The sequence below is a fragment of the Corvus hawaiiensis genome, chromosome 2 (genome assembly GCF_020740725.1).
Source record: "Corvus hawaiiensis isolate bCorHaw1 chromosome 2, bCorHaw1.pri.cur, whole genome shotgun sequence".
Lineage (NCBI taxonomy): Eukaryota > Metazoa > Chordata > Aves > Passeriformes > Corvidae > Corvus > Corvus hawaiiensis.
In genome coordinates this window covers 73975303-74047391 of record NC_063214.1, presented here as the reverse complement: position 1 = coordinate 74047391, position 72089 = coordinate 73975303, and the positions used below count along the sequence as shown (strand labels likewise).

Sequence of the window (72089 nt, the reverse complement as noted above, 5' to 3'; positions counted from 1 at the left end):
TTCATTTGTCTACAGATTTGCCTTTACCAGATAAACTAAGATGCTGTAGTGAACAAACTGATGAAAACATGCAACATATTGCATTATGAAAGCTTACTGTCCCCTACCATTACTCTCAAATTTAGGTACTCCAGATACATCTATAGCAGAAAATTAAACATGACTTGAAGAGGTTTTTGCATTTGTATTTTTAAAGTCTTTTACCTTCAAAGATAGAATGCCTACATTTACACTGCCTGCTAGGAATGGCTGTGTGTGCTCCCAAACTATGCCAAGAAATTGTTTGGGGTAGTCCTAAGTGGAATAGACCAAAGTCAATTGTCACCATGGGCTGTTTAAATAACAATATTATAGATGACTGAATTCCAGTAGCCAGGATCATTCGCTGGCATTGCTTAATTTACCATTAGACACAAAACCATGAAGGAATGATTCACCTAGCCTAGCTGAACAGGTCATCAATGCAGATGCCTTTACTTGAGCTAATGCCACCACGTTGCTTTCATAGCCAAAGAGTAAAGTACATACTCCTAAAGAATAACTAATTTCACATAATTTAACTGTCTGCATTAGAATGAGATTAATCTTTCTTTTCCCCTTCCTACTGTTAAAGAGGACTCAGATGACTAGTTCAAATGTAGATGTCCAGCACAGATCAGATGCTTTGTTCCATGGGACCCCCCAGAGAATCAATTTTTACTGCATGAAGGTAGTGCTGATTCCTTCTCAGCTTCTCCTTTTCTCTCAGAAGCTTATGCTTGCATTTTGTTTTGGGGTGGCAGTATGACAAAAACCACTCTATTAATTTTTTTTTGCTTGTTTTGCTATGTCATTACTAAATTAAATCTGTCTGGAAGTTACACAAAAGCCCACTATCCCTGGATTTCCAGTCAGTCTATGCCACTAGATGAGAAAACAGATATGTTGACAGAGCAACTCAAACCCTTCCAAAGCTGTCAACTTTCCTGAAAAATACATCACAGTCAATTAGGAAAAAGATTGAAGCTCAAGGGTTGTCATTCAATCAATTTCCAACTGATAATGCAAAATCACAAAGCATTCAGTGGCAGATGACTGCTGGGAATCAGCCTGATTCTACTGTTGGGAATAGGCTTTGACTGATCAAACTATTAAGTCTGCATTGTCAGCTCTCTTCTTGCAAGTTTCCTCAAACTTGTTCAAACAGCATGAGTAGACTTCATTCATTATTTATCCTGCAGTAAAGAGTGAAGTTTATGTAAACTTACAAAAAGAAATAGTGATATTTTCTTTCTCCAAAAGCTTCCAAATTAAAGGCAGACAAAAACAAGGTGTCTGGCAAGGAGTAGGAGAATGTAACTGTAGAGATATTTGGATGAATACTGCACTAGAAATATTTAGGTTTTTAATGTGCTGGATTTAACACTGTGTTATTTCAGCCGTACATCTCTGTAAATCTGGTAGAATCCATAGAATTCAATGGAATAAAAAGGAAAATAAAAGTTACAGTAATCAACCTGTTCCTTTACTCACAAAAATCTGTACTTTCATGTGTGATCTGTGAGGAGATTAGCTGCTCTTTCAGAGATATAGTTAGAGGAGTTGCACATTCTTGATTTTTAAAAGTGTCAAGCATACAGCTGCTAGCATGCACCATAAGATGTCCAAAAAATATTCAGGCTGTGTTTTTCCATTCAAAAGATTTTTTGAAAGAAGGTCATTAAAGCATGAGGCAAAAATATGAGTGGTAGTATAATAGCAAAGGAAAAAAAAAAGCATAAAAAAAAGCATTTTCTCACCATATAAACTCCAAATCAGCTTTTCACCAAACATATAAATGGGATTCATTTCCCCTTGTATTTTTTTCTCACAAGAATGCCATACTACTTTTTTTCAGTTAAGTTTATAACTATGGGACAAAATTCGTATGTTTAAAATAGCCTATTGGTTTGGGCTTTACCTCACAGAACCACTTAAGAATACTCAATTTTAAGGGATCAAATCCTTAATGTCCTTTAAAAGCCAGGAATATTTCTGACAGTTTCCAAAGAACCGAGAAAGGGATCACACAGAGTGGACTTCTGCTTGCCATTGTACCTACAGAGAAAGTGCAATTGCTTTCTGAAAAAGAGCAGTCTAAGAAGACTAAGGTGCAGTGAGATCTAACAGGTTGTTTTCATTTTCAACTGTCTAAAAGACGTGTGCAAAAGTTAAGAAAGGCAGCTTGCTCACAGAGAAGGTGGAGTCAAAGGCATATAATGATGGAAAGTTTACTTTGTTTTGGTCTTCATAAAACACTTTCCAGAAGTATATCGACAATACCCAGCTAAGCTTAACAGAACCTGAAGTTCAGCGAGAATGTCATTCAAAATTCTGAGTTGGGTTCTCATCTGTATTAAACTCCAGACTTCAGAGATGCCTATACCTTTAAGAAGGAGACAGGAAGCCTCAAGCCAAGTAAGCACTACTTAGGAATGAAGCATGTTTGAATTCTTGTCTCTCTCTTATTCATAGAAGGATCTTTTTACAATTGAGATAAAAACCTACATGCACCTGGGATTTACAGATTGAAATCTCCCAGACTTGGAGGTAAGAATGAGGTTCTCCTCATTATGCATCTGGCAAGTTTCTTTTTAAGCACATGGGTAGAGGAACAAGTTGTGCTCAGACTTCTGCACAGTTGTTTAGCAGAGAGAGCACCAGATGTGTAAGACCTTTTCTGTCATTTTCAGAAAAAACAGTCCCACAGCTCCCACCTCCTTGGAACATACCTTCACCACCATAGAGCCTTAAGCTGAAAGTTTTCCACTCTGCAGAGCAAAATGGGGCCATTGGGAAAATAAGCAAGAAGAAAGCTGGTTGTCTTATTTAGTATTGAGCCCAGTGCTTTCAAAAAAACCCCAAGATTTTAGATTCTCTTATCTATACCACGTGTGTTCAGTATTCATTAGGATATTATTGACCAAAACACAAAGCCAAAGCAAAAGGTCAGAACTTCAGACAGTCCAACTATTCTCATCAGAAGTCTATGGAGTCATTTGCTCCTGGGTAATCTTATTCTCTGTCTTAAGTCTGGGGAGTTTAAAGTGGATTCATCATTCCTTGCAGTGCAGAGGCTTAAAGACAGTTGAGAAGGAATGGAGTAACATCTAGTTGGTGGCTGGGCACAAGTAATGTTGCCCAGAGCTCAGTATGGGGGCTGATTCTGTTTAATATCTGTGTCCAGTTCTGGGTCCCTGAGCTCAGGATGGACATCGAGGTACTGGAGCATATCCAGAGAAGGGCATCGAAGCTGGTGAAGGGTCTGGAGCACATGTCTTCTGAGGAGTGGCTGAGGGAGATGAGGTTGTGTAGCCTGGAGAAGAGGATCTTATCGCTCAGAGGGGACCTTATCACTCTCTACAGCTACCTGAAAGGAGGCTGTAGCCAGGTGGGGGGCAGTCTCTTCCCCCTGGAACAGGTGACAGGATGAGAGGAAGGGGCCTCATGTTGTTCCAGAGGAGGTTTAGATTGGATTTTAGGAAAAATTTCTTCACAGAAAGACTTATCAAGCACTGGAAGAGACTGACCAGGAAAATAGTGGAGTCACCATCCCTGGAGGTGTCTAAAAGATGCTTAGATGTGGCACTTGGGGACATGGTTTAGTGGTGGTCTTTGCAGTGTTGGGTTAATGGTTGGACTTGATCTTAGAGGTCCTCTCCAACCCAAACAATTCTACAGTTCTAAGATTCCGTGACATGTCTGTGCTTTAAGTTTACTGAGCTGATGCACCTCTTGGTGAATTAACGCATCCAACTTGTCATTAGTCCTACCTACAAGGTCTTGCAAGAGCATAGATTAATTTCAACAACATGAGATGGAGACTATCTGAACTTCTGCTGAACACATTTGGTTTTGCCTACATTTTATCTGCATTAATCTTAATTGCTACATATATTTCTTAATTTACCTAGTTTACCTTAGTTTATTGGCCATAATGCCAATGTCACTCTTTCTGGATGACACAAAGCACTATTCTCTTTCTGTCACATCCATTTTTTGTTGGGTCTAAATCTTGTTCTCACCACTGAGAACTCACATCTAACTCTGTTTTCACTAAATCTTGGGGGATAATTTTCATAAGGTTCTCCAGGCGTGCTTTTTTTTGAAACAGAGACTGTCTAGCCTTTGTTTGCTCTCATATTTAATTTAAAATAAATCATATTGGATTCAAAGCTCTATGTTACAGTTAGAACTTCCATTATCTCTTTACCATGTGCCAAAACAAAACTGATAAAAGCCTTACCTCCTGTTGTTTCTGTGACTCAGAAAGAAAAGTTGTAGCCTTCAAATCCAACTATATCAGGATGATATAAATATAAAATCCAAATATTTTTCAGACTATTTATGTGAAATTAAGTTTCTCCTAATAGCACAATATGATGATATTTCTATCTCTTAAATCATTAAGGAAACTTGTATCCATGTATAAATCCAGTCTGGAGTCACGTCAGATTTCTGACATAAACTGTCACTACCAATAAATGTTTTTAGGGGTTTTTGGCAGGTGGGAAGTTGGGTTTAAATTTGCATTAACTTGGATTAGCAAAACTTGGCGTTAGTTGCAAAATCAGATATTCTTGAGAGATTTATATATGTATATGTATATACGTGTGTGTATTTTTTAATTTTTTTTTTTTTTTTTTTTTTTTTTTTTTTTTTTTTTTTTTGTAAAAAATCCACAAGAAAGGTAGGTCTGTAGCATCTTCTGTTTCTACTTACTGCCCTGGCTTGAGCCAGGAATTTTAAAAGTGACTACAGAACAAAAACCAGACAAGAAAGGTTATGTCAACTTTTTTTAAAACCAAAGTACTGATTCATTGGAAACACACTTTGAGTTTTGCACAGTTGTTTAAGTCAGTTCTTCTTTTCTTTAAGCTTGTTTCTCCATTCCAGATTCGACAAAGACTCTGTGAGTAGTGCCATCAAGGAAAGTGGTCTCTGGCAGGTTCAATTTCAGTGGTAAAATTAGTAGATAGAGTTTGCTAACAAAATCTGGCACTCACCAACCTACACTGACCACATGTGATGAATTTTCAGCAAATACTCTTCAGCATGATGAATCCAGACTGATTAGGGTTTTTTTCACCCTTGTGAAGGCAAGGGGAAAACACTTAATGACAAGTGACACAGAAATCTTCGGGACAGACTCACCAGTGATTGTGATTAGAGAATTTAAAAGCTCCAGTATTTAAGACATCATAACAAAACCAAGTAGTTCTCTTATGTAACTAGACAATAGCATTTTTAGTAAATTAGGCCTTTAAAGCCATGCCCAAGGTTATTTTAATTGTCCCTTCATTTTACATATAAAATAACTTGCAAGACTGGGGCTGGTATTGCATCTATTGTTATTGTATTGCTGCTTTCCAATATTGCAGTACTGTATCCATACAAACTAAAGATGGAGCCCCATGTTTGAATACTTTGAGAGGTGAACTATAAAAATGCAAAAATACATTCAAACAATGTCTAGATTTTCATGGCAATAGAAATATTAATAATTTTTAACTTGGCTCTAATGCCAGAAGAATGGCTGCATTAGAGAAATGAGGCATTCAGCCTCCGTGGTGACTATATTTAGACTTACTCTTTCTGCTCTATGTGTGAAACAAGAGTCCAGCAGAATTTTTCACTGATACCATTGTATGTTCAGATAACTATTTTGTCTCCAGACTGTTCATTTTGAATGCAGTTAGAAGTTCCTACACACATGCTCAAATATATTTTCATGACTGGACTGTGAAATATCATAGGAAGTATTAATTGCAGACTTCTTTGTAATCATGATGGTCTTGAAGCAACTGAAGCCATAAATAAATCCTAAAGCTCATGAATGCCTTATTTTTTTTCCTGCCTATTTTTCATAATAACAGATTTTTGCTGTTTCTCTGTCATATAATTTGGTTAATTTTTTCATGCATTTTTATCCTGGCTTCCAGGTAAATGCTTTCCAAACCTAAATTCCTGCAAAATAGCTGGGCCACCTACATCCAAACAGGAAAACTCCTAGAGGTGATGATTGAGGGATGTGGAAGAGCTGCTATCAGTCTCCAACTCCATCTTTATTTTGATGTGCCTGCTTAAATTCTGTTGCAAATGGGATTATTCAGAGTTTAAAAACAAACATATGCTTAAGTACTTTGTCAAATCATAGTATCATCCGTGGAACTCACTCCATATATTAACAGCAGACCTGAAAATATCCAGTTGGACAGCTTTTTAAAGTTTTAGTGTGTGAAAAAAATATAGATTCTGTCTGACCTTTTTTTGTTTGAGTTTGCAGGGAAAAATTTTATAGTTTGTCACTTGATGCAAATGCTAAGGATGAGATAAAAATCAACCTCTTTTCCAGCTGCTGGAAAGAGTTAGGTGTTTTGGATTAATCAGTCAAGTCTCAGTGCGAAGTGTACAGTAAAAATAATCAATATGTGTCTCCAATTGTCTCTTCTTAGCCATCTCTAGCACCTGTGCTGCATCTTAAGAGTTCATTGATTGAGGTCAGATCACTGGCATATTTTTTCCGTGGAGAAATACAAATACAGTTTTTCTTTTTAACCCCTGAATCCTAATAGCATGGACAGAGAAGAATCCAGCCACAGCAGTCTCCTAATGGCTTAGAGATTTTGTTTCACAACAGACAACATCTCTATTTTCATTCATTCAATATTATTCAGCCTTTTGAAACACTGGGAGAAAATCTGTTGAAACAAGTGGTTTGCATTTATGAAAAGAAATTCCTAATGGAAGTCTATGCACAAATTGGAAAGGGTTTTCATCAACAATTAAGATAAACATCTGAAACAACATATTTTTCAGCAGGCTGACTTTTATTTTATTTTTACAAAGAGTGGAATATAACCATTACAGTACAATACAAAACACAATCTGGAAACCCAAAGAGAAAAGAAAAGGAAATCCATGTCCAGCTAGCAGATATCCCTTCTTCCATCTACCGATCCATAACTTTAAAAAGACCACAGAAATCTTCCTTGTGAAGGGGAGAGAAGGGACAGACACTGATCTCTCTGTCCTCTCTTATTACCAGTGACAGGACCACAGGGAATGGCCTGAAGTTGTGTCAGGGAAGGTTTAGGCTTTTAGGTTGCGTATTAGAAACAAGGTTCTTCACCCAGAGGATTGTTGAGTGCTGGGATGAGCTCCACAAGGAAGTGGCCACAGCATGAAGCCTGAGTTAAAGAAGTTTTTTGACAATACCCTGAGGCACATGGGGATGGTCCTGTGCAGGGCCAGGAGTTGGACTCAAAGATTCTTGTGGGTCCCTTCCAATGCAGAAAATTCTGTGATTCTGTGACACTGTACCTGCAATTCATGCACTCGCCTCTGCTTACACATCCAATATATTTTTTTTTTTCTCCCCTCCTCTCCCCTCCCCTCCTCTTGTCTCCCCTCTCTACAACTCCCCTCTCCTCCCCAAATTCCAACTAAGTCCTTCAGGCACAAAGATCCATAAAAACCCATATACTGGTCATTGGTATCTTTCTAGAGGGAAATTGCAGTTAGAAGAGTTAGAGAGGTTGGAATGCCAGTCTATGGCATAGAATATAAAGGTGGTGGTGAATATTTGTGGTTGTTGTCTGCTACTAGTGACCTAATGCTACTTTTCTGACTTCTCTATATTTCTGTTGGGTATCTGTGAACAAATTTCACCCAACTGACAGCAAAGGTTGCATGTACTTTTGGTGTAACATTTTTTGATGTCATCACACATGCCAGAAATCATGAAAACTGCATAGGAGTAGATCCCGCTGTCTTTCCACAGTTATTTATATCTAGAGATCAAGTTAGCTTTCAGTTTGGTAGACTGCGTCTCTGAGCTCGAGTTTTAGACTTTGTATTGAGCACTGTGTGAAAATACATCTTGCAGCCAAATCTTCAAATAAGCTGAAGTCATAAAGAAAATATCAGCCATAGCAGTTGTGAGGCACAGGAGCACTACACATAAAATAAATGCGCGGTGCCCCGGCCGGGGGGGAGCGGCAGTAGGGTGTTCTCAGTGGAGGGCTCACGCCGCTGAAACCTGCTTCCTTTGGCCCCGCGCCAGGGCCCCGCTTTGGCCGAAGCCGGAGCTCGATGTAAGGCCTGTCTGTTCGGCGGGGCGGCTGAAATGCCGTCAGATTATTCTTAGCAATAGGATACGGTTCGAGGAGTCATGGGGGGTTTTTTTATTTTATTTTGTTGTTTATAAGATCCTTGATTATAAAGAGTTCTGTCTTCTTCTGATGTTTAGGATTGTCATTTCAGGAAGTGCAGGGCAGATGCATGATAATGAGAGGCCAATATTAATTAATTAGATTTGCTTCCTTTTCAATCAGGCACTGCATACTTGTATGAGAGTACAATAAAATCATGCTCTAAATCATAGATTAAGGATGACTGTTTCCTTCTTAGTAGAGAGCACAATTTTTAATCAACTGTCCTTGATTTAAAATACAGGCCATCCTCTCAGACATGTCACCTTGCATTTAGCAAATTAATTGCACATTTTCCAATTTGAAGTTATCCAAGTTCTTGCCAATTTGTGCTGGGATTACTTCCTGAGCTATAGACAGTTTAGGAGGTTTTTGTTGTTGTTGTTGTTTTAAAACCTGCTGTGCTGGAGGGAAATGAAGTCTTGACTTTGATGTTCTTAGTGCCTTTACAGCTGTAGAGTTGGACCATCTGTGCCTCCTCAGGTTTCCTCAGAGAAGAGCAATGGGATACAGCCAGAAGCCTCTGGGGATAAGAAGCTCTCTGGGTGAAAAGTGCGGATGAGGAGTCTCACAGCCCTCAGATCCTGGCTGCCAAGGCATTGCCTATAAGGGGTACTGGAATTATCTCAAATTGTCCTGGACTTATTTATACCTTGCTTTGTTGCCTTGATTGAAAGAGCAGCTAGATGGTTAAAAGCAGGATTTCCCCAATTTTGCTCTGAGGGTAAGATACTCAGCCTCTTTTGAATTTAATTAATGGCCATATGAGAAAGTGTCTCTTCTGTTTTGTGACTTGACTTTCCTACTGAAAAGAGCAACTAGTGAAGCCTGGTTTCCTATAGCTTTGTGTCTTCTGTTCCACACACTGGAATATCCCTATTCGCCTTGCAAATTCTCCACTTTCTGACCTGCTGGAAAGGAAGGGGCATCATTTGTTATGGCTGAATCACGTATGTGTTGGTTGTCTGGTTATTGAAGCAAGTGCTTCTCAGTCAGTTGGTTACTGCTGATTAAACTCATAGGAATTATATCAAAAAGTGGCCAACAATTTTTTACAGTTTTAGGGGCCTGACAATATACAGAAATAGAAGGCTATTCAGACAATGTAGTAATGCACACCTTGCTTTTTTGGGAAACAAGGGGGAAAATAGTTCTAAAGCCAGACATTCACGTAGTCTGGCCAAAAATTTTTGAAGAAAACTTTTAATGGATAAAAGGTACTTGAGAGTTTAAAAAAAAAAAAAAAAAGCATGTTAGTTATCATTTTGTCTTCTGACAAAGGCAATAAAAGTGGAAAATTTCAATCAAGCCTCTTTTTCTTTATACATTATATATCCATTATTTATACATGGAAATATAAATTGTGAATCTCAATTTGTGCAAGTCTATCATACAAGCATTGATAGTATTCAAAATTGAGGTTGGGTTTTTTCTTAATTCAAGGATTCAACTATTTGCGAGCACAAACTTATGCTATTCAAAATTTTAGTGCTTTCTCTTTAGAAAAAATATTTTTAAAATTTAAAAATAAACTTAATTCATAAAGTGATTGATTTAAAATCTATATTTTAAGAAATATACTATTATATTTAATGTTTAGGTTTTTTTCTTAATAAATTACCTTAGTAACACCCTAGTACTTGATTTGGTGCTCACCAAAGGGACACAGTGGCCCTTTTAAATTAAAAGAGGAAAACTTTGTAAGGCCAGAAGGGATCATTAGGCTGATTTATGTTGCACAACTGCATAACACAGAGTATGGAATTTTAACAAGTACTTTTGTCATGAAGTCCATGACTATAGTCTGAAAGTGTACCTTTTAGACCTAAACTTGATTTAAGTGCCGTAACTGCCACAGAATCCAGAACTTCCTAGAAAGGGTGTAGCAGAGGTTATTTTCTTCAGCATCTATTTTTCAACCATGTCAAATCTTTTTCTGGTGAGATATGTATAGACTCTACTTTTTTAAATTACCCGCTTCACCAGACATTTTCAAAGCAGATGGCCAAGAAAAGATGAGGATAAATGTAGGTTTTGCAAGAAGGAGTGGGAAACAAGACAGAAAATGTACAGCATGAAAAAGGGAGAGACTGTCAAAGATAATGTAAGTTAAGAGACATGAAGAAAAGGGAACCTACAGCAAGAAGGAGGAATATGACCATTTCAGTTACTTTCCACTGTTCTGGGGAAGAACAACAGTTGTAAATCCAATTCAGCAAGCCAATCCTTTCCAGAGGCTTTACACTACTGATAAGCAAACACTTGAAGAAGCCCACAACATCTGAACAGCTACATCATTCAAGCAATGCCAGGAGTGGGTGAGGCAAATAAGAAATGAGCCATTGTTAAAGAATCGGCCTAGTTTAATCTAGAACAACAAAGTCTGGAATGCACAAATCATAGGTTTTTTTTCATGATATAACTGGGGGTAATTAACACAATTTAAAAATTGCTCACCTCCAAAGATTAAAGTAAGTTTGGATTTCTTGAAAATTTCATGTTAATTGTCACAATTTCTAGCTTTAATACCCTTACTTTCAGGATCGCCTGGTCACAATTTTATCAGTCGATGGTTCCTCAGTTCAAAAATGGCATTTTTTAAAACTAAAATATTCCAGGCAATTATGTTAATTGCCTAAATAACCAGGTTGGCTCTGTGGCAGCTCATCCACTCTCTGCTTCCTGGGCTGTTGGTGTAAGCGTCCATTTGGGTGCAAATCAACAACATCCCCCAGTTGTGATGTTCTGGAGTTCATCTACAATGTGTGGTTATCAAACCTGCATATCTTAGGTGTGCAACTGGAATTTTTTGAAAGATTCCCTTTCCATTTGTCTGCATTTTATTTATCATATAATTTTAAATATTATGATATTTCAAACTTAGAGTTCTGAATGTTTTTAACCATGATAATAAGTTTGTGTCCAGTCCACTCCTAAGATTAATAGAGTAAATAGAATACTACTGGTTTGGGGGTTTTTTTGGCCTTAAAATGCTGCTGTGAACTGTCAGGTTCCATTCCATTTTAACCTTACTTTTGATAAAGAAATAGAAAGATAAGAAACTAGAGAGATGAAAGCCAGAGAAAGTGAGCTGTATGTAAGCTGAGTGCAAAATATTCTTCTTTTTTAATGCCAAAGATTGATATTCTAGGATAAATCCAAGCCGAAGAAATGTAATCCAAGCACCGAAAATTTTTATTGATTTACCAACCCTATATCCTTTTACAAACAATTCCAATTTTCCTCCTCAGTCTGGATCTATTTCTATTATAGCTCTGCAGCACTGAGCTCCCTCTTGTGACTAGCACCTGAACACTATTCTGATTTTGGGACTACATGTCCTGCGTACTCTTGAGAGAAACAGCACTGTTTAGATACTGGATTCCATCAGATCACCTCTACTTGGATCTAATGTTCTTTAAAAATGGCCGCAGTGGCTATCTGGAAAGAATACAGACTTAATCTTCCCCATTTTTGGTAGCTCACCCTTTGCATGGTTGCTTTTTCAAAGTGAAAGAAAGTGTGTCTCCTCAAAAATCTTAATTTCTAATGCTGAATCTGTGTCTTCATGAAAATTATTTCATCACTCCTTAGTGACTGAAGATGCAATAAACACAATATAGTGACCAGTAATCAAATGAAGACTAAATATAAATTTGTCAACCATAGAGCCAGGAAATGCAATCCATCATATCTGACAGCAATTTCCTTTCAGAGTTGTAAGGTTGTATTTCTTTATTTACACTTGGTGATGAAGGTATAATGGTTCATTAGCATAGGCACAATCATTTCTGTATGGTCTGTGTTGCCTTTGTATAGCTTATCCCAAGATGATATTAAGGAATTACATTAATAGCTGCATAAATATGAATACAGTATGTTCAATAACTGTGAAATTTCATTTGATACAGGCATGTTGGTAGAAATGTTTCATATAGAAATGAACCTCAGTAGAAGACTGAATATGAGAAAAAGTCTGAAACATACAGAACAAAAGGAATCCAGGTCAATATGTCCTTCTTTAACTTTCTGACCTGGAACATGAGTTCTTTGAGACTATTTCTTGGTAGATGAGAAAGAATAGCTAACATACCCCCTTCATATATAACCTCCAAATTATGTGGTCATAGCTGGGAAAAAAATCCGTGAATAATCCAAACTATTTGTTTCCAATAGTTTCCACTTCCTTGCACATAAAATAGAGCTATAAAGGGTTACATTTTTAATACTTTTAGGTAAAAAGAGCAAAAAAAGAACAATTTAAAGGTATCTTAGTTAATATAATTTTTTGCATGAACATTCATTTTCACCTCTTCTAAGTTCTAGTATTAATGAGTACCAAAACCTTCAGACTTCCATTTTTAACATACTCAGTTATGCTATCCCCACCATATGACAGTGTAAAAATAGGATTAGGCTTACAATTACTACCATTGCAAAGGGCCCCAAATTGAACACTGGACATAAACCTCCTATTTTCTCAGACTATCGCAAAACCAACTTTATTACATTTAATGTACAGGTAGGCACATGTCTCTGTGACAAAGCAAATGTCTTTGCTGATCTTGTTATCCACAGATGCAGTAATATATTTTTCCAGGCAACAGAAAAACACATGCCTCAAACTCTGTAGTCTTACTCATACTAGTCTACTGCTGAAGTGGACTGGAGCTTTGAACAGTGTAGAGTTACAGCTAAATGAATGCTAGTTCTTCTGTATAGGAGAAATTCATATGCTTTCATACTCTCTCAGCTTCATTTCCTTCCAAGGCTCATTAATTTTTAAAAGAGCCAGCTTTCTTACCATTGCCTCCTAGTAGGTGGTGTTGCACTAGCATAAATATAAGGGTATTTATAATTTTAGCTGGAAGAAGAGTATGATAAAGCTCAATTGCTCAGCCAAAGAGGTTTGGCTAAGTATCCACATCACCTCTAAGAAAAAGCTTCAACAGATTTCATGGTGGTCACCGGATTGCCTAATTTAGCCACATAACATTTCTTTTATTGGGCAGAAAACAGCATGATTCTTATTTCTAGGACCCTAGCAATTTGTCTGGATTCAGATGCTGTGCCTGTCACAATCCAATCATACAGTGAAGAGAGAAATGGTCTTTTTCGGAATTCTAGGTTTATTCCACTGCAACTTAGGCACTCTTTCAGCCAAGTGGAGCATGTAATAAATAATGTATTCATTCTGAGGTGTTCAAATTATTGAATGTGGAGAGGTTGGATGTTGTTGCTAAAGCAGTCAAAGGAGACAAGTGGAAACAGTCGCAAACATCCATGAATAGCCCAAAAGTCCAGGTCCACAAGCCAAATCTTAAATACCACTTAGTCACCTTTCTCTTCAGTTCCCCATCCTCATAGCAATGTTCTCAGTCTTCAGACTTGGTATTGTTGACACTCCCTTCAAATCAGTCAAAGTCTTTTCCCTTCCATTTAATCATTATCCTCTATTTCTTGAGTAGTTCTATGACCTGCTGTCTAGATAACATAATATATTACTTTATCTTTACAGAGTAAGATACAGATTCCACTATGTGGTGTATTTCCACCACTTACTTTCTTTGATTTTTCTGTTCATTCTTTACCTCCTTAAAGGAACCAACCAAAATTTCAGAGTGAAAATGAGAATGTGATCATCTGACGGATGAGTGGAAGGCCCTTTGAAGCCTGCCAAAATTCTGGAAAAACTTTTCTCTTTCCTTTTCTATCCTACTGCTATGTAGTTATCTGAGGAATATTTCACAGGCTCTTTGATTCAGTGTACTTTGTCAAAAGCCTGAATTCTGCAAATGCAACTGGTATTGCTGATCACAAGGTCCTCATTAAATAGACTAGCATACTAAGCTGAGTTTTGCTTGAGCAAAATTTAGGGAAGGATTGCAGCATTAGCAGCTTTTTCTGTGTTCCTTTGTGAGAATGGTGCTGTGAATACTTCAGTGTCACACAATACATGGTCAACAATAATCCTTGGGTTTGTTAGGTGAAGCAAGCCAAATTTTGCTCACTGCAGAGAATCTTGAAAAACTTTTCCTGAACATACTTAAGCCAAAAAAGATATTTACCAGAGGTTACTACTTCTTGAAAGATGCCTACCAGTGAAGTCAAAGCAAGTTTGATTCAAATTTGAATCCTCATAGCAAGGACCACTGCAGCTCCATGCAACTTTCGTGCTGATAAAAGGAGGAAGGGAGGAAGGAAAGTTCTTTGCTTCCCACTGCATTTGTACATATGTTACATGTACAAGACCAATTCTTGTGCCAACAGAGTGGCCCCAAACCTTTCAAAATACTAGATACAGAACAATTTATTATTGGGACTTTTGAAAGTGCTGAAAAGCTTCAGTCATGGAAAGATTCATGAACATGAGTTGTAAAACTTATTCCTAACAAAGGCCCTGAAAAACAATTGATCATTTGATAGCTAATCCTAAAAGTACCTCCAGCATAATTGCTGATTTGTCACCTTGAAGGCTCCATTTGCTGAAATTTACCATTTTGATTTTAGACATAGTATTCAAACTCCTGGCACTGCACAGCTGTATGGTGGAGATTTGCTAACAAGGAGGTCCGGAAGGTAATCTCTCACTGTGGTTAATCAAAGTAGAAGAGAATAAAGAGGAATTGGTTGTGTCCCTGATCCATGACCAAGTTCATATCACACAGATACTGGAACCTAAAATTTCTATTGTCAGGGTGAAAGTTACTGAAAGATGCTTGTGTAGGCCCCTTTCACTTCCTGCTTGCTAATGCTGCTCCATTCTATAGAAAAGATTTAAATGTCAGTTGAGTGAGAGATAATGACACCAATTTAGCACACGTAAGATTCTTGGATACAGTCTTTTCAATAAGAAATAACCATGGATTCAATGAACAGCAAAATCTTTCTCACTTTGTTTAGAAGACTTTTTCTTAGCCAGTCTCTGATGGCTGTCTCAGAATATATCATGGTTTAGTGGATAAAGACCCCACTGGGGAGCTGTGGAGGAAGAAGTGAGCTCCAGACTGAACAGAAGGTCAGAATCTGAATACTTCAATGGGCGTGTGAGTGCTCACTGAAGGCAACTAGCAACATCAGTGTTTTTCCTCAGAAAGTGTCAAACTCTACAGCTGTGTCATCCAGGCACATCGTTCCCTGTTTCACCTAAGCAATATCTTCTCATATGGACCACTTCTTTCTGACAGGTTACAGAGTTAGGAGCTCACAGGCATTTTTTCTCTGTGGGCCTTAATCATCCTGTTTGTTTTTGAGGAGCATCCCAGCTTCAGAAATGTCTTCCTCCCAGGTTTGACCTGCTTGGCTGGACAGCAGAAAAACAGGTTCAATCACCCCAGCATTGAGGAAGGCATGGTGCTCAGGTCTCTTGCTCCCAAGCACTCCTACTGCCAGGTTATTACACAGAGAGTGGGCAGCATCACTTGCAGTGCCTTGTCTGCCTGTATTTTAGAAGGAGATACTAAGCTCTGCTTTACTTTTTCAAAGACTTGAGATAGGCAGCTGCTCTCAAAAAAGGACCTAGTGTTTGGCCAGATACAGGCAGCTGTTGGATACCATGGCAAAGACATCTTAGCTGTGGAAAGGGCTATGACAACTTGAAGTCAGTGAGCTTAGACAGTTCTTCCTGCAAATGTTATTTTGAAGCATCTATCCCTTACTCCAGACTGTTTAGGAAGCCTAACTCAATGAGTGATCATTTCATTTTCACTCAGAAGCCAGGACAAGATTCAGAGGGGTTTTAAAGTTCATTCTCTAATGACACTGGGACTGAGATAAGTCCTTAAATACCTGTCTTTATTGACTGTACCCCTTAACCCCAAGGGATGTAGGAACACAAATTCCTTTGGGCCTTTTTTTTAATTCCCTTCCCTTTCCTGTCTGAATGGGATCCGTTCTCCTAAAGGGGGACTGGCTTTTTGAAAATCTCATCCATAAAATGCTCATTATTGTGGAAAACTTTGCACAGCCATCAGAGAGAGTTCAGTCGTGTAAGCCAAGCCAAACTGAATGTGGCAGGGTTTATTCGGAGCACTACCCCTGAGCATATTTTTCAGTAAGTAGGTAAATTAGCCGCGCACGCATGCACGGCACAACTTCCTTCCGAACATTCAGCTGTCATTAAAACCTCTGCTGCTATTTAAAAATGTCTAAGCTTGTATGATGGGCAGCTTTCAAGGACTCATAACTCAACCAAATCAAAACCAGTTTTCACAAAACTGCTCCAAGGCTTCTTGATGGAAAAGGTTTCCTTACTGAGTGCCATTGTTCCCAGTTGTTTCATCCTGCTAGGTGTCTAAAAGAGAAAGTCACAAGAATTTGTATTTGTATAAGAACTTTCACTCTCTCATTCAAAAATATAGCACTGAGGATAAGCTTAGCAGGAATAAGAAGGATTAGGCATTTATGTGGATAATGAGAACATCCATGATTACATCAGTGGGGTGAATAGAATGAAAACACTGTGGCGACCAGCCCTCTCCTGGAATCTTTTAACATTTGTTTAAAAATTTTATAGGAGAAAAACTCCTATAATGGTGTAAACAAAGGGAGAGGGTTAATCAGACATGGATTAAATTAAAGTCACCCACCTAAACACATTGATTGTGGAGATTAAAAACACCATCACCTTTCATCTATCTTGTTTACCTCCCAAGCACCCTCTGGCTTTTGTGTGGCATTTTGGTTTCCATGGCCACTGAAGGTTCCTTCCTATAATCAAAAACGACCTCCTGTTATAAAAGACTCAGAGTCTTTGCTCAGCAGGCCATTTCCCCCTTTTATTATTCTTTTCTCTTGCCTTCAGGGAAAGCTTTGTGCAAGCAGGACAGAGCACTTGGTTGGTTGGCGGTTGACCTCAGCTGCACACAATGAGCTCTGAGTGCTACCTGAAATGTGTGACAAAGAGGGAAGGGTCACTGGCTTAGAGCATTACAAGGGCATGGGCAAGCAACTGTGATGACACTTGCCAAATGTTAGCATTCACCTAATTCAGGAGGGTCCCTGCTGATTGACAGTTCCTCACTCTTCAGCAGCTAAAGACGGAAAATACACAAGTTCATTAATTAATAACCCTGCTAGACTCCAAAGATATAAAGGCTAAAAGAAAAAAAAAACAAAAAACAAACAAACCCTGACAGAAAAAAATCCCCAACCAAAACCCACAAAGAAAGCAGCTTGGTAGGAGGGAGCGAGCTCAGGATGAAATATGTACAAAGTGTATATATATATATATTTTTAAGAGCACGCCTCACTAGTTTAAAGCCATTTTAATAGCCTACAGGCAAAATTTGTCATGGTATGTAGCTGGGTGCTGTGCTTGCTTAAAATGCTTTTGACAATGTGAGGAAAGCCTTTAAGCATTTGATGAAGGTAAGTTAGTTAGCAGGGCTTGGTAGCCAGTTTGCAGGTTCCAAGATAATTCCTCGGGATCCAATTAAACTGTTGAATTTTACATTCATTCCATTTTCCTAATGCTTTTAGTTAAGGGGATTTCTCCCATACATAACTCGCTCACACACACCCCATACTCCCAAACCAATGATTTTAAATATTGTTCTATGTGACTTTTTAGCTGGTTTCACCCTTTGATTGTTGAAGTGTGCTACTCTTTAAAAAAAAAAAAAGGCTTTGAGCACATTTTTCTTTCCTGGCTACAGCAACAGGGAGATTTAACGCTGTATATCATAACTGAAATAGGAGATTTGGTTTTGGATGCAGAGGTTATATGAGAGTAGTTCCTGCGGATAGTTGCTAAAGACAGCAAAATGTTGACAATTTCTTATACTGGCTACTTACTGTGCTGCTCAGATGCCAGCTGTAGGACACCACAAAGCAGGATGTGAGAGCAACAGAATTTCTCTTGTATATGGGTACTCACACTGAGGGAAATCCATCATTACCAGAACCCACAAATTTTCAACAAATACTATTCAAAGATTAGTTTAGCTGGTATTCTAGTGTAAGAATTCTTATGATAAAAAAAAAGAAGTAAATGTGGGAGTTCAAGGCTTTTCAATAAGTACTATTTTTACATTTGAGCACAGCAGATCCTGGTAGTGTAACCTTTATACTTCCTAGTGCAGGAATGGAAATCTTCTCTGACATTTTCCATCACATTTGTATCTTTCTTTGACATGAGCATTAGTGCTCTTGTCATAACAAAAAATATAGTCAGCAGTCGGACTTAAAAGAAATTGAAATCTGTCTTGAGAAATGATCTTGAAATCATGCAATATGTCAAAAAACATGATGTAACTTTGTATTATATGTTTTATACTACTTTTCACTCAGTCTGAATTAATAGCTTTTAGGAGAGTGAATTCTATCAAAAATCATGACAGAATTAAGACATTTATATGCACTAATCCATCAAAGAACATTTGAAACTCAACACTGTAACCTGTCTTTTTGGTTGAAACTTTTATAGAGTAAATATACAATACTAACATGACCAGTGAATCTTTCTGCAGTGAATACTGCAGTTCATCTGGGAGCAGGCACTTTCACTCCTCACTTGTGATGAGCATAAATTGATCTGGTAGCTGAAAACATTTCTCCTGACAGAGGATATTGAGGACAGAGATTTCTGCCAGGAACTCCACACTGCTGTTCATGCAGCTTTCATCTTCGGAATGTTATGTTCAGGTCTGCTTTAGATCATGAAAGAGCTGTGAATTTTTCCACACTAGTGAATCAGGTCACAGTATGGTATAAGCAGAATTTGAAGAAGAAAGGATTTCTGTTGTTAAAAAAGATTTCATTACCAAAAGAGAGTTGTTTTTTGTTTGATTTTTTTTTGCAGGGATTGAATGACAGTATACAGAAATATGTGACAAAAATAAGTGAATGGATTAAATTTAAGCATACTGCAATGTGTGCTTTTTTTTCCCCACAGAGCAAAGAAAAGACAGAAGGAAGTAAGGCCAAAGAGGCATCTTGTTCTAACATGGTTAAAATAGCCTGGTCTTAATTTTTATATAATAAAACTGTCATGAAGTTCATAAGAGAAATACAAAGTATGTCATAATATAATGGGCATAAATGAAGCTTGTCATAAACAATGTAATTACTTAGGAGTCCATTGCCTTAACTAGTATCCAATGACATTGTCAAAATTATCTCCACACAGTGGGATGATATTCACCAAAGACCCAGTTAAATTTCTCCTGAAAAGCTACCACTGACATCAGTGGACTTGGAATGCCCTTTAAATGATAATCTGTTACCTATCACCAATAAACATTAGCTAAGTTCTGCTTCTTGCACCTTATTTCTCGATTCCCTTGCAGTTACATTTTCAAATATCAGGTAGGTATTTTTCATGCTAAATAAATGCTCTTATGAATCCTTTGTTCTAAATTATCTTCCCACAGACAGTCACTCCACTTCCAGTGCCTTCAAAACCAGCTAAGCTAAAGCACCTGAATGCAAATTCAGCTTTAGAAGAACAACATTATACACATCTGAAGGAAAGGTCATTTAGCAGATTGATTTGGTCACTGAACATTTTCCCTGCTGCCATCTTAAGACTTATACCTCTAATCGATTGCACTCCCTGCTCCATGACCCCCGGCAATACTGTTCTTCATCCCAGTGGCAACAGTTCCCAGTCAGCTTCTGAGGCCGTGTATTGTATGCATTGTGAACAAAGCTCCTGGCAAGGGGCAGTATTCTTCTTCTACCTCATCTCTATTATCTTCAAGTCATCTCCTTAAAGGAAATAAATTGCAGGTGTATATGCTTCCCCCTCCCCTCTTTCCCTTCACTTCTCAGAAACGTCAATAAATGGGATTAAAATTCTCTCACTGCACATCAGACTCTCAATGCGAGGGCAAAATGCACATGCGAAAGAGCAACTGTGCATGCACACACTCACATCCACGTGCATAGGAATAGCCCTACATTGTGGAATGTGCCTCTTTACATTTGTGCATATAATAGATGTTGGTAGGGGCCATGAAATCTACTCTCTGCTCCACTGAGAGCAGGATTTAACAAACATAGCACAGTGCCATCTTGATCCAGGCTTTTAGATCCTATAAATTAAATATATCAATCAAAAAATTAGCATGAAGCAGATAAGAATATAACTTTAACTTAATTCAAAAGAATAAACCAAATATTTTTACTTAGCTTTCTACAGTAATTTCAATTAAAAAAAAAAAAAAAACCCAACACATTAAAACAATCATTTATTTCACATGAAGAAGAAAGAGAAGAAACATAAAAGTATACTGACATTTTATTTTTCTAGTGAGATACTCCTTTCTCCTCTGCTGGGTAGAATGTATGTAGACAAGCACACAAAGCCTTAGAGAAAAAAATGAGTCCAGAATCAGAGATACATCTTTCAAACTCAATCAACAGTTCCCCATATCAAGATTTCCATCAACTTTTAATTTAAAGGTTTACCTCAGGGAAAATTTGCTTATTTCACTAAGTCATGTAATTCTATGGAAACCAATGGGACCATATGTATTAGTAAAACAGAGTCTAATTAACAATTTCTTTGTAACTTCTTTGGCTTATTCTAGTTTAAGAGTGTTATAAGAAATATCTTTTAAATAAATACTTCTTTTCTGAATCATGACGTAGTTTTCAGGAAGAAATTTTATGAGCAGATTTTGAGCTGGGGAACAGAAGATTAAAATATTTTTACAGAACCAAGACTGGGAAAAATGTAATTTATTTATATTCTTGACAAACCTCCTGGTTTATTGACAGGGCAGCCATTTGACAATGTCCAAGTCATGCAGCTGAGGCTCTCGGCATGGTTTGAAAAATAAACCAAGGGGAACATCGTGGAGGAGTTTGAAGTCAGGCTGCTACCAAAGAAACACCCTGTCTTGGGGTGACTTCATGCTGTATCCCCTGCTGCTCTATGCCCAGAAATTAATTTTGTGCCTTTATATGCCTTTAAACTGAGCCTGAGGGGTAGGGGGGGGAGAGGAAGGGGGGTGGTGTGAGAGGAAAAAAACCGAGTGTACTTCTTCAAAGCAGTTGTTCCAAGGACACAGAGATAGAGACATCTCTCTGTGTGCAGCTGCAGCAGAAGAGTGGGAGTGGAGAAGCATCCTGCTTGCTTTTTTTCAGCCAGTTTTTTTGGTTTTCTTTCCTTCTGGAGAGTTGAACTTTGTTTTCCTGGGACTTCGATTTTTCCCTTCTTCTTTTCTGGACTGTTTCAGCATCAGAACACATTGGGAGGATTTTTTTCGTCAAGGCCCTGGAGGTGGGCCCACCCCATCCCAGCTCCAAGGAGGAGGAGAGAGGCTACCTACAGAAGGACTCTGAAATCTTCCCAGGTTTCCACAGTGAGAGGTTTTATTATTTAGCATTATTATCCTTTTCCTGTGTGTTTGTTAAATAAATAGTTTTTTATCTCTTTCACTTTCCTCCGAGGAAAAATTCTTTTTTTCCTGAACCTGGTGGGGGAGGATGGTTGTAATCTGCCTTCTATCAGAGGATATTTTTCCTCCAAATTTGTTGAAACCGGCACACACCCCTTCCAGAAAAGTCCAGGGTAACACCAAAGCTTTTTCCTGGGTTTTAGAAAACACCATACTGAGTTGTCCCTCAAGCAGGAAGCTATTGAGCTGCACTGTGAAAACAAGAGGTTGTGGTACAGAAGCTGGCAGCATGGGCTTGGATAGGTTTGCAGGACTGAAAGAGGTGATCTAAATCCATGCTTGAGTGTATACACAGAGGTATTTGTCATAGAGCTGCAAGGTTCTAGAACTTCAGTTCAGTTCATGTGGAAACCTTGCTTAACACTCCCAGTACCTAAGAAGTGCAAACTAAGGTAAGGAACTATCACACATTACGTTTTCCTTTCCTCGGGAAGGGGATCAATATACAACCATCTCTCAAGTAGTTATCACCTTCATCTCATTTCTCATCAGCAGAAGGGAAATGAAAGCCTGATCTGTCAGCATGTGGGTAATTTTTTTCCCTTTGGAGATTTCCTTCCAAGTCTGACATTTCTCAAAGGTATTGATAGGTAGCAGATTTAGCTTTCAAGCATTCGTTGTCTCTGTAGCAGTGGGATTTGTATATTGCATCACTCAGCATCCCTTTGAGATGGCACACAAAGTACTGGAAGCAGAAACACCTTCATTTTCTTCCAGCCAAAAAGTGCAACAGAAAGGTTGCTGAAGAGGTTGATTATTACTCAGATAAGAAGTTTATGTTTTCCATAGTATTTGTCCAGCTTAAAAGACATCATTTACTCTTTTTCAGAGCACAGTCCTCTCTTGCCAAGCTGAAATTTCCTGTCTGCAGAAAAGGCTTCTAGTCATGAAGAGGACAAGGTCTTCTTCCCCGTTGTCTTCTTATGGCAGTCTCATTCCCATACCCAGTCCTGAAGAACCAGTAGACAGAGGAAGTGCCAGGGAGCTAAGTGGGCTTTTTATGCATCTGAAAGGTTTATTGAGGTTTCAAACCGTCAGACTCAGGGCTCTTAGAGTTAATCTACAATGAAACATTGAAGAGTTTTTGTGGAGAAAAATGGCATAGATTTTGGGCAGCTAACCAGGGTTCCTTTGTCACTAGACAGGTTTTATGCTGGACTAAAGTACATCTTGAGGCTGAATTTGTCAACAATATAATTTCATTTTTCCAAGTATGTTCTACGCATGCACGGACTTGTATATCACGTACAAATTTGATTCTGTGCAGAGAGGTACCAACAACTTACTTGAGACTGGCTTCCTAGCCAGTAAATAAATCAGTGTAATAGAGAACTCAGCCCATTGATTGCTGTACCTCACAAGTCAAACAAAGGCCATCCTATTATTTATAATCCAAACAGAGAATATTCACTGTCACACAATTGCTAGTATGAATCTACTGGTTCCTTTTGAGATGCCCAATATGGGCACATATATATCATCAACACACATATCATCTTCACCAGTGAGTCAGCAATCTGCCCTTGTAAAAAATAAAAGGAAGCAAACAGTCTACTGGACTGCATTAGAGCATTGCCAGCAGTACAGTGGAGGTGATCCTTCCCCTCTATTCTGCGTTGGAGAAACACCTATGAAGAGTCTCAAAACAGCCTCAAACTTTCTTTGATTCTAGGGGATTCCGTTTTCTATTTGCCTGGGTACAATTTTTCTCAGCATCTTCTCCAGAAGATATGGGCAAAATGCATTTGTTAGTCTCCCTAATCTCCTTAACTTTGAGTTCTTTTTCTTGTATCCTTTTTCCTCATTACAAATGAAAGAAAACAGCTGCAAAAAGTTATCTGGGCAAGGAGCAAGTGGTCCCAAAAGACACTATAGCTTCACTTTGAGGCAGCCAGTTGTTTTCACTTCTATCCAGTTTTCTAGGTGCTATTTTGAAGCACTGGTACCAGGGGCTGAATTCCCATCATGCAGAACTGTCTTCTGCATGGGATTTATTTGTGGTATTTGTAAACCAGGCAGCAAGGTGGAAATCAGCTTCAAAGGACATAGCTGAAAGATCTGGTTCCCTTCCAAACTCATTGGATGATTCTTTATTTCTTGCTCCCACAATCTTCATGCCTTTGATTCCCTGATTTTTTTTTTTTTTTTGAGGGGGCACAACTAATTTCATTTTAAATCTTGCATAAAGAATATTAAAAAAATTAAATACATTAAATTATAACATGGTAAGGAATTTAAATCCTTGTGCTACATTTCTAAATTAAATTTTCAGTTAAACTCCTTGTAGCAAAATTAGCATGATATCTTAAAGACAAGAATCTCTGATGACTGTATAAACTAATTAAGTCCCTTTTAAGTGTTTAAACATTATTATAGCAATTTTTCTGGAAGATAATTTGACTTTGATTTTTTCAAAGCCAAAGAACACTCAAAACCGTCAGTTATGGTCATTTCTAAAACCCACTTGTAATTAGTAGTTTACAGGTGAATTTGAAATGTCAGGCTTGCAACACATTTTAAAGCAGAATTTCATATTTTCAGGAGCTCTGGGAAAAAACCTGTCAGTATCAGGGACTGGTGATTCAGATTTCATTCAGGTTTCATTATCATACTGATAACTGATTTTATTAGCCACATGCTTCCTTGCTTGTATTAGCTAGACTAATAATGTTTTTTATTATATGAACAGCACCTTTGATAATTCTGTTATAAATCTGAAATAAAAAATAAAATACATCCTAAGGAAATCTCTTTCTCCAGTTCCACTGTAGTGTATAGAAAAGGAAGTTCGTATTCCTTTAAATAAAGGACATTTTGTTCTTAAGCAACTGCATTTAAAGGAAAACAGCAATAATCCGGTCATTTGAATCCAAAGGCAACTTCTGACTCTAGATCATCATTGCAGAGGCACCTATCTCAAGGGTGCAGTAATTTCTTTTTTTTTCTGGGCAATGGTCACAGTCTCAGATATATCTTTCTCACAGCTTTTACTTTTGTTTTGTTTAGCTGTACCTCTGTTCAGTGTGCGATGTGCTGTAAATCCTAGTCTTTGGCATTACCACTTCCTCTTCACGAGCTACAAAACTTAGGTTCCTAGCTTATGGCTGTGGCACCCCTCTCATTTAACCAATGACACTATTGCACTGAGTGACACCACTTTTGAGTTCTCCCTGACTCCATGTTCCTAAATCCTGCTGATAGAATGATTCAAGCTACTTTTAAAAATGCCAACTAGTCTCTAGAAACACTCAGGTGCTCTTGAATACTCCATCTTTAGATCATAGATCCCATGGAAGTGAAGTCAAATGTTCTTAAAAGCAAAAGAAAGGCCAGAAACACCTAACATTTTGGAAATACAGAGAAAAAGAAAACAATTCATGCCACTAATTCTAAAAAATTGTTTATAAGCAGAATAATAACAAATTCATGCATTGTTTGTATTGCAATAGAAAATAAAATATCATGTACTACATTTGGAATTTAAGCATCTATTAAAAAGAGTCTCATGAATCTAAAGGAAAATCAATCACCTGAAAATGGTGAAGACATTCCTGTGTGTCAGCATGAAAGTATGACATGTTTCCAGATGCATTTTTCCTTGGGTAAAAGAGAAAAATCCAACCATTTCACAGCACTTTGCCTCACTGGACCAAATTTATCTCTGTTGTAGCCTGGTGATGTCAACAGAGTTACAGCGTGGATGAATGCAGGTCATTGTTTGTGAAGTTGGCAGCGAGTGCATGTGTGGGAGGAGAAAAATGAGATCTTCTAACCCATATTTGCAGAAAAAACATGAGTATGAGTTTAGACACATACTCCTATTAAAACTGCACCATAATTTTGCCACTGGAAGTTTCAGAACAAATGAGCTCCAAATGAAACAGAATGAGGGCGTTTCTCCAAGCTGTTTCCTGTGCTGCTGTCAGTGCTACTGCATGACAGTGTGACCGCATGATGTTGGGCTTGGGATGTAGAACACAGGAGTGGGCTTTTCTTAGTGGTTTCCAGACCATGAATTCCAGCTAAGCTAGGTGTCTGCTTTCTGCCCAGAACTTACCCGGCACTTATTATAGTTAAGCAAAAAAAAAAAAAAACAACAAAACAAAACAAAACAAAACAAAAAAAGCCCCACATGGATCTCTTGGCTATGTTTGGTGCTTGGTACCCTGGGGAGAAGATTAAGTGCCATGCTGGTTATCAAGTTTTCTTCAGTATAAAATTTCTTCTAAGTAATAAATACTATTATCTGAAAAAGGATCCAAGTGCAATGCAGAAAGCTACAGCACAAGTAGTGTCTTCATGTTCCAATACCCAGTAACTTAGGCATTTTCTCTGTACCTCAGTGGGTCAAACTTTCAGGGACTAACCCAGGTGTGCTAAAGGGCTGTGCCTCCTGTGGGAGATCCCACTACTGGGCTACAGAGATATTCCTTACAAGCTGCTTGACTTGTAGACACACTGGGGATATGCACTGTTTCTTGCTTTTGGTCTTCATTGCCAAGCCAGAAACCAATGTATTTAATTTCATGTCAGCAGCTTTGGAAAGCAGCAAAGATTTCTAGATGGATACCTGCAATTCAAGGGGGACTACGGCAGGACGGGAGTCCGACTGACACACCGAAACAGGTCAGACAGAAACTGGTTCCTTCAAGACAACTGAAAGGCTGCTGTGTTATCATCTCCACCCAAGCTTTCTTCCCCAGATTGCTGACTACTGCAGTGCTTTGCACAACTCCTTACCATGAGCAGCAAACCAGAGCAGAGAGTCCTGGAAAAGGCAACACCTATGGCTTAGATGTGAGACCACTGTCTGAACCCGTCTCTGTACCCAGGACTGGAAAGAACCACTGGGCCTGGCATTCTGAAAGAAATGTAGCTTTCTCTGTCAATCATTCCTTCAAAATTGAGTCACTTGTATAAAACTGCTGTGATTTTTGGACCATATCTAATGCTTCATAATAGTCTTTGGCATCAAAAATAAGCATATTGTCCTTATTGCTAGAAAGGGTGAATGAAAATGAAAAATATGCAAATTGGAGGTGGACCTTGATGTGCCCTGGACTATTCTGATACATGCCAGGGCAGTTTAAAACTACTCTTCCATTTCTGAATTTATATAAAGAACAAACAAAACAAAACAAAACAGCTCCAGAAATCCAAACATACATTTTATGTATGCTGTGCAAGCTTCTGCCAAGGCAACTTGGGATTTCAAGTAGTATGAAATTCCTGTCCACAGCCCAGTAGTAGGAAGTGTAAAGGAAACCATTTCCAGCAGGCAGATTAACTTCTCACAGCACACCTTACCTGCACTCTTACCCTGTGTAGCACACACACCTCCTTCAGTCCCAGGGAAGCATCCCCAGCTTCCTGCTCTCCCACTTAAGAACAGTACACAGAGAATTTGTTTATGGCCTCCATTTTATTAACAGTGGCAATCAGAGGAATTTTTATGGATATGCTTTGTTCACTCCAGCTCTTGCTTTGTCTTCCAAGTTGGTGGGAACCCCCACAGGACACTCATAAATGGACAAATTTACAATCTAGCCTGTGTAAAGTGCCCACAGCAGCATCTACATCGAAGTTGTCTTTGTGCTCATGCACCAGCTGTGATGCCAGAGGGCACGGGGTCAGAGCAGAGGGCTTCCTCTGGCTTTCTACAAACTGGGATCAGCCAACCTTCATTTATCTATGGTAAAGGACTTGTTTTGGTTTCTCAGATCATGACTCCACAGAGCTGTTTGGATATTTTTAATCGAAAGACAAAGCACTTCCTCTTCCAAACTTGGTGCCTGCAAGGAGCATAACAAACTAATCATTCAGAATAATTAATTCTGTCAGAAAAATCTCTACAATTCTTACTAACGCTGGGTGTTTTGTAATCTTAATGAAAGGAAAAACCTGTCACTGTGATAATTTTCGATTGACCCATTTTCTTCAGTGGTTGGAGAGAGGGGAATGTTGTTTGTTTTTATATCTAAGGACCACAAGCATGAAAATGATATCCGTAAATCTTACATTTCAGCCTTGCATTCCCAACTCAGCCTTCAAAGGAAACATTAGCTAGTCTAAAGTGCCAAGTCAGACTGTCAGATTGGTCATTTGTATATGCAGAGCAGAGTGTCTTTCAGTTACCTGTGACTTTAGTTTCAAAATATTCCCAGGATAGGGAAACATTACTTTTCTCCATTTGTAAATGGGAATCTGAGATGGAGAAAATATGAGCAGCTTGCCAAGGCCATGGAGGTAGTCCTTGCAAAGCCAAGGACTGGAATCCAAATTGTGAGTTCTTTAGCCTAGCATTTAAAAGCACACCCTCCCTGTGGATTTTAATGTAACACAAGAAGTTTAGGATTGAAAAACCATTTTTAGAGTCAGGTTTTATGAGAAAGTGTGGAAAACAAATTATTAGTTTCCCACATTCACCTAATATTGTAAATACCTAACTGCCAACTTTGTGAGGAAGCTGCCAAACAAACACAAACAAAACAAAAGAAAAAGCACTTAACAGGAAAAATGCCGGAAATTTGAGAGTTCTTTTTCATATTGTCATGCTTTGAGGTCATCTATTTCTTCTGTATTTGACAGCTGAAAGTTAAATGTGGCAGACAGTTGCATTTCTCATTACTGAAGACAGAATGGTATAGGAAATTTGTTCTTTAATATGCAGCCTTTTATTTCTAGGTCACTAATTTGAATCGATTCCTGATCAATGGTGACTGAAAGGCATTCATATCCGGCAGCTGTTCTGTGGTCTGTGTTAAATGAGGGAACATCCTAGTTATTTCCCAGCAGTAGCCCCTCTCTCTCAGTACCAGAACAAGCTGGCAGTTTTCACAGAGATGCTATGGCCTGATTGCACATGGCACTTGCAAATATCTGAAAAGTGATTAACCTATTTTTGTTCTGTTTTGTAAGGAGTGTATTTATTTTTTCAAGTAAGACATATATTTTTATGGTAATCTTTTAAAATATTAAATGGGCTCATCTTGCTGCTTTTGTATAAATGCATTCTGCCTGCATTCAACACCATGACTGCTGTTGTGATGCTACTGGCAGTGGCCAGAGGTTGATTCTTTACATGCACAATGAGGAGTGCCAAAACAAGCATAGGTAGTTTCTGTGAGTGGGATTCATAGCCTTTAACTTCAACTATCTATGTCATCTGTTTGGCCTAAATGAATCATCTAGACTTCCACTGTACTCCAAATCTCTCCACTAAAAGATACATCCACAGAGGCTTTGTCTAAACCAAGCAGAGGTGGTAGTTGCGTTCAGAAGAATTCCACCTTAAATCTTAAGCATTTTTTACACTCCCTTCTGTAATAGCTGCAGGAACCCTCTATCCCTGTACAGAATAAATCAGCTTTGTTTTTAAGGATCCATATATATTGTCTAGCAGATATTATGGCTGAGAAAGACAAGTTTAATTGCTAAATTCATATTTTCCAGGTATCAGATTCCTGGTGAGTTGTTGAAGATAGTGAAATGCAGTGGGGCTTCTTGTTTCTTTCCCAAAACTTCTCCCACCACTCTGATATGACCTCCCAAAAGACTGACATAACATATACAATGCACAGTACTTTTGCTCCCAAAATATCTCTGCTTTGAACAATGCCTTCCACAAATTACTTTCTGTCTCTGGCAGTGTGTGGAAGAATAATCATTCACCCACCCACAAAAAAATTCTAGCCTTTATTACCATCCTTTCTCCCCTTTCTCCAAACATGTTACTATCTGCTGAACAGAAACAACACTAAAAGTCATAATAACTGTCTACTGACACTAGTTCCCCAAATAATGAGTTGTTGAGTTTTTCTTTTAGCATTTTGATAACAATACCATATAGCCAAATTGTCTGGTAGCATTAAAAATTGTCAGAGGAAGTGTATAACTTGGCTGTAAAAATTCACTGAAACTTGGCATAGAGGATTATAGACCAGAACTAAGAGTTCTTTACAAAATATAAAATTCTTCTTTCATATTCTTTCCATGATCTTAAAAGCAACTTTTAATGTTTTCAAGGAGACAAGTTGCAAGCCAGTAAACTATGGTGTGTCTAACTATGCTTGTGGGAAGAAAAAAGAGGGGATGAAAAAAGAGACTTACAGTGCCTTCAAGATTTCATGTACAAACAAGTTTATATTTAAGTAGCATTTTAAGGAATTTCATAGGCATTTAGTTCACAGCCTCAAAGTTCATTCAAAATATTGCACATGAAATACACTTCAGTATACGTTTTGTGTTTTCTATTTTTCTTAAAGACACATTTTCTACAGTCTCAAGGGGTGTAAGGGGAGGTGTATGGTGATTATTAATCTCTGTAGGTGAACAGAAAAACTAAAATAAAGAGAAACATTTTTTTGTTATCCATTATACCCGTATAAACATGGGTTCTCTATGCTTAGAGTTAATGGAGCTACTCTTTATTTAACGTTATTTGACCAAAAAGGTTATTACAAATAATTATTATTTGTATTACCCAAGAAAACTGGAACACTTAGTCAGGAATGAGGACCACATTGCTTTAGGCATTGTACAAAGAGAACAAGAAAAGGAAGATTTCAGGGGTCTGAGTGCCTACACTAGGTGGAATCAGACAGCCTGATGGGAGAGCTGAGGGAAACTGCAGTAGCACTTTTAGAGGTCAGGAAACAAAGTAGGTTTGCATGAGTTTATGAGGATTTCCTCCCACACCTGGGTAGAGAGAAAGATGGAAAATTGAAAATGCATGGCTGAAAACTGGAACGGAAATGATGGAAATTGGTAACACAATCCTAATGGAGGTAGCAGTCAGGCTTTTAGTACTGATTACAGTGTCATTTAAGTGGGAATAGGAAAAGGTAGTGCATTTGTTATAGCAGAGAAGGAGGAGACTGCAAAGAGACAAACAGAATTATGACAGACTCAGGCAACAGATGGGGATAACAATCTTGACAGCAGCAGTCCAAATAGATATGACGAGAGCATGGTTGCAGTTGTCAGGAACAAAAGCACAGGACACTGCAGTAAGTGAGATACATGACTGCAACACCAAAACTAGTCTGGATATGGGTTTTATCTATATGGATGAGGAAAAAAGTCTGTGCTTGTGACACAATGCAAAAAAGAATCAGCAAGAAGTGAATATATTCTGGAAATGAGGACCCTTGGAGACAGACACACCCTACAGAGGATGTCACTCTCTAGAGCTGTGTCAGGCCAGAAGGTTTGGTTGTTCACTGGGATCAAAAAGAAGAGGCTGTGGGGCACACTGGACTTGTAGATATAATTGCTGTAGCCCTGCAGGTTGTGGACTGACTGATGAAAAGGAGAGGGAGAGAGGAGACAATGCAAAGGAAGGGGGAAGAGTAGCAGAGGTGTGAGATCTTAATTCACTTTAAGGCTTTTCTTTTTAATTTGTTTCTGGGAGTATCTATATATCCTGGGTATACAGCTTTGGACTACCTGGCATAGCTTTGGACTTTGTTCAATTTCTCGTCCTCTAGCTCCACTGATTTCTATCTCATTGCTGAGACAGCTCAGAATTAGCATATTAACCCTTAAAATCCTTTGGATCTGATTCAGAATATGCCACTCTATTAAAAATCCAGTATTTCAAAACATCTGATTTTAACCAGCTGTGTCTTTATTGATGGACCACATTACATCGAGAAATGAAAAAACCCAATGCATATTAAGCATGCCAAACATGCTGAAATTTCAGGTTACATTTAGCTAAGTTCATTTGGAATACCCAGTTCCAGACAGAGCCCTACCAGTTGTACCCTTTTTCTCTCTACTTATCCAGAGATGTTTCCTTTGTTTTCAAATGGATTTTAAATATCTGGGTTTTGCCTTTGCATATAAATGCAGACAGATTATGCATATAGAGCTGTGATTTTGGTACTCAAACACATGTCAAACCAAAATATTTTTAAGCCAGATGCTCATATATGTACATGTTTTTCCTGACTCATACAGGAAGAATATTCTTTTAACATGCCTCGCTGATATCCTTCATGTACACTGACATATACACTGGTGTTCTTAATATACACTTGTTCCTAAAGAATGAAAAATCTTCCTCTACCTCATATCTATAAAAAGGCTTTTATTGATTAAAGTCACATTTATTCTAATGTTTTAGGGATTTGCAGGTTTTAGTCTCTCATTGTTTTTTTAGTTATTCCCTTAGTAAAATCCCTCCTCTTTTTTTTTTTTTTTTCATGTGATAAATCAAGTTACTTTTTCACTCTGGACTCCATTATGGGATCACAGTGGCTATACAAACCATACAGAGTTAAGCAAACAAAGGAATTTTTTCATTTTCTCTTTCATTCAATAAAGTTCCATTTTCTGTCACCCTGCAACCTTTTGACCTGCATCCTAATGGCACTGGTCACTCAAGGGCAAAAGTTCAGCTGTAGGTTAAGTCTGTGTGTGTTTGCACCAGGCAGGGAGACAGTGGGTTCTTGCTTCCTGTTGTCTCCCCCCAGCCCCACCATCACTCCCCAAACACCAGCCTCACCCCTGCTGAGCTCTCCCCACTCCAGACCTCCCTTTGTGAAGAAGGTAAGGAGGGCTGGGAGTGAGCTTTTCCCCAGCCTTTTGTTTTTCTTGCAGCTGTCAACAAAAAACCACTGTCTTATTTTCTTGCTCTGGGGGTAGAGAAGGCAAGAGAGAGCTACCCGGCAGGGACACTGCAGTCAGTGCTAACCACCTACAGCCAGTCGTGGTGATCCTCATTTCATTCTTCTTTGCCTCTGTAAGTTGCCTGTATTTCTGGGAGAGAATATGGACCCCTTCCCCTTCCTTGTTCCCAGCACTGCACTGCTGGCACAAATTGTATCAGGATACTGGCTTCTGCTGTGAGTGGGGAACTCCCTATTAGGCACTTTGCCGTGTGATTTTTCAAGGCGCTCTGAAAGTAAATGATACCTCAGGTGCACCCACCTCTCCCAATACCCTCCAGTGGGCTTTTTTAGGTGCCCTGGGAATGGCCTACTGACAAACTTCTACTGGTCACTAGAATCATGCATGACGTGGAGACTCACACGGGTAGGCATAGTATCCCCCTCCAAATCAGTGACACTGGTATGACATGTTGCCCCCTCTTTCACAAGAATATGGCACTTCCCTGTCCAATAGTTCCTCCAAGGCAGTTCCTCCCAGCCTCCTCTTGGTTGCCAGACCCTGAGCTCTTCAGGCACCCCCTGCTTCACCACCAGACACCAGGCCACCAGCCATCCAGTGAAGTCACGCATACCCAATACACCTTTATGAACAGGTGAATTGCCTGAGAGATGCAGTGTAGGAGAAGCTTGTACCACTTTTGGAGGAGTTTCCTCCCTCCCTGGCTAAGGGGACTGGTGAGCGGGGTGTTGCTGAGTCCATTTCTGGCTCTGTAAACAAGCAGGAGAAGGGCAAACTGTGTGCACAGCAGCTGAGAGTTACTCCTCTGCAAGAAGGATGGATAAAGTCTTGGGTATACTTGGCATTGAATAAAACCTCCTTTCCTTAAAGTTTTTCCTTAAGGAAATCTTTGGCTTAAAGGTCTGACAGGCTTAAAGGCATAACAGGCTGCGTAGTATGAGCTCTTGATTAAAGGACCAAATTGTTTACCCAGTAACAGTCTGTGAATTTGAAAGGACACAATCTCAGAATGACTCAGAATGAGGGCTGATAGCAGTGCAGATGGTGCAGTTCCCCCCCATCTCTCCTGTGAATGACCACTCTTCACCACTCCAGAGCATCCCACAGCTCCTGAGAGCAGCAGAGAGAGCACAGCTTGAAGAAGAGCTTTGCTGGAAGTTGGGCAGTTGAACAGCTCATGACCAAAAGATAGTCCAGATGGCCCTGTAAATAGGGTATCTGGGCTGTCTCTGCTTCTGCTGTGGGACAGTGCCTAACCTGAGCAGGCCCCGGAGAACACGGTGGTTCCTATCAAAACACTTTTGAGCTGCAATTTCTGCATGCTGCAAACCAGACTTGTAGGAAAAATGGGCAATAGGTAAATGTTTCCTTTTTAAGTCTCCCAACAAGAGTGGCTAGCGGCCCTGCCCTGAGGAAATGGAGGTCTTGGCTCAGACAGTCCAGTTATATATAGTCTGAGTTTTAAGCATAGGTGCACCAGTTCCAGCACAACCCTTCATGTGCTGAAGCTAAGCTCAGACATAAATGCTTGCTGCATAGGATAAACCAAGCAGGGCTCTCTCTTAGTGCCCAGAGAGATGTTACATAAGCATTAAAACTTGGGTGGGATTCAGATTGCTCTATTTTACTCTGGTTTAAAATGATTTGTACACTGTACACAAAATTATTAGAATATGCTGAAAAGTTCAGACAGTTGTCTAGGTACAAAATGAATAGGAACAAGCTTGAGCTGTCAGGAGTAACTGAAGAAACATACAAAGCATTTCTTTGTCAGTGGATTTTCAGTGGTTCCCAATAGCATTAAAACATCCAGGTATTCTAATCCCCAGGAATTTAGAACAAACAGCTAAAGTCAAATTAGATTTGATTATCAGATGAGTCAGTAATGACCTGGTAAATGGCAAACTGGCTTTGCTGATGAGGAAAATTGGCACAATGAATAATTATGTTCTAATTATATTTGCATACAAATACAGAAGCCTCATTTTCCAAAGTCCACCATACTATTTAGAGACTGGCACTGATCACAAGATTGCCTGGATTTGGGATCCAAGGGCTAGTGACACCTAGAACAAGATAGCCATACCCACACTATATAGCAGATTGTCCAGAGTGGTCCTCAGTACCATGAGTCCCTGAGATGTTCTTATTACTCATTTTGTGTTTTGTTCCAGTTTAAAGTGCCTAAAATAGAAAAAGGAGTGTGTCACAGACGCCAGGGAGGACTGAAGTTATTTATTGCCTTCCTTAGCAAATGTCATGAAGGCCTATATGGGTGTTTGAAGTTTGGGATGCTGTCAGAGGGTTTTTTAGGATAGACTGAGGTCAGATTGATACAGTCATGTTATCTGAAATGAACCCTATTTAGCCACTCCTGAGCTGCATCACAGTGGAAGCTAACTGGGGCAGTCCAAAAGGGAGTCAGGGAATGAAACACTAGTTAAGCAATACGGAAAATCAGGGACCCAGGGCTTGAGGAGAGGATCGTGGCATCTCTTTTGTTTATTGTGGTAGCTGTACAATCAGAGAATGCCTGGGAAGTAAGGGGAGACATTCACTTACCCAAATATTGAGAAGATGCTGTTTCACCTTCTGCAAATATGCCTGTTGGGGTCCAGGTGACCACAAAAGTCAAACAGATTTAGTCAATACATTTGTAGAAGCTGTCAGATAGGAGACAATGTTAACATTTCTTAAGAAAGCCAAGGCTCCTCCTTAATCCCCTTACTCTGACAATTAAAGCTTTTGTAAAAAAAGCAAAAAGATGTGTATCACAAGACTTAGAAGCATTCATATTGTAAGGCACCTTATATGAAAATTGTATCTGGCAGACATTAGTATAGGTGCTTCTGGGAAAAGGAGTGGTGTTTATGTGTCTTGTATAGCTCTATTTTCTTTTTTTTAATATACATGAATATATATATACATATCTATAGTCCTGCTAGATTCAGGTTAAATTGCATATTAACTTATTGCAATCCATTTATTCTTGACCTATTTAGTAGATGCTCTAAAGAACATTAAAACATTTTCCAACAATAATAGATTTTAATAGATTTCCATAGTGTTTAAAAATATTATTTATAATCAATATTTCATATTATTGGAACAACAACAGTAAAAAAATTAAGAAAGACTACAAAGTCATAGGTGTTTCAAAAAACATTTTTTGTATGTGAGCTCTTTCATAGAAAAGTATTTCTGTAGCAAAATCTTATTTTCCATTTTATAAAGGATTTACAATCTGATTATAAAATGGGATTAAATACAGAAAGCTGTGATTTATAAATCATTAAATTATTTATAAATTATTTGAAATATATGTAATTGACCCTGAATATTCACTTAGTTGCAACTTCTTTTATGTTCATATGTCCTTGCGTTCCAGCATCTTTAAAAGTTGGGTTTATGCAACAGCAGACCAAGAAGGAAAATTACTCATGGAATCATTAGTCAGAATTTAACGTAGATTGGATGCAGTAGTTACCCATAATTGCACAAATGTCATTCTCAAAACTAGAGATAATCATAGCTCACATGTTGCAAATTCCACATGGAAGATCTTTCTGTCTTACAGAGGAAAAGCAAGGTAAAGCATCAATGTACTCTTCAACACCGAGGAAGATGACATTACTTGCCTTTCTATGTAGAGGTAAAGCTGAAATCACTGCAGAGGACAGTGGTGAAGTGTGTGCTCTGCTCCCACCTCACTCAAGGCCTCATGTGGTTCATTAGCTTAACTGGACCTCAACAGCAGCACACAATTCAGTCTGAGTGTGCTTCTCTGGTTTTGCTGCAGCTACAGCCCTGAATCTTGCCCAAACTGACATTAAAAGCTAACTTGCACATATGCCTACCCAAACTGCAGACCCCATTCTAATCGCAACATAAACCTACCCTGGAAGTGACCTAGAAGACCAGACACTGACTCGAGATCTAAGAAGACCTGGTTTTCATCACTAAGGAAAATGCATCTTTAAATGATGGGAAGATTTTACTAATCGGCTATTAGCTCCCACCTAATGTGTTCTTGGAGGGCTGTCTGACTGTACCATTGTCTCCTCCCTTTTCATTGTTAATCTGCCAGACCAAGCTGAAGGGAGACGTCTCCAAAACAGGTTGATTTATGCCAGGGAGACTTTCTGGGCTGCTGAAACCAGGGAAGCAATTTGGCACTCAGTTTATACTATTTACAAAGAAAAACGTAAGGCGGTGGGGAGGGAGTGGAGTAGAATGTATCTAAAGAAAGCTACTAATTGCTAATAATGGCATGGCAGGACCGTTAACAGCTTTTCTTCTTATTCCGATATTCCATGTTGATAGCCCAGTGGCTTGTTAATTGATTGTTTTTAAAAGAAGTTTGCACAGGGTTTTTTTGCCACGATTTTCTGTGATTTCGGCTATTTTCATTACTCCATCACTGTTAGGTTCTAAATACTTACTGTCAGTGACACACATGTGGTTAACACATGAGTATCTATGAATTGGTCTCTTTAACAGTACCCATGGGATAATTCTTAAAACTGTCTGTCTAAAGCTGCCTCATTTTTACTAGGAAAGGAGGGGTAGTTTGAAGAAGGACACTTGTAAATTGAATACACTGAAGTATGTGATCCAGATTGATTGTAGTCAAGCATGTTTCCTTCAGACCAGAGTTTAGGGTGACCCTGTGGTGGGAAGCTATAATGTACACTAAACGGTGTTCTTATGACTGTGAAAAGAGAGGGATTCTCTAACTGTCAGCCTCAAAACCAAACCTTCCGAAAGTGTATTTTTTATAGCCCTTTCCTGTCTCTTCTGTATCACAAGGGATGTGTTTAAACTGAGGCAGATGGAGGCCTACATCCTGCTTTCCCTGAACTCTAGTTTGATGGATGTACTGGAAGATGTAAAGGCTCATTCCTCATCTCTGCAAATGTTTTTCCCCCAAAGTGTGAGGGTGGACCACAGCCACTTCTGACCCTAATGTGCATCCCAGTGGTGCTGGGGTACATGAAGACGGGGCACACTGCCCACCTTGCTTAGCCTTCAGCAGGGGGCCTCACCCAGGTGACCCAGAGAGACAGGACACCACTCTGACTCAGCCACAGAGAGGCCCTGAAAATGGGAAGCAGGAGCAGGCGCTGTGCCACATTCTGCTACTGCCAGTTTCAGACAACTGCCATCATCGGAAACAACAGTCCGGAGGGCTCACTGCCCACAGCCACCTTTTGTAACCAGACCCCTGCAAACCAGGACAAGGGCATTTTGGGCCCATGCAACTGCTCATTTAGGCATTATGAGAAAGGAAGACCAAGAGTCAAAGCCAATCAGTTTCAAAGTGTAGGAGTAGACTGGAAGGACTTATGGCATCTTTAGGTAAGGTAAGACTCACTGTAAACCAACACGTTTTTAGAGAAGACTTCCCTCAGAAATCTCTTTATTTCTTCTCGGTTCTGATTGTAATAATCCATCTACCTCTTAACACTTAACACCTAAATATAGTGTATCTTGAAGAGTGGCACAGGGACAAACAGAGAAATGAGTATCTATATCAGAATTTCATATTCAATTCAAACAATATTGAATTTCTGGAAAGGTCAGGTCTTGACTTACCTATTATTACCATTAATGCTTTGGACTGTTTCTTTTAACAATGTCTTCATGGTCCCGCTAATTTTAAGTAAAGATATTATTTTGACCTGCACTCTCCCTCTCTTTCTCTTTGTGATTGAGCTTTTACATTGAGCACTCCCAGACACCCTTTAGTTGTGGACGTAGCCCTTGTTATTTACACCAGCTAAACAAAACTAGTTCAAAACTCTGCCTAAGGGAAATCCAGAAAGCAGGTAATCATTGAAACCTCCCTGCACAGTTTTCCTGTACCTGCAGCAAATAGATAAGCCCTTCACAAGGTTGGGCAGTGTTTCCCAGGCAATTCGATTGCACAGATAACTAATTGTCAGTAGCCAGCCAACGGATCTCTCAAAATCCCCAATTTGCTGAGGATAGAAGGGAGACTGCATTTGTCTAATGCATTCTGGAGTTTGACGGAGATAATTCTGCATCCAAACTGTCAGAGAAAAGTTGGAGCAGCCCACCATCTTCTTCCCATGCAGACAGCTGTAATGAAGACACGTCCTTATCAACTATTTTTTGAATGAGACCTAAGCAATAGTAATCCTGTTGTAACAACACAAAAACAAAACTGAATTCATCCATTTTATTGAGCACCATAGATTGACTACAACAATAAAGTGGTTATACCTGTCCTCCAAGGATTTTATCTTTATTGTTCACAGCTTAATTGTCCCTCTGGAACTCGGATATACAAATGTATTATTAAAATGAGACATCTGGCAGTGGCCCTAAATGCCTCTATGTCAGGAATTTACTATCTATTACTTGTAACAGTAAATCTGTTGTGCACATCTGCAGCAGCAGAGAAAATCACATCTGACAGCAATGATACAAAACATTCACAGGAGCTTTGGAAAGGCACAAGACTGAATGAATCCAGGCTTTTACAGTCCTTTACGATCTTCACTGAACCTGATCAAGCTGAAGAAACCCATTTTATGGCACTTTTCTCAATTTCAAGTCAGCCATCGTTTCTGGAAGCAGAACACCAAGAAATCTTTCAAATAAATATGCCTATAATGAGGTCTTTTTCATGGCACATTTTATGAACTGGAAAATGTGTAAATGTTTGTGGGCTTTGTGGATTGGAGTTTAACTGCTTTGTCTAGAAATAATCTTAGATGCTCATGTGAAAAAACAAATCCAAGAAACTCCTAAATAATCTATATGGCCAAGTTACTACCTCAAAGCTCACTTCCTTTAAAAGACATTTGTGAGATGATGGTTTCCTTAAAAAATGTTCAGTAGAATTCTTGGAATCAAGCAAATGTTAACATTTTGTTATATATATTGTTTCATCTTACCCTAGGTTTAGAAAGAGGAAAAAAAATTGCCTTGGAGCAAAACTTCGCAATTAAAATCTCATTCCAGAAAGAAATTAATGTAAGTTTTATTTAATGGGTACACACTTTTGTTTTGTATAGTCCGTGTTTCCAAAAGTCTGGTGAAATCGAAGAGATAGAATTTAAAATTAGAAATTCTATTCCTCTCCTAGCCTCCCCATACATAAAAATGATTCTGTATAAGGATCAAACTGTAACATGGAAAAACTAATTTACATTTTCATTTACATGCAAGGTCAGATGAACTTTTTTTCAGATTCAGTGAGGGGGTAAAAGACATACACTAGTATGAATTCTTGCAGGACATCGCAATTAATTGATTTAGTCTTAACAGCATACATAATGTTTCATGTTATCTGAGGTATGTAAGATTTCATAGAAGAAGGAACTTTTAATTTATAAAGTTAAAGAAAAAAATTGGCTCCCTAAACAAGAGCATAGACTTGCTCTGTATTTTGCAGTGTTTGTTTTTTTTTTCAAACACAGCCATAGTTTATCACAGTTATACAATAAAGTAGCTATTTGGTGATCTTCTCATCTAGCAATTGCTTTTCATATGTTTGTCTTCATGTGTCTTCATATATTTAAAATGTTGCTGTCTCATGAGCAAGCCAGAACACTGTTTTTTTCTACCAGGACTGATACACAGGTTTTTCTACACTTCTAGAGCAAGGATATATTCTGTCATATATCCTGCTGCTTCTCAAAATCAGCAATAAATACTTCTTAATATAGACTCAGAAAATAATTTTTTATTTATATAAGCCTGCTTTGGCTGGAAGTTGTTTTTATTTTTCATGACATTGAAGAACCAACTCCAGTATCAATAAATGGTTTATTGTCTTAATGTAGCACCCAGGGGAAATAACACTGGGTATCTCCAAATTCTCTATTTGTTCTTTCGGCAGACCAGTAATTCCCTATTTGGGTGACACACATGACAAGTAAATCATTAAACACCCCTATATATTCTAGATATGGTTTTGCAAGTCACAGGGGTAATACTGCAATTCTTTCTCAAGAAGAGAGCAGAGGCCATATCTGGGCAACAACAGATAATTCATATCAAAGCATGAAAATATCCGATCAGGAGAGGGGAAGAAAAACCCCGTGAAGCTGCACAAATGAGCAAAAGAGAGTTACACACTGAGGCAAGCACATGCACATCCTCCTGGCATGAAAGCGTGCTAGCTGACTGCTCTGTTCCAGCAATGTGCCAGCCACAGAACAAGCATTACTCATTTAAATTGCCAGGAGCCACTTCTCAACTGGCAAACATCTGAAGTATGGAAGGTTTTTAGGAATATCAGTTTCAACACATAATATTTTACCAGAAATGTAAATTAATAATAATAATTAATAGTAATTAATAATAATAACAATAATAGAGTTTAGTTAGATAAAATGGAAACAGTATGAACTTACATACTTCTTGCAGCATACAACTCTTGTTAGCAAAATGCCTTTCTTAGAATTAAGTACTATTTCCCACCTGTACAGTGGAAATAAGCAGCATGGTAAGCTGGCCTTTGTACTTACCCTCTCACATGCATGTTCTTTTACCAACAGATATCATGTGAGAATCCAGGATTAATCTTAAATCTCTCTACACTGTTGTACTTTTGAACAAAGGGTGTGTGAACTCTTTTAATAATGAGGATTAACATTATTCTTGCTATGATTTATTTCTGCTTTACTCGGGATACCAGCACCATCCCCTGTCCCTTGGATCCAGAAAAATCATCTCTCATACTAAAGCATGCAGCCTTCTGTCATGTGGAAATAAACCATCAGGAAGAGCAAGATTACAAACCAGCATAAGGATGGGAAAGGAAAATTTAAGCAGAATGCATTCCATCGAACTGAAAGCTGGTGTGTGCCCAAGAGTTAATATTTCCACTTGCACCATGGGATCCTGAACAATAGTCATCGGTCACTCCGTTTCTCTTGTATCCCAGCAGAAGGTTACTCCTTTAAACAGCACTGTGTACCTGGATAGTGGGACATGAGTTCAATATTGACAGAAGAAAGCTTTCCACCTACTGAATCACCACCTGAGTCACCCTGCAGCTAAACCACAGATTACAGAACTGGAAGTGTGTGCTGCTGTGCTGGAAACCATTGGTGACGATGCTACACCAAGGTCTAAGGCAGGGGAACTTCACAGGCCTCAGGTTTTCTGTCTTGTGGTTCCTTGGCACAGGAAACACGAAGTGTACACAACAGGCTATAAAATCCACTTTTAGTATAAACCACAGAGCTTGACGTGCATGAGGCTTGAGAAAATAGTTTCCATTTTCTGTAATAGTGATAGTGTATACAACTTCTACCTGTAAATGTAAAATACAAGCTTGAATTATCTAAACATCCGCCCTTAAGCCTCTCACAGCTGCAAAACCCCTGAAGTAGCCGAAGGAAGAAACATGGCAATGGTTAGTGCTACATTTGAACCACTGGAAAAATAAAGACTGATCCTTATTAAAAACTTAAAACTATTTGAGACGGTTTTTTTCCAGACCATTGAAAATGTTAAGGTGGTGGTGAGTCTTGAGCTCATGTCAGTTTGCTTTCTGTTGCTGGTGCTTTCAATAGTATTGTATGAATTGTTACTTAAAGATTTGTTAAACACATTGTTACTTAAAGATTGTTACCTAAAGATTTGCTGCAAATGTTTGCAGAATAGGCTGTAGTTAACCTGGTACACCAGGTACGCCAATGGAAGCACAGAGTAAGAGGGAGGATAAACTGCATCCAGGGTTTACTTTTCCTTTACATGTGTGAAATAGAAGCATGATATGGTTAAGTAAGGATCCTAATTTCAATGCTTCATATTTCACTGTTCCTTTACTTATTCATCCCTTCGTCATCAGTTGACACCAAGGTTCCTCCATCCCAGTGTACAGTGATAAAGGCACTCACTGTGCTGCCTCCTGTAGGATCCCTCCCATGCCTCCCCTCCGAGCTCCGTAACTCTCTGTGTGACACAAAGCTGGAAAAAAGCACACTCTGCCTGGGGCAGGGAGTGGCAGAGCAGGTGCCCCATTTTGGCTGACAGGCTTGGTCCTCACTACTCCAGTGGCACTTGGGACACAGAGCTTGTTTGGCCTGAAGGCTGCAGCCACGGTTGTTCAGGGTATAATGATACCAAGTGGTGGGAGTTAAGTGTCCAGCATGTCTCCAGAGGGAACGTGCTGCAAGCACAGCGACAAGGACAGCATGTCCCTTAGAGAAAGGTGGCAGGTTCCAGCCACCCCAGGCCAGAGGTGGTTCAGGGAACCAGCCCCAGGCCTGGCTTTTGTGAACTTGTTAGACAGACAGGCTTTTATTTGCATGAAAATAGACTTTAGGAAGCCATTAAAATGTAACAAAAAAGTATTTAATGCCCCAGCGCCTACCGAGCTTATATAAACCTCCTTATTAGACCTTTCTTTTCTTTTTCTTCTCCTCCCCTCCCTTGGCATTGCTCTGCTGCACAAACAGCCCATATGGAAAACAGCACAGCCTGGAAACACCTAGCTCTCCCTGTCCTCTTTTGCTTTTGGCTTTTGCAGCTGCTGTTTTCTCAGTGTTGTCTTGGGGCAGTTTCCTGTTGCCATAGCTGATAGCCTGCCAGCGCCTGCCTGGGCCTTTCAAGTGTCAACACTGCGAAGTTCGCTGCGATGGCCAAACGCTTGTTAATGAGATATAGCAGCTGGGTAGGGGTGAACCACTGAGATGTATAAAGGCACGCCGCTGGTGCAGGAAGCGATGCCTTTTGAATCTTTTCAGCGCTCTGAAAGCATTCAAATCAAAGAGGGTATGTTGTATTCATTAATAAACCGAAGTTCCCATGCAACTGTGTTAAAGCCAGGAGTTTAACTTTGCTATGGACAGGTGATTTTTTCAACAGTGTTTTACACCGGAAGACAAAGGGCAAGCAAACAAGAGTTTATGTACTGCCAAAGGCATTACTTCCCTATCTTACAGCCAGACAGAATTGTTAAACTGAGCTAGGTATTTGCCATTTCCTGACAATAAAAGTTCCTTTTTTTCATTTATTTTTTATGCTTCAAAGCTCACAGCAGCCTGCTTGATCTCCATCTCTCACACTTTTTTAGACCAGTTTCTTAATTTTTTGAAAACCACAATTAAAAGCTAGAATTAAAAAAAAAAAGACAACTTGTTAAAAAAAAGCCGAAGAGCCTATAGACAGGATTAATGACCAAGGCTGCTTTCATTCAACTGAAGCAGTCCATGTGATCTGTAGTCTGCATTTGTTTTGCTATAGCAGAACATAGGAGTGCCAACAGCTGGGCAAAACAGGCAGAAAGTAAAAAACAAAAGAAACTAGCATACAGTGCAAAGTTTTAAAGGCAACATGAGCCAAAGAGCACCTTAAAGATTTTCCTAGCATTTATTTTTAATTGGGTTGAGACTTTTTTCATTTCCTTTCCTTTCTTTCTTTCTCCTTTTTCTTTTTTTTCTTTTTTTTTTTTTTTTTTTTTTTTTTTTTAGGCAGAGGCAGCTGGGGAAAAGATTGAATGCTAGGAAAACATGTTTAAAACTGAAACAACCACAGTAGTAATAGTGACAAAATTGCTTTGGAAAAGTTAAACAAAAGAAGTGTTAGAAAGAGGAAAGGGCCATATGGCTCGACAGGCCTGCCATTTTCTGGTTTATCTTAATTGTTTCCCTCACTTCTCCTCAAATGAATACAAGTGTCTCAGACTCATTTATATGCTTTCATTTCCCTTTCACAGTAACTTGTTCCAAGGTAATTTAAGCCAAGCTGCTTAAGTGATATTTAGCTATGTGACTGTTTAGAGAACAGCAGCTTAGCTATATTCATCAGTCCACTGCAGTTACTGTACTTGTTTTTGGAATTTAGTTACACCAATCAAGTACCTACTAAATGGCCCTCTTTGGGGTAAGCTAAGTCAGGCAGACCCTGACCCAGAAGCTTCTGTTGGGGTCAAGGAGAGTCACGCTACTCACCTTAACAGAACTTACCTTTGTTTCAGGCATATTCTTTCACTCTAAAGTTTAATTCCAGTGAAATATAAAAGATTTGGGTGGGTTTGGTTTTCTTCACAGAAACGTAGGCATTTAATTTATATTTTTCTGTAAAAAGTTTCATTTTAAGGTAGTCATCTATCACATTCTTCTAACTGAAATGACATATGAAACCTGAATTCCCTATAAAACTCACCAAAAAGATTTCCCACCAGACTCTGTCTCTGTAGGGGGAGAGAAAGAGAACTGAGGCTTAAAGGTTATTTTTATATGTGAAAAATTGTTCCAAATAGAAGATTTCAAATCAGGCCAGCCCTACACAGATGCTGTGACCATTGTGGCCTAGATTTTATCTGCTGTGATTCCTGTGCTGCCTACCTGCTCACGCAAACTTCTGTGACAGCAGAAGGTGTGGAAGGGGATCGAAGGAAGGTGCATTTAGATGTCTGGGGATGGCCATGATGTAAAAAAGGACCCTAAGTCAGGCAGGAAAGAGAGTCAAAACAAAACACTTCCTATTAATAATAACATCAAGTGTAACCATGGCAAGCTGTTAAGCCTTTAAATAAACATACCATTGCAAGCTGAAGCATAAGTTTCAACCAGCTTGTTAGAACACAGTCCTCTACCATGACAGAAGTTAAGATGTTCTGCATGCATGAAGCCTGTGCCAGGGCATAATCCGCATTTTGGCTACTCCGGCTACTCAGGGTAATCAGCAGATTAGTGGAGAAGCACTGTTAATGGAGGAAGACAGCTCTTTTCTCATCTTCAGGATCTTTCCAACGTCAGAAAATGCTGACTTGTAGAATCTGCTCAGAAAACGCTTGTTGAGACACAAGCCAGTAAATTTGCTCATTCTAACAAAAGATAATGAATGAATAATAAATGAGTCAATTCAGTGAATGTCTGGCCTGTGCTTCTCCCCATATGGCTTCAAGAAGATAATTGCAGCAGTGGGGACACAGAAAGGAGGAACAGTCATCTGTTGAGTGATAGTGAAGATCATGTTTTAAAAACAATTTCTGTAGGTTCACCCACATAACAGAGAAAAAGATGGGTGAGGGGAGGGGGAGGAGGGAAGGCTTTTCATGTCAGCAGCTTTACTGAGTGCTTAAAACAAGGTAGGAATATAAAAATATGGTTTCTTCTTCCACCATAGTAACTCCACAGGTGTGATTTCTAGGTTCCCCAGATCAGAACTCCTGCCTTCAGCAGAATATTTAAGCAAAAGGAGGTGAAATAGAAACCAAAATATTCCTAGACTAGTCAACTGGTTTTTTTACCCTTCTCTGTTTTTCGAATGTTCACAAAACTATCAAACCTGTAACTCAGTATCCCTGAAAAGCAGGGAAAAGGTTAACAGAGATAGTTGCTGATACTGTCATAGACAATTAGTTTATCTATTATAAAGGTAGGGAGAGTGTAAACTTTTCTCAGAGACAGTCCCATTAAACAGGAGAAAATATTTTTAAGGTTCTTTGTAAAGAACATCATGAAATCATACTGTACTTTGGAATCACTTGCATTTGCTACACAATTTAATTGATTTTATATATATACAAAAATATCACAGTAAGGGATGGAAGGTGAGCAAGCAGCTTTTCTAGATCTCCAAAACACTGTCTAACCTTGTCATAGCACACCACTGTGCTTTCTGATAGAACTCAGGATACATCTGCTCCTAAGCCTAGGCTTAGTTCCTAAGTTTAGCTTTGTCATAAAATCTCCAAATCATGGATTTTTCCATATTAAATGCAAACTGCATTTGCACTTCTGAATATACATGGCTTATATTACAGTACCAGCATGAGATTTGTGCTCCAAATGCATTGTCATTTCCTTTGGATGAGTGAGATTTTCTAAATTGCAGACAGACAGACTGTGACTGGTTCCTTCCTTGCTTATGTTAGCTCCGATCCTTTTCTCAGCTTACCCTTTCTAAACTTAAATTTACATGTTGTTTCTCTTTGGTTTATTGGCTATTTCCCCTGACTTTAGATACCTAACAAGACCAGCGTTAAATGCCAGCTCCTGAGCATGAGGAAGCACATCTCTTCCCCAGATTTGTCCTTGGCACCTTAATGAAAAAGCCGCACACACACATTCACTGCCTTTTCGCTTTGATTCCAAGGACTGTAGCTGTATATGTGCATGTTTGTAATGTCTGGGTTTCACAGAAAGACAGATCAAGCCCATAAGGATCTCAAACTCTCCTGTATTCCTAAAATAGACTCTTCTGTATCCCTGCAGTTTCCTTCAGCTTGCTTTCCTGCAAGCCTTCGGCCCTAATCATCCCCTGAAGGAACTGAAGACTCTGAATGCCTGCTTCTAAAACAGGCATTTGGGGCATTTCCTCAGGGGAACAGTGCAACTTGTTTTACACCCCCTTCTCAGAGAGAGTCTGCAATAAGCTGTGTGGCTTATGGGGAGGAATGCTGGAGGGGATCCCAACGTTATGTTAGATCTGCCAACCTGACAGGTTCAACAGAAACCTCTGAAATTTCCTATCCCTGCTCAGTGACCCGTGGTTAATCTGCATGACAATGTATTGTGTAATTGCAGGAAGCCAGTGCAATATCATTCAGGAACAGGAAGCTTGGGAACTGTTTACAGCCACCACTGCTACGGTGACAAAACCTGTCATTACCTTGTGCAGTGTTTCTTCAGAAACATGGATGCAATTGCAAAGTCTTATCACTCAGCTTTATAGGGAAGATCTGCTGAAGTAAAAGAATAACATAGGAAGAGCAAAAAAGGAGACTGGGCTTGGTTGATTGCTGTCATGATTACATTGCACAGGCTGAAAGACAGTTTCAGCAATTGCTTATTGTTCATGAGAAGACGGAATTGTTTGGCTTCAGCTAGGCTTCAGTTAAGTTTACTATTCCTTATCTCTTGTTTAAGGTAGTACTTCAAAGGAGTACTTGCTTCTTGCCCTTTGACTCAAGTGGGCACAGCAGTGGGATGCCATGTGGGAGATGCAGATTTGAGAGCCTTCATGTGCTCCCACCTCTCAGGCTAACAAGAGGTAGGCAACTCTGCCAATGTTTCCTCTGCTAATTTAGATTAACTCATTAATTCATGTGTAGAACTTTCAAAGAGCAAAATCGTACCCACATGCTGACCATGGCTAGCAAGCAAAGAAACACATCACAGTACCCCATTAGCTGAGTTTCGGACACATTTGTAGCCAAACAGGGCTTTTAGGACCCATGTTCATATTCCAGAAATATGAAAATGAAGAAAAACACCTGTTTGGAAAGGAAATCTATGAGCTGCCAGGGCTTAAAATCAAACACAGCTCAATAGGTAAGCTGAGTCACTAAGGAGAAGAAGCTGACTGCAGCTTAAATATATGGAAGCTGTTATGCTCTTAGGAATTTCCAAAATCAGGCTGGTTCTTTACATGAACTAACCTTTCAACTCTACTTTTAAAAATTCTGAACTATTTGTTCAATGAATATCTCAAACAGGCAACCATCAGGTCACCAAATGCAATAAACACAAAGGGGATGATGGTACCAAAGGTAGCCAGACAGTACCACCTTCAGATGTAGAAATGAGACTGTCCACAGTAGAAGGCATTGTCACCTCAGAGATGAGACAGCAATGGTTATGCCAGTATCTTCTTCTCTTAGGGGAGTAACTGGTTCACTGGACCTAAAGAGGCTGAGGAGTTTTCAGAAATTAAAAAGATACTAATAACTGTTGTTAGAACTGACAAAGTCACAGATTCTATGGTTCAGTAACCAAGCTCTTCCCTGTCATTCAAAACCCCCTGGAAATAGATTTGACAAATTTGGTATGAATGTACAAAGTGCTTCTATATCTCAAATGTATACGTAGTGGAGTGGAGGGGAGGTATTAGCTAAAATTTTTACCAAGCTGTATTGTTCTTCTGACATTAGGTTTTGACTTCAGTATAATTTTAGCCACAGAGAGATGGAACATTATTATTTAATGTAATGCTGGAGTTATTATTTAAATTACAGTACTAATACCAAGGTTGTGGGGTAGCATTTTGTGTTCTGATCTACAGAGCCAGACAGTAAGAGACCACTTGTGCCACAATGAAGAATATAAAAAACTCAAAATATCCAGAGCAGAACATAGGTAACAAAGAATCTGACCAACAGCTAGTCAGAGACAGGAACAAATAACATAGCAGGGACTCATCTGTCCAGCTTTCAAAAGGTACACCATGTAAGCTTTTTTGATGGACTATCTCTACACTCATTTTTGCAACCAAAAAATTTTTTAAAAGCTTAAAAGCAGCTCCCAAGAAAAGAAGAAGTAGCTCCAGCGAGGTGTGCCATGGGTGGACACATAAATTGTGTCTATGCTGCCCCTGAGCCCAGACAGCCAAATTCCCCAGAGGGTCGATGTCCTCTGGGTGCTGTCGCCTGGGTGCTCAAAGCTTGTTCCAGTACTTTCTGTATCAAACAACAGGATCACAGCAAATGTGGAGATGCAAAACTATCCTTTTATTGAGAATAAAGCAAAAGTAATGCTTTGGGAGCCTGTGACTTTCACTCATAATGTATTTGAAGCAAGTTGCCTGAGATGCAGCCAAGCCACATACTGTCAGATCAGTCTACACTGCAACTTCTAGTCCAAATGTCTGCATGGCAAAAATAGGTTTAGCTGTGTTAAACTTTGGACTAGATGAGTTTCCCTCCTTCTGGCATGTACCAAAATGAGCTCTCTTTGGTACTCGTACCACTCTGGCACACATGTTCCTACATAGTCTGGTTATTCACACCCATGTTCAGGGTCCTGGAAAAGCTTGCTCAGCTTGTGTTACCTCCTTTTCATTTCAGTGACACTGCTTTGGATGCCCAGACTGCCCTTGATAATTGTACACCTTGCAATACATAATGGAAACATCTTGTATAGGTGACCTTTATGTGTTTAAATGACCAAGGTATGGTTAGTTCGAAGGAACACTGTACACTGCCATTAGTTCTTGCTGCAATCTTAAGGACTCTTGTGGAGTCGGGTACTACTTATTCTAAGAAAAGGTATCTGATCTGATCCTAAACAGGTAACTACTCAAAAAGCAAGAGAACTCTTTTATTTAATCAAACACTTTTCTAGAGAAAAGGAGAAACTGAAGGAGCAGAAGAGAAGAAGGGGAGTGAGAATATGCCTAAGAACATGTTCTAGTGGTTTCAGTCCTTGGTTTAAGTCAATGTCTCCCATCTCCTTGAAAATGCCATTGGTATGCAGCCACTGAATTTTAAGTGCAGATCTCTGAGGTGCCTGTACAATTCACTCATATGTTGTGGAGGTTTTTCTGATTACAAAGGGTACAAAGAAAGAGAAGGAGAAACTATATTTCAAAAGATTACATGTTTTAATCACTATCACTTTCTATTGTTCAAGATTACACTTTAATTAAATTAGTGTTTCACTTTCAAGTACATGAGAGTGTTTGAAATATTTTAAGGGCACTTCTTTTAGCTTCTAACAACTAGACGTTGCTGCCACCACTGGACTATTATTCAGAAGGAACACGAACCAGAGATATTCTGACCTCAGCAGTTAGTTTGCTTTACTGACAGGCACATAGTTAAGTGTACATTAAATAATGGAATGCTTATTTTTCATCATTGCCATGATTAATTGAGGAAATTAAGGAAAACTCAAGAAATGCTAGCCAAAATTTTCCAGTCATCCTTTTAGCTGTAGTAGAGCTAACAGAAGTACATTACAGTGAAGTCAGTACTTCAATATATTCTCAATAAAATATTTTCTTTTTTTTTTTTGAGACAATTCTTATTAAAGGATTGTCATTGTTTTTATCTTCTTGCTTGTAAACAAATTCCTTACCTGACATGTTTTTGCATTTAACAAGACATTAAAAACAATTTAGAATCATAGAATCATCTAGGTCATAAAAGATCTCCAAGAGCATCAAGTCCAATCCTTAACCTAGAACTGCCATGCTCCCCAGTAAGCCCTGTCCCTAAGTGCCACATCCACATACCTTTTGAATACCTCCAGGGATGTTGACTACTGTTCCAATGCTTGAAAATCCTTTCAGTGAAAAAATTTTTCCTACTACTGAATCTAAAACTCCCTGGTCCAACTTGAGGTCACTTACTCTCTTTCTGTCATTTGTTCCCTGGGAGAGGGGACCAACCCACACCTTGCTACAACTTCCTTTCAGGGAGCTGAAGAGAGTGATAAGGTCTCCCCTGAGCCTCCTTTTCTCCAGTTCCCTGAGCTGATCCTCATAAGATCTGTGCTCCAGACCTTTCCCTTCTCTGGACCTTCTCAAGCACCTCATTGCCTTATTTTTAGTGAGGGACCCAAAACTGAACACAGGATTTGAGGTGTGGCTACATCAATGCCAAGTATGGGGGACAATTGCTTTCCCGGTCCTGCTGGCCAAACTCTTGCTGATACAGGCCAGGATGCCATTGGCCTTCTTGGCCATCTGGGCACATGCTGGCTCATGTTCAGCTGCTGTCAACTAGCACCCCCAGGTCCTTTTCTACTGAGCCAATTTCCAGTCACTCCTCCCTCAGCCTGTAGTGATGCTTTGGCTGTTGTGACCAAAGTGAAGGACCTGACACTTTGCCTTGTTGAACCTCATACAGCTGGCCTCAGTACATCAATCCAATCTGTCCAGATTCTTCTGCAGAGCCTTCCCACCCTCCACAGATCAAGGCTCCCATCCAACTTGGTGTCGTTTATTAACTGACTTACCCTTTATCCAGATCACCAATAAAGTTATTAGACAGAACAGGCCCTAATCCTGATCCTTAGGGAACCCCACTAGTCACCAGCTGCCAACTGAATGTAACTCCATTCACCATCACTCCCTGGCTCCAGACATGCAGCCAATTTAGCCCAGTGAAGAGACCACCTGCTCAAGCCATGAGCAGCCAGTTTCTCTGGGAAAATTTTGTGGAAAAAGGAGTCAAGGGCTTTACTAAAGGCCAAGTAGACAACATCCACAGCCTTTCCCTCATCCACTAAGTGCGACACCTCGTCACAGAAGGAGATCAGGTTGGTCAAGCAGGACCAACTTTTGATAAACCCATGTTGGCAGCCCTTGGTCACCTGGTTGTCCTGTATATGCCATGTGATGGTACTCAGGATGATCTGCTCTGTGACCTTCCCTAGCACTGAGGTCAGGCTCACAGGGCTGTAGTTCCCTGAATTCTCCTTCCAGCCTTCTTTGTAGTTGGATGGCACATTCACTGACTTTCAGTCAAGTGGAACTGCCCTGGTTAGGCAGAAGTGCTGGTAAATGATGGAAAGTGGCTCAGTGAGCACTTCTGCCAGCTCCTGCAGTTCTCTTTGGTGGATCCCACCCAGCCCCATAGACTTGTGTGTGTCTAAGTGGTGTAGCAAGTCACTGACCATTTCCCTTTGGATTTATGGGAGCTTCATTCTGTTCTCTGTCCCTGTCTACCAGTACAGGGAATAAACCACAGTGTGTGGTGGGTTTACAGGACTGCTTAAATTGAAGCAGTCCAGACGGCTCTGCTAGTTAATAAAACTCAACCCACTTGTAAACTCCTGCTCAGCTGAATTTTTGAGTCATCTGGCAACACATAGCCATACTATCTCAAACATAATGGCTCCAATACATCACAGGAAAATGGCATTTTTTAATAGATGGTACAGCAACAGCAGATCCTCACTATTTTTCAGATAATACGTATTTCTTACGTATTTCTTAAATATTTTCCTGCCTATTCCATAAAAAAATGTCCTATCTTTATTATTACTATAACAACTACTCCAAAAATACCGTGGAAAAAAAAGTCTATCTCACTTCTGTGTCAAGTAATTCAGATTAAATCTGTGACCAGGCTCTTCATTTTCATCAAACTCTGTGTGCAGGTGGTTCTCATTGAATTCAATATGATCCCAAAGAATGCAGCAGAGGACTGAATTTGGCCTCTATCAGCTAGCCTAAATATATGATACTGTATTGGAAAGATATGGTACCCCTTTGGTTTATGAGTCTGCTTATTATCAGTCTTTGGGAAAGAAAAGATGGTTAAATTTAGATTTCCACAGAATGTTTTGATTTAAGCAAAGGAATTCAGTGACCACCAGCTTGGAACATCCTTCTGGTGTCAGAAGTAAGCAGTAAGCAGATTCGAAAAAGCTGTGCACATACACTTAATTGATTGAAGGGGAGAACAAAGAGAATGTCAGCCCTCCAGGTTTAGATGAGGATCAGGTGGTTTCAAGCTGAAAAGAAACAGGGACCCCTGTTATGTTTTAAGCAAGATTCTGGGAACCTCCATGGTTCCAGGCATCCTGCATTGCTCTATAATGCAGGACGAAAAAACATCTACAAAAACACTTGGTACCATTTTTCTCACTCACTCATTCTGATGGGATGTGAAATCTCCCACATTTCCCCTCTTTGAATAAACTGCCTCAAAACAATTATTCTAATTTAGCATTAGGTAAATATCAACTGAGGAATACAGTAACATTGGGCCACAACACCTTATAGGGCTGGACATCGCAATGCTTTGACAGGAAGATCCGTATCCTTGAAAGCAGTTTTTAATTATTTAAATTCTATACTAATTTAATAAATAATCCTCCAGGAAATAAATAAATAAGCAATAGACAAAAAGATAAATAAAAGCATATGTGAAAGAAGTACACTAAAAGAGTCAGAATGATTGGCAGTGCCATCAGCAAACCCTAGATCTGGGAGGATTAGTGCTAGCAGCCAGAGATTCCTCTCTTATTCCTGTCCCAACACTTGGCAGCTTGTGCTGCCGCCTGGCTGAATTTCTTCCTTCACACTTCTGCCCTGTAGGGTTAGAAGGTTCCAGCTTGCTCACAACTCCCACTGCAGGGACTTATGCAGATGGAAAATTAATATTCCACTGTGTTTGGCCCTCTGATCATTTTGCTAACACAGAAATAATCTGCCAAGTTTACCTCAGAAAATGTACCAAACTAGGGGTCCAGGAACTGAGGAGAATACATTGCTCTCCTATAACACAGCCAGAAATGTTGTACCATAACTTGACTTGGTGGTCAAGTGAATTACTTTCAATAAATAATGGATTTGGGGCGGGGGGGGGGGGGGGGGTTGGAAGACTATTTCAACTGAAAGTGATTCTCCAAAGTGAATCAGATTTGGCAAATTTGGATTGGAGCAAAAAATAGAAGAAAAAATTTTTAAAATTACAAATTTTCTCATCTAAGTCTTTCTGAAAGAAAAGGGTAAAGAGAGGCTACATTTATGATGGAGATTTAGAACAATTCACGAATCAGAGGAGGCATATGCCTTACAGGTTCGGATAATATTAACCAGTGTATGAAGATAACACTCAAATCTTCCCATTGCCTCATTCAGTGTGTGAGCTTAAAATGTGTCCTTTGACGTAGCAGAGCACATAACCAGCCTAGCAAACACATGGGCTTTTCAGTGGAAAGTTGTTCTGCTTTGCATGTCAAATGGGAGCCACCAGGTGTGCAGTCAAACAACGATGTTTCTCTCTCCACTGTCTGCACTATAAACTTCTAGTCTTTTTCTTCCCCCAATCCATATTTATTTCAAGTGCAGATTTCAGTAGGACAGTAAAGTAGGACCTCTCTCAAGGTTCCTAGTATTTAGTTACAGGAATTTAATTCCCTGGTGGAAAGTCCTAACGCAGAGCCCAGATCTGATGAGCTAGATGAAAGTGATTTAAATGCATGTGTGCCTCCTTCACCACCAGCTTCTACATTTAACACTAGCATTTGTATCTAAAGGAGAGCAAACTAGTCTTCCTCTGATCTATGGAATTTCTCCCACTTTGACTGATTGTTAGCCCAGCTTCCACAGGAGTGATAGAAGTTTCCTCTATTCAGACATTGCTCATGCAGCTGCACTCAGGTCTCCCAGTTGCCTTGAACTGTGGGTTGTTGCACAAAAGGTGGACATCTCCATGGGCTGTGCTTCTGAATAGAAGAGGATGTGTCTGCTTTGTACTGTGTGGCTCTCAAAACCAGAGCACCATAGAACCAACTCCCAAAAAGGTTGTTTTCCAACTGCTTTTCTCTCTTCTTTTCCTTTAATGAAGGAATTCAAAATAGTTGTCTTGTTATCCTACCAACTTAGAAATTGAGAATCATGACATGCACTTTAATGAAAGTGAAATGCACCTTAATGAAAGTGATCCACTTTGAAAGGTACTTTTGGCTATAACACCTCATAAGAAGCTAAATAACTTCATCTCTGAAGAAAAAAGTTTATACTGAAGTCGGCTATATATAGCAGAGTTGTATTTGAAAGAGATACACAGTCTCTGCTCTGTGGCAAGGATTATCTTTGGCTGATACTATCTGGTTTGTGTAAAACAAACCTGATATTACAGTGTGCATAGTTTAGTCTATCAAATTTCCTCTTTTGTTAGTATTAATGTCACTATCAGGTTCCCCATGAATTTGACATAGGCAGATTTTAAAAAGGAAGTTGCATCTAAGTGTTCCTGTGTGTGGATAAAAGTAAGAATTATTTCTTCCCATTGTATATTTATCATATCACGATTCCTCTTTCTTTCTCCTGTCTGTTTTAACTGCCAAACTGCCCAATATTTCATGTATTTTCCATTCTTCTTTAAAAAAAAAAAAAAACTCAGCTATACAAAGTTACATTGTCCACTCCTCGGTCTTGTTACAACAAGCTGAAATGCTGCACAGAATATTTTTACACTCTCATAGATTCAGCAGCTCCAGTTTTGGAGATGTTACCATAAACATTTTCTCAAAATCCACATTTATTTACTGAGAGCAGCATTTTACATACACAAACAGAAATCTTTAGGAATATTGGTATATTTCAATGTAAATTCAAGTGAAATCAGGTATAAAATACGGAAATGTAGTTCTTTGTAAAGGAGATTTTCTGATGTGAGACTGAAGCAGGCAAGCTGAAAATGCAGGGCTGTAATACACATTTAGAGCACCTGCTCCCTGGGACCACAGGGCCAGCAGTTCCTTAATTCCCACAATGTGTGGCAGAGCTCTGAGTCAGTTCTTTGCACAAAGGAACACGAGGAACATACTCTTTTAAGTACTGAGTGCTTGATACCCAAATAGGTTTCAGGATTTTGAGAAAAGAGGAAATTCCTGTAAAGATTTTGTGGAGATTTTAGAAAACAGTTTCATGAGCAGCCCCCAATGAAACCAGAAGAATCTGAGAGAGCCCATAGGGAAACTGCTCCCCCCAGTCTGGGGCATTTTCTTATTTCTGTCCCCAGCACCAAAAATTATATATATTAAAATACGTGTGTGTGTGTATACATATATATTTAAAGCAAGATACTTGCTAAAATTTGGTTTGGAGCACAGTTAAGTGAGTGTTTAAACTGGAAAAGAGGAGATGGCAACTTCTGTCAGAGGCGATAGTGAGGAATTGGGCCTGTTCTAACCACCCAGCATGTGTCAGCTGCTGAAATCTTTGAAACTCATTTTCAGTGACAATGTTACAGAGCATTATAACTATCTATAGATTTGTATAATACAGAGCTTTATAGAAAGACCATGTACACTGCCATCAGGTGCTCAAAATTAATCCATATCTTAGTTCACAGGCTTTTTTCAATCCATGACCTCATGCTAGGAGGGAAATACAGAAGAAAAAACAGAGGAGATTAATTTCTATATATTACTAGGGATAAGTAGGATCCTCACAAGCCTTTCACTAAAATTCATGTGCTAATTTTGGTTTTGGTAGTCTTCCAGAAACCTTTTTTCCAATGGAAATAAAATTTCAACAAGAAATCAAAACTGTTCTAAAAGGGCTAAAAATACACTGTATTTTCTCTAGACTACAGCATAACCTTATTTCTCTTTTACAAATTTAACATCAGGAATTCTAAAGTTTTATTTGTAAAAGGCAATCCTTTTGCTTCTATTTTAAGTGGAAAAGTGGTAAACATTTACTTATTATCAGGCATATCTGCTTATAGACTGAAGAGGAACTTTAGAGTCTATTTGACAGTCTTACCGAGGATAAATGTGCTGACAGAATATTGTCTTTGTATCTGCACCAGAAAAACACCTGCTGATCTGTCAATTAGAATGAAGCATCAGAGTCTAGTCTGGGAAGTCTAGTAAAGTAACAAAATACATTTGAGTTCCAGAAAAAAATAGCTTGGGATCTGAATCTTCTATTTTCCCTTTTTTCTCCTTCTTTGGTTAAATGCTGCCTAAGAAAAGCCCAAGATCCTCAGCTGGCTGTTGCCGACTTGATGGCAGGAGAGATCAGTTCTCACTGCCCTCAGTGGTACATATAAAACTTATTCTGATTTTTAATCACCCTATGTATGTACAGATATACACATAAATTGTTCAGTGAGCAGTGGGATTAACTAGATGTTTTTGCTCATGTATTTCCACTCCACGTGTCCCTTCGCAGTCCCCTGAGAGCCCCAACTCTTTGGTCAGCAAAGCAGCAGCAGGTGCTGTCCTGCAAACAGCAGTGTGTGCAAACTGGTCACCTGCAATCCCTTCAAACATTACAGAGATGGATTACAATGGCTTTTCATTTGGTAGCAGCCCTTATTTGGGTCTCTCTTGCCTTCACAGCCATCACTTTCTGCAAAATGTGTAGGAAGTTTGGGGTTCTGGGTTCCTCTGGCTTGTTAGTTTTGGTTGTCACGTAGCAACCAGTTCAAAAATTATTACAGAGGAGGAACGAGCAAGACATATGGACATGCCCTTCACCATGTGATGGCCTAAGCCTCATTCCTCTCAGAAACTAAACTAAACTCATGCACATATGTGTATATATTTAAGTTAGGGAAAATACTAACGCAGGTATCTCATTTTAAATATACAGATTATAAAAACTGCTGAAGAACAGTTCAAACAGAAAAGCATGGGATTTTATGTGATACTTTTTTAGCCATTGCATAGTTTAAACAAAGCAGTCATGGCACTTGTCATTTCAGTTACATGAAAGTGTAGCACACGCAAAGCATAGATTCAGGCAGTTCAAGATCCTAATTCAAGCTAACAGTAATCTTGTGAAGGGAGGCTAATGCTTGCTTCTCAGTTTTACTCTGTGTCTTTAAAAGTGTGGCTGCAACAGGCTCAAACTGATATGTGAAGCCTGAAGTGTTTTGGAACTCTATCAAATGATGTGAAACAATAAACTCATGAAAGCAGTAATGCCATTAAAAAATCAGTTTCAGGTACCTTGTCATCCAAGGAGTTAAAGGTAGCAATGAATCCAAGAAGGATTTTGCTTTTTGACAACTCTGGAAAAATAACCATAGATTTTTATAGAAACCATAAAACAGTATGATGAACTATTTTTTTAGGTGTTCTTGGACCAACTCTTACACTGCTGTAAAAAATCCTTTAAAAGCAAACAGAAGCTTTTTTAGGGGTACAGCAGGAAAGCATTGGTCCTCAGCCTGTCTTTTAGGAAAAGCCTGATGCCCTAGTAATAGCTGCATTCACAAATTTGTAGTAGAACAGTATTTAGATTTCCATAAAAGATACTCTGAAGAGTGGCAGACAGCCCCAAAGCTGCAGAATACCTGCTAGTTAGCAAGCCTTGATTCCCGTCTCTCCTGCTCAAGTGTCTCAGTGTTATGTAACAGGAGAAGGGAATGTTCCTCTCTTTTGGCAAAGGACACTGAACCCAGCAATTTGTCTTGATGGCACTGAGCAGAGCGCATGAAACTAAGTGAGTTATTGCAGCCTGCGGTTTCAGGAACTGGTTTAAAGATAGCCTCCAAATTATCAAAATTTACATAAAGAAAGACATCTGACTATGGCCATGAAATACTTCTACCAAGTTTGGAAAGCAAAACTCAAGCAATGAATGGTCTATGTCATAAATGAATTTTTTGGCTGCATGAACAGGCCAGCAAAGAAAGAACATTGAATAAGCAAAGGTTTTAATATTCTGACAATTATAAACAGTCCTTTGTTTTTTCTTTTTCTCTTACATGCACGAGGGTGTGGGCTGGAGAAGCCATATATTCATAAAACATCTGGTGTTCAGCTTGTCATTATAATCAATCAGTCTTTTTATTTTATTTTTCCAATGCTGCAGAAAAAAATAAAAGGACTTGGACTGCTTAATTAAAGAACCAAAGCCTCTTCCTTCTGGATACGAGGCAGCGGGATGTGGGTCACAGTCAATTATTTGCAAGATTTTTCTTAAAGGAGGGAAGTCCTCATGGTTGGAAAGAACAGTTTTTTGTGGTTTTAGTATCTTAGGGTAAAAACTGTTGCACAGATCATCTCCAAAGCAATTATCTCACAGGACAGAGAATGGCATTGCTGATTAACTGTTTTAAGAAATTTACAGTGAATAGTCCTGATTTAGAGGGACTATATGTAGCGGGAAAATGAGACTTTAGCTTTTATTCCCTACAATTATAAACGTAGTAATAATACAAGCATGCATAGTCATATAAACATACATAAAAGCTAATTAAGCATACATAGTAATAACACTTTCACATAACTGCAATGCTTCCTAGCTCCCATCATTTGCAATAAGGCATTACAGCTTCCCCAAATGATTTATATATCCTGCTAGCACTAAGTTTGAAACCTCATTTAGCAGCTAGTTACTCCATTTGGTAGTGGTGGTATCTTTTTGCACCTTAAAACTAGAGGGGCACATTTGCAAAAGCATTTTTCAGCCTACCATCCCTGCAGAGGACAGAGAAGTTATTGTCTGCAGGATCTTTGAAAATCGGATTCTGTTTCTGAAAGTTTAGTTAGTGACACTGCCTTCTATCTGCATTCTTCTCTGTCATTCTAGTGTCACTCATGTGGAGGGGGGACACGCAACTGCTTAGCACCTACATCCCAAGTGTCCCTTAACATTCAGAACTTTGGACCCTGAGAAATGTAAAAATAAATACTGAGAATTAAATTACTTATCCACCACACCTCCTTCAATATGTGCCAGTAAGATGTGTCATGTGTATGTGTGTGTTTATGCTTCCACACTGACCTAACTACGTGCTTACCATTAATATGCCACACCTACAAGTGACCTGAACCTCTCTTAGGCACCAGAAGGAACCTGATGGGAGACTCTTGGGCATCTCATGTGACAACAGATACCCACTCTTAGGTAACTGAGTCCTCTTCTAGCTCTTCACTTCCCCACTGACAGGGAAAGAAGCTTAGTTCTCTAGTTTACATGCAGAAACTAATAAATTACCCAAAATTATGTGTCTCAATCTGAGGGTGAACCCTAGTCAGCCAGTGTGATTTCAGTGCTCATTGGACTTCACTGACCAATTTTGGTGACTTGGAGCTTGTCTCTGTCAGTGACTGAGTGAACCTGGAAGCAGAGTCAGTGATCATAGGAATTATAGATGCAAAGTGTGATTAGCAAACATTTTTGCATTTGTGTAAATAGGATGTAGCACACATTTTCACATGTAAAATAAAACTTTGAAACTCAAAAATGTCTTTGAGTTCTTTCATCTCTCTTTGAAAGCCTTTTTCCCCCCCAAGGTTCATCTCTCATAAACATCTTAAAACACCACAAGCAAACAAATAAGATAACTCACTGATGAAATGACTCGCCACATAAGCACCCTCACTCTGCAGGAAACCTCGTCATGACTTTGCCGTGCCTACACATTAATGAAAAAATCTTGTGTTTTGTAAATAAGCTCTGCAAAGTCTGGTGGAAAAGTGCTTTCTTCCTTGTTTCATCAATAAAGTTACTATGTGACTTTTAAAAAATTCCACTGCACTAGGAAAATTTCTGTTTCCTTTTATGTCCAGATTTAGCAAGTTTTTCAAAGCCCTTCTTATTAAGAAAAGTTGTGGCTGGAAACATGGATAAGTAGCTACAACGATTCCAGAAGCTATAAATATTCAGGTTATGATATTCAAGAAATTATCCTCTCTGAGGTGGGCTTTATTGTCTCCTAGGGCCCACCTGCAGCTAGGTAAGGGCCTCCCAAAGTGAAGTGGATGGCCCTAAATGATCATAGGTGGTTTTTAAAAAATAAACATAAAATTAGTTTCACACCTACTTAGACAGTTTAGAATTTTAATGTGCAAAGTCTGCCAGGGCTTTGCAGTGAAATAAGGCCATGCATTCAAGCTCCCTGAAGCCAATCAGAAAGCCAGGCTGAGTACTACCCATTTTGCAATTAGGAATCACTGCTCCATTCTAGAGCACATCACTAACGAAAAAACTGTTACTTTGATCACATTTTAACATTTAGACACTCAGAAAAATCCCTAACAATATTTGAAAAAGAACGTACTAGCCTCAGAAACACCAAGAGATGAGATCTGTTTCATGTCACTGCACGCAATCTAGCACGTAGCAGGCTTTTCCAAATTTTTCTGAACGTGCACCCCCACCACCCCTCCTCCTTCCTGCTGAGAGGCTCCCTCTAGGCATATTTTGATACATTTATAGTTTTACTTGTGACTTTTGGATGTCTGGTAGCCCTGGCACAGGTCAAAAGCTTTATACCTAGAGTTGCCAGCCATATGACAGGTCAGTCCCGTCTCCTCCGAGGTGTCCTGTCTGACCACCCACCTTCCCCTGACATTTCCAGGGAGCAGCAGCCGACAGGCAGCCCAAGCACTGCCCCCTGTGCTGCACGTGCAGCCCGTCCAGCAGGTCCTGCATTTATCTTGGATTTATTCCACATCTGCCAGACACCCCTTACACACATCTCTAGTTTGGAAAAGCTCTAGGTATGACTGAGCTTTAGTCAAACCAGTCACTGCATTTAGAGGAGGGATGGAGAGAGGTATGTTTCACTGGTTTAAATCAGCTTTTCCTTATGTCATTCAATACTGGACAGTGCTGCTTCTTACTGGAGCCTTGGTATTCTGAGTGATTTAACTCTACCACCTCTATTTCACCTTTGAAGGAGCATGACGAGGTAGCCTGGGACTGTGCAGTTTTCCTGTATTGCCTGTGGATCCTAAAGAGGGAGCAGCCTTCACTGTAGTTGGCATTTGTTTGCATTTGTATGAAAGGATATTTATGCATCCTAAAAAAGCCTTGCCAATTAACTCTGCATTGTTTTAGTTTGTTTTTGCCATTTGCTTACAGTGACTCTTAAGTCCCAAACAATATGAATTTAAGATACCAGGATAATTCTGTTGCTGTTTTTTAGGAGTGCATTTTGTATTAATGGAATTCATTCCCACAAAGTTCCTGCCCAGTACCGCATTTTTAATGTCCTTATAATTAAATTCATTAAAGAACTACAGTGCCTAAATGCACCTACAGTTAATTCCAGTTAACTTAGTCAGTCAGTGAGGGATGGGTGTCTTAGGAGGACTCCACCATGGCCACCATATTATTCATATAGGGAAACAATTTAGGAAAGAATATATAATAATTTAGGAAAAAGAAATTAAAATTCTTACACTGCCAGACAATCTTGGCACTCCCCCATACACTCCCAATTACCATAAACAAGATAACTCATAAGCACTAATTAGCTCTCTGGCTTTCTTTTGAAATGAAACAACAGGTTCTCTGTGACATCAGGCTTGTGAGCCATTCCAGGCAGACACAAATTGGGGATCACTCCCACCAGCCCACCACCTCTACAGCCCTGGCTGCAGTGACGTGGCTGTTTTGCACCAGCTCGAACAAATGCCTTTTGCTGTGTAGACACAGTCTCTGAGGACAAAGGTGTCCCTGAAACATTTCCTCTCTTTGTCCCTTATCTGATCCCGGCTATTTGGAGTCTGTGAGCCAGAATTATTTCCAGATTTTCCTTACTAAGCTTCTGCTGATGATAACGATAACACCACTTTTATGTAATAGCCTATATCCAGGTCCAGGGCAGCTAATTTAAGCATCCAGCTCTAGGGCACCTGGTGCGTATCCCCATCCCTGAGCAACACAGTCCTGCTAAATGATGTAACATGCTTCCCTCTTCTCTCAGTGAAGAGGTACATGTGTCTGTGAAGAGCTCCAGAAGATAAACCAAGTACCCTTCGCAGGTATTTCTCTATGCAGACTGAACAAAGAGTCATTGTAAATAGTGTGTGGCTCCTTCCCAACTGAAACCCAGGTCATCTCCCATTCTTCCAAGAAGAGGACCCGCATTCAGAAAGATAAGTATTTTTTGCAGAGCAGTGGAATTGTTAGAACATGTGCAGCATCAAGACTCAACTCATGATAAAACACTTGTGAAAGCATCCCCTGTTTCATCATAATGATCCAGCTAAAAAGAGAAGGTTTAAATAGAACAGATTAAAGTGCTAGTTGTCCTTTCTAGCTTGCCTACACTAGCAATCACACCACTATAATTTCTGCAGGGGATAGAACAGCATTAGCACTGTAAAGGAAATGTAAAATTACTTCAGAAGCCATGATTTTAATTACAGTCAGTGGAATGGGGAAGAGGGCAGAGTAGGAAATAAAAATACAAAGGGAGTATAAATAACATTGCCTCTTAGGACAGTACTATTTATCTTACTCTGGGTATAAAGTTGCTTTATTTTCTTAACTTCCCGCTTTGGAAAGCAGCCACTAAATTAAAAGGAAATGTGGTTTTGTAATGCAAGGAAGATTTTTTTTCTCTAAATTATAAAACTGGAGAACCCAAAGCAATGACTAATTTAAAAACCAAGCTGGAGAAAGATTTAGCTGATTCTAAATTATTTTAAAGAAAAGGGGGGAAAAGAAATAAGGAAGGAATTCCTTTCCAAATAAAAGTAATTCAAATTAACAGTGATTATTAGGAACAGTTTCCCTTTCTCATATATTCAGTTTTTGACTGGTTTTGCCTTTTTCACATTCAAAGTTGTCACTGAGGAAAATAACACTGAAACTGATATCTACTCATAATGTAAAGCGCTACTCATTTTCAGTAAGGATGTCATTACTCCCTAAATAGACACATTGAAAAAGAAGCAAAGAAGACAAAAGATTTTAAAATCAATTCCCTAAAGAAAATATATGTCTGTGATTAATGGATAAGTGTGTGATAGGTTTGTTTAAACACATAGCCCTGTTGTGGCTGTAGTCACCACAGGATAGCCCAGTGGGTGCCTGGCTTCCATGCCAGAAGCACATTCCCCATGAACCCTGGGCTGTGTTTCCCAGCACCAAGTGGACATGTTTGGTACCTCAGGGCACCTCAAATTGCTCCAAATGCCTTTGTTTGAAACTAGACCTCTCCCACAGGGTCATCATTCCCCATCCTTATTTTTGAAAGCACTATTTAACTTCTTCCTTGAAACGCAGTATTTTATTTGTACCTCGGGCCCATTCAACACACAATATTCTAGTGTTATGATAGCACAAGTAACAGCTGTGTCTCTGCTGATAAATCAAAACCCATTTGACACTGATTGGTCTGGGCCCCCCGAGGAAATTTGTCTTGGAGACAGGTAGTTGGAGCAGTCCAAAACACAGTCAAAGAGGCAGTCGTTAAGCAGGGTGGATCATCACAGGTCCTGCATTTAAACCCCCACCGTAACCTCTCCACTGGAGCACCCACACCCACACACACACACACAAGACCCAAAGACTTCAAAGTTTGTGTGAAGCTTCATGAAGTCCTACTGCAGTAGTGGGTTGTCATATCTCCTTATTAAAATTCTGGTCTGCCATGATGGTGAAATTCTAAAGCTCTTTGATCCATAGAGCACTAAAATCAGATTGTCATGAAGGAACGGATGTTTCCTCTCTGAAAGGCAGAGAGATGTTTTGGTTTAGAGTAGACATGAAGCAGACTTCAGGAAAGAGGAAGAAAGAAATAACACCTTTCCTTGTCTACCTCTGTAGTCAGTGGAGAAGGACAAGTCTGCTGAAGGGATGTCCAGCCCTGCCATCCACCCATGGTTTAGTACATATTGCACACACACCTCAAGAAGCCTGTCTCTCGCCAATCAGTAAACCAGAGAGCTGACCTTTGGATGAATAAAACAGGTGCGAGAGTTCCCACATGACTAAACTTGTCTTTTGATGAAATTGCCTGAAATGTTTAGATCAGATGAGACTGACAGAAGCAAATATCCCAGTGGATCTGGGCCTTTGTAGATGCTGCACTGGGTGAGGAGTGGACCATGCCCCATAGAGATGGCTCCAGACAGCTCCAACCAACCAACTGCAGTGCACAGCTGAGCCCTGTAGCCAAGGTGGTGGCACCTCACGGACAACATATTTAAGAATGGTGGAAAAAAACACAGAACTCCAGAGAGCAGAGAAGGAAATGAAAAAAGGGAGAAACAACAGAGGTAATGCCAAGGTCAGAGGAGGGGAGGACATCCCCCAGAGATTTCCCTGCAGTTGGCTCCCCAAGGAGACCATGGTCTGGCAGGTATTTCCCTGCAACACACTTGAACAGGCTCCTGAAAGGAACTGCAGCCCTTGGAAACTGCAGCTGGATGAAGGAAAAGTCTGAGGAGTAAAGAATGACAGGAAGGAGCTGTCCCCCATCCCCTTGTAAAACTCCTGGGAAAGGAGGTAGAGGAGCTGGGAATTGAGGAGTGAAACTGAACCTGAGAGGAGGGGGAAGGTGTATTAGTTTCAGTCTTTCTCACCATTCTGTTCTTTCCAACTGGCAGTAAATAAAATTAATTTTCTCTGTGTTGAATCTGTTTTGTGCATAAAAGTAACTGGTGAGTGATCTCCCTGCCCTTATCTGAGACCATGAACTTTTCCATCCTATTTTCTCTCCCCTTGTCCTGTTGAGGAGGGGGTGTGAGAGACAGGCTTGGTGGGTGTCTGGTAGGTCAGCCTACCACTGGAAGTTAAAGTGTTCATATCTGTCATAAAACATAACTAATTCAGAGTCCTTCAAGTTCCCGCTGATCTAGCAACAGAAAGCAAATGGAAAAGCTCCTGCAAGAACATAGATGGAATTCACATGCACTGTGCTGATTATAAAGGGATAAGATACAGTGCCAGGAGGTGGAGCAATCAAGAGTTGCATCACTCTGCACCAAAACGCTGGCCCAAACCATTAAGTACTTCTTGTTTAACATGGAAAATTTTCTGTAGTTTTAGGAAGAGAACATTATAACCTACTTTCCTCAATATGCTGTAGCTCATCTTCATTTTCATTAGGCCCATTCATGATTGCAAGATAAATAGAAGTGCCATAAATAGAACGGTGTTGGCATAAACATAATTTCTGTACTTGGCACTTAACTTAGGTAAACAACCATGCACTTCCAGTGAGCCTCAAGTTTGGAGCCTCATCATTTCACACTGTCAATGCTGTCTTCTACAGTTAGGCAATTTAAATCTGAGGCAGAGCTGAATTAACTGCTGGGGTTGTCTGCTTTCCTCCACTGATTACAGAATGAGCTTTGCACAAGACTGCTCCTCTGGTGCTCAGGGTGGGGAGTCAGGTCAGGATTTCAGCTGCAGCGTGCCCTTGGGGCACACCCAGATCCTGGCAGGCCAAGCAGATCCCCAGCACACCACTACTCTGCATGGCAGCAGAGCAGGCTGGCTCTCACACTGTTGACATGGACAGTGGTGAACCACAACGCACCAGCTGACAGCAGGATTTAATCTCTGGGACCTGCAGGAGCACTGCCCGTGGAGTGGGCGGTGCTCCTGGAGTGGGTAGTTTTGCCTCCCACACGAGTCCCAGGAGCCAAGACTTGTACCTTGCACAGAAGAGACCAGTTGCAATTCCTTGCTGCCAGGAACAGAGGGAGACAGATGTCATCTTCACAGCCTGTCAGTAGGTGTGGCCTTGGGTTCACCACGGTTTCCCTCCAGTTCTGTCAGTGATGTTAATTTGAAGTTTTGAATGTTAACACAGAAGTCATTTACAAGTTGGTGTCTCCAAAGCCGGTTTTCAAATGTTACGGTTTGCTGAAATAACAGAATGCACAAAGATTAACGAGTGCAATCCCACACAAGTTTCTCCTAGGAAAAGAAAAACCACAAGCAGTTTTAAAGAATAATAAAGATGTAATTCAGAATCTAGGAGTTGGTTGTTTATCATGACTGAAAATTCTATGCTTTAGGTGAATCCATGTGGACATGCCTGGGACAGCCAATAAATTCAATGTGCCTGGGTAGTCTGTGTGGAGTGTCTTGTCTGTGTACAATCAGCTGCAGAACTGGGGACATGAGAAAGACCCAACATTTATTTGCAAAGGAAATCATTTTCTTGCACTAAAAAACAGCCACCCAAAGTGTTAGCAATGCATTTGTGATTTTTACCTTGTTATGTAATACCAGTTTGTGAGTTAACTTCTTCCACAGAGTTTGCAGACTCCTTCAATGGCAGTGCTGTTCCAATTGAAGCATGCAGTGAGTAGTTAATCATTAATTCTTCATGGTTCATATTTGCTGTCTGCCTTACTGCATATAGTTTGATACAGTTCCTTCCAATAGACTTAATGCTTTCATTAGGAGTCACATGCTGGATCTTTATCTGAACTATTATCACAGTCCAGACATAGCATTACAGCCTCCCTTTGTAAGCCAAAGTTACAGAGTTCAGAAAGGCTTAAAACTTAATAAATACTATGGGGTTTATGGTAATGGAACAGCTGCAGTGGCAGACTGACACACACACCCTGACTGAGCCTGCCTAGTTGCTGTAAACAGGTGCACCTAGAGGCTAAAGCTCTTATTTTTTTTTATCCATGACACTAATTTCATTGTCAAAGTCTAGCTTGACACTTGTGTGTGTGTTAGGATAATGTAAAGGAATCTAGACACATGTGGTGAATGAAATTCCTGGCTCTTGCAAAGGGAGTGATTTTTTAAATTGAAATTGCAGTTATCATTGTACAGATAAAACAGCCAGCCACTTGTAACAAAAACTAAAAAAATACTTTGTTATTATTGGAAATCACAGGCTGTATGATATGGGGAGACTGCCCTCAGAATAACAAAAATCACCACAAAGTGGTGTGAATTATGGTACATACTGTTCATTCTAGGTACATTCCAGGAAGCTCTGAACCTTTACTTTAAATTTTCAGACATAGCCTGGGATCAGATTCATATGTGCTTTGGAAAAACTAGCTTCTCACTGTGTTAAAGTGCACAAGTGGGAAGGCAGAGGCATTTGAAAACTTCAGCTCAAGTGCCTTAGATCAGATCACTAGGCCTGTGGCTAACCTACTCAACCACACTAGAAACACTTTCCTCCTCCTCACTGCACATTAATCTGCCTACTTCTTGGAAGATAATCACCACAATCAGGATCAACGGTAAATAATTGCATTTGGCGTTCCCATTTGTTGACACCTTCCATAGGGGATACAGTGACTTTAATTTATTTTGGATGAATCACCTCTCACACAAAAGTTTTTTTCCTTCCAGCCGCTTTTGGAGAGTCATCACAGGATGTGATGTCCCAAAAAGGGCAAGCGAAATCTAAATAGGTTACTGTGGAACAAAATACTTTTTGCATCCATACAGCACTTTCTATAGCCTAATAAGCTCAGCTGAGAAGCAAATTATACGAGTCTGGGTAAAGTTCTGTGTTAATACAGCCATAATGCTTCCCATAACCTAGCAAGAATATCCAGGGTAGTGTGCCATAGATACGTATCCTGAGCCCATGGCTTTTAAATGGGCAAGTTTCCCTTGTTTCAGGTAGTAAAGGACTTTTCCTCATCGATGTGAAAGATCCCATAAAATATAATAGAGATGAAGCCAATATAGGTGTAGAGAAATGTTCTGTGGAAATTAATTTAGAATTAAATCCTTTCTGAAAGTCTGTAAGCCATCCAGTAAAATTCAAAACAGATTACATCTCTGCTTTAGAAATTGATGAGTTGATTGAAAGGTGGCGATTCACTTTAAATTCCATGTGGTTTCCCTCTGGTGACTGGAAATTGTGTAGAAACAGAGGCATGTCTTTTTAGGATTCGTATTCTCCCAGGCAGACACTGAAACCAGAGTTTCCAAAGACAGCATTTGTCACCCCTCTTTTATAGTACATTTCTTGGCTTTTCAACTGGCAGCTGTGACCTGAGCATTTATGGAGATGTCACAATCAGGCTTCCTCTGCTTGATAGCTGGAAAAGCCATCTTTACTTGCCTTCAAGAAATAAAACTTTCCAGACAATTTCCCCATAGTGAGACAAGCTATGGAATTGTAATGTCTCAAAATTGAGTTAGAGATATTTCTAAGAGAATGCTCTTAATAATTGTCAAGTAGAGGTTTTTCACATAAAGGCCAGTGGAGGGTGTCCAGCTGGGTTTGAATTTCCTTGCATTTAAGTCCAAAAATTCTACACATTTTTTAGAAACTAGTCTGTCAAACAGTGGTTGGCTGTCAGATTTGATAAAAGTTAGTTACCACATGTGCTTAGTATATGATCCAAAACAGGAAGCACAGCATCCGATGAAGTAGATGACAAAGTGCCAGCAGCAGATATTTGGAATACGTGTTGCTCAAAGAGAAAAGATATTTTGCCATTGGGCAATAGCTCACAAGTATCAGCTGTAGTTGTCTCCTTTCACTTGGTGCTCTGCAATTCAGATATTTGAATTGCTCTGAGAGCCTTCTCCACACCCCTTGAAATTACTGAAGGAAACAATAGTGATTAATTTCTTCTGCCAGTTTGTCAATGAATGAAGAACATCATTTTGCTTCAACACTTCTCCAGTGTGCACTGCAGATTTACTAATTCAGTATAGGTTGAAATTCGGGGTTATTTCTGACAAATTTTTAAAAAATACATGCTTATTTATCAATCTTTAAATGCTTTTGCCTTCCCCATAACCCCTTTCTCACAAGCCAAGATTATAATTTTTGTGGCATCTTCTGAGTTTGATAAGGCCCAGCAGCTTTCAATGCTTCTCTAATGTCTTATGTGTCCTAAAGTCAGACCCCTGCTCTCTCCCTTATGGGAATTAACATTTTGATTAACATCACACAAGAATGCTCTGGTAAAACTTGTCCCTCCTGTGACTTTCTTTCATCAGTGTTGTAAAAGATTTGTCTGGTACTTTCCATTTCTGTTCAGGACAAAATAAACTATATTAATACATTAGCACGTATACATTGTAGGTATTTTTTGTTTATCCATAATTATTGCTTAGGTATAGCAGGGACAAAAGTCCTAGACATAGAAGTGACAAAGAAAGTGAGGGGCCCAACTATGTTTTTTATGGATGCCAAGAACTTTGGCTGTTTGGAGAGAACAGGGTCTACACAACTAGAGAAGCCAAAATGCAACTATTTATACTTCTCACCTTTCCTTTGCTGTTCGTTTTTTAAATTTAGAGGGCCTGAATTTGACCACATTCAATTCCTACTTTTATGTTACCAATGTTTTTATCTTCAGTATTCTCTTGTCTCAAGTTTGCATTTCAGTAAGGATCCATTGTTGGTTTTCTCTGTTATTTCTAGTACTTCCCTTATTTTGTTCCACCTTCCCCTGATTCTTTTATAGGCCTCATCCAGATCTTTTGTGTCCAAGCCTGTTAAACAGACATACAGCTATGACAGTATAGCACTTAAAAGAATATAACATGTAAATAAGTCTGTTCCCCAGAAATGACTGTATTTCTTTTGGCTGCTCCATGGCATGACAAACCTAGTTCTACTGGTGCCACCTAAAGTGAAGGGTTACTGTATTTGCTTTCTCTGCAGCCAATGTAAACCAGAAGCAAATTAGAACCGTTAGCCATGCTAATGGAACTGGCAATACTCACCCACAGTAGCAACGGGAAAGGCAAGTGCAATGTGTGACAATGCACATGACCCAGCTCCTCTGCAGATCAGTATGTGACTCACAAATTTTGGAGTCATGAAACTGGCAGCAATATAGCCTGGTCAAGTGAAAAACAAACTCCCAAGGAGAGATCATATTACACAGTAAGATTTAGTTTTGAGGCTGGCTTTTATAAATTGCTTTTTTATTTTCCCTCAGTTCCTGCAGGAAGACAGCCTGGCTGCAAGATAAAGAAAAGAATAATAAGAAAATTTATCTTAATTATCCAGAACTACCAGAAAAGTTCCCGTTGATCTGCAGGCTGGATTTTCATCTCTATTTGAGAAGTCAAGCAGACTCTGTTCAGAGGTTCAGCTACCAGATCTAAATGATTACCTCAGAAACAGGCAGCATTTGAAATAAACGGAACAGCTGTCTGTATTGCCTCAGCTATAAAAGGAGCTGAATTTCAAAAAAGAAACACAAATAATGAAGTATTTTTTCTGGCTGCGGTAGGATGCAATTGGGAGCTTTTCCTTTTCAGCCTCCTGGTTCCCCCTGGAGCTTAGACACCACCTGTTCCAAGGAGCTTCTGGGACTGAATGGCTGGAAGGTGGATTTCGTTCTGAAACAAAACCAAAAGGCATGGAGGATGCCATCACTCCAGAGTCAAGAAAGGCTTACTGTTGTTGTCATTTTGATTTTTTGGTGTGTTTTTTGCTTCAAACAGAAGGGTGAATCCAGCTAAATATTATGTGTTTCCTTAGTGCTTGTAGCTTTTTTGGGAAGGGGAGGTTGGTGATTTGCCCTCATGTTTGCATTTTTAAAACTATTTTTAAGAAGTTCGGTGGAATAGTTTTTCTTCTAACAGATAAGGAGTAAGAAACAAACTCGGTAAGAGGTTTTCCACTGAATCTCATTTACACTGAGCTGTTTTGGGTCGTCTCACTCATGTGACAATGCCTAGGCCAGTGCAGACACCTGTTTTCTAAGGCACAAAATATAGCCATACAGCAGTTAGTTTTGCAGCTTGACACAAGTATGCATTTTGTCATGATTTTAAATGAAATGAAGCCTTCCTGTTTATAAAGAAATGTTTGCATTATTTCCGGGCTAAGAAGGATTAGAGGGGAATCCTTTTGATCACCTTTCTTCACTTTCAGCTTTCTGCTGACCACGGGGAGAGAGCCTGCATGATACAGGATAGCTTCTGCTGTAAATATAACAAGTGACAAACCGTGACTCCCCCCTTCTTCGTTTCTCACTGACTAAGGTGCAACCTAGGGAACATTTGAGATCCAGAGATGCACTGCTGGGAGTCAGAGTGGCTCCAGTGATGTTCATGGCTATGTGGTTTTTCCAGTTCACTATGAATTTTCAAGGGAGAAATTCCATATTCTGGATGAGGAAGAAGAGATGCCTATCTTGTTTGAACAAAAATAACTTCCGAGTTTCTGTTTAAAAACAGAAATCTCTTTCAAAACAGACATGGATGTTTCATTAAATTATAAACCTAATTTTTAAAGTGTATTAAAAGCGTTAACACAGTGCCTGCTGCCAGAAGAGTCCACTGCAGTGCTGTTGAAGGAAGGAGGACAGCATCGTTATTTATGAGCGTCTGCACTCTCTCAGCCTTTCATGAAACCCTAATTTTATCTGGCAGGTCTTAAGAATCTCTGAGAAACTGAGTCCTTTGTTACTGCTGCATCCATCTAACTTCTGCATCTAAAAAGACATGGGCACTTTTTTTAATAAATAAAGAAGTCCAAACATTCTGACGTTAATGTCACACTACTGTTTTAGGCCCTAAACTTTCAAGCTCCTCTCTCTGGGCAAGCACCAACAAGTGCCCACTTTTGCTCAACTTCCAACTCTGGCTTTTACAATAGTTTTGCTGAGAACAGAATCAGGCCTCAGTCATCTGTTTTCATCGGGGCAAAAACAAGACAAAACAAAACAAACAAAACCCCTTTATTACTCTTTGACAGGAGTAGCACTAAGCCCAAGGGGGTTATTTTTCTTCCATTAACTTTTTCTAACCTCATCCCTCCCTCATTTTTTTTCTCAGATTTATTCCCAAACAGTTCATGCATATGTGTGCCTGTGCCTGTGTGTCTGTCTGTGTGTGCATGTGTGCGTACGTGCACATTTATCCTTGTAATGAAAGGGAATCTATCTGTTCAGATAATTTGCTGTTGTTTGCAACGTGATACAGCTAGTCCTTTTGACTTCAGTGTGAATAAACAGTCTGATCCCAT

General features: G+C 39.5%; 1 long non-coding RNA gene across 1 annotated transcript; it reads right to left on the bottom strand.

Moving 5' to 3' along the window:
* Positions 1 to 38395: 38395 nt before the first annotated feature.
* Positions 38396 to 69577, bottom strand: LOC125322253. The gene is made up of 3 exons (XR_007201906.1): positions 69371 to 69577; positions 65809 to 66019; positions 38396 to 41564 (listed from the first exon to the last, which is right to left on the bottom strand). It is a non-coding gene; the product is annotated as an uncharacterized LOC125322253 (long non-coding RNA).
* Between the last annotated feature and the right edge of the window lie 2512 nt (positions 69578 to 72089).